The sequence below is a fragment of the Pinus tabuliformis genome, chromosome 2_2 (assembly GCF_031772625.1).
Source record: "Pinus tabuliformis cultivar Carrire ecotype Pingquan chromosome 2_2, CPIR1, whole genome shotgun sequence".
In the NCBI taxonomy this organism is placed as follows: domain Eukaryota; kingdom Viridiplantae; phylum Streptophyta; class Pinopsida; order Pinales; family Pinaceae; genus Pinus; species Pinus tabuliformis.
The window spans coordinates 984,260,583-984,332,671 of record NC_142300.1 but is presented as its reverse complement, the minus strand read 5'-3'; the positions used below and the strand labels follow the sequence as shown (position 1 = coordinate 984,332,671).

Genomic DNA, 72,089 nt, shown 5'->3' with positions numbered 1-72,089 from the left:
GGAAGGAAGTGTTATACCACCATTCAGCCAGAGGCAACCATTTGACCCATTGTGTCTATTTATCAAATACAAAGCAACGAAGATATCATTCCAAACATTTGTTTACTATCTTAGTTTGCCCATCAGGTTGAGGATGATAAGATGAGTTATGAGCTAACTGAGTACCAAGACAAGAAAATAGTTTTGTCCAAAAATTTCCAGTGAAAATGGGATCTCTGTCATTTACAATAATCTTTGGGTTTCCATCTATCTTTTGAATTGTTTCCATAAATGCAATAGAAACTGTATTGGCTTTAAATAGATGTGATAATGCACAAAAGTGTGCATACTTGGTAAGTCTGTCAACTACCACCACGATGACACTCTTTCCCTCAGAATTGGGTAAACCTGTGATAAATCCATTGAAACCTCCTCCCAACGTTGGCTTGGAATGGATAAAGGTTGTAATAGACCTGATGTCTTAATTGTTTCAACTTTATTTTGTTGGCAAACCAAACATTCTGCGACAAAATTTTGAATATCCGATTTAAGGCCATCCCAAAAAAAATTCCTTCTTAACCCTGTGGTAAGTTTTTAAAAATCCTCAGTGCCCTCCTAAGGGAGAAGTGTGCAATTCCATAAGAATATTTTGTTTTATCTAGGAATTCTTATAGAGGTATAAGCGATCTTTGTACCATAACTAATCATTTTGCCAGCTAAATGTATCAGACGTACTGGAATCTTGTTGTAACTTTCGAATAAGTGCCCACACTTCTTCGTCATTCTTCCATTCCTCCTTTGCTTCGTTTATCCAATCTGGTTGGATAATAGAAATGGCACACACAAATGCTTCCACATCCTTATTCTTTCTTGAGAGTGCATCTACCACCACATTTTTCTTCCCTTTTTTGTAGATGATTTCAAAGTCATAACCCAACATCTTTGTGACCCACTTTTGTTGCTCTTCAGAGGATAATCTTTGTTCTAAAAAATATTTAAGGCTATCATGGTCCATTTTTACCTTGAAGTGTCTTCCCATTAGGTAGGGTCACCATTTCTTAAGTGCATGGAGTATTGCCAACATTTCCTTCTCATAAATAGCTTTGTGTAAAAACTTTCCCTTGATTGGACGACTTTCAAAAGCAATGGGTCTTTCATCTTGCGTTAAAACAACACCAATTCCATTTCCTGAAGCATCACATTCCACAAAAAAGGTTTTTGCTAAGTCCGATGTAGCTAAGACCGGTGCTTGGCACATTGCCTCTTTAAGATGTTTGAAGGCCTTTGTTGCTTATAGAGTCCATGAAAATGCATCTTTCTTCAATAATATTGTTAGAGGTGCTGCTATTCTCCCATAATTCTTAACAAACTTGCGTAATACCCTGTCAACCAAGAAATCCTCGCAGATGCTTTATGGATGTGGGGATTTTCCATTCATTCATTAATGGCTTTAATTTTTCTAGGGCCTACCTTAACTCCTCCATGAGATACAATATGACCCAGATATTCCACCTCTTATACTCCAAAGAAACATTTTGATCTTTTTGCATATAATTGTTTCTCCTCCAATAGTTGTAGCACCCTGTCAAAAATTCATAATGACCCTCATTAGTTCTAAACGTTGTTTTGGGAATGTCTTTAGTCTTCATTCTGATTTGATGATATCCTGAACGAAGATCCAACTTAGTGAAGTAAATTGATCCATGCAATTCATCTAGTAATTCATCAATGACAGGAATGGGAAACTTATTTTTAATAGTGAGCTTGTTGAGCTCCCTATAATCCGGACACATGCGCCATGATCCATCCTTCTTGTGCACCAATACTACTGGAGCAGAGAAAGAACTTTGACTCGGTTGAATTATACCAGCCTCTAGTATTTCTGCAACCATACATTCAATTTCACTCTTTTGGGCATAGGGATATCTGTACGGCCTTATGTTTGGAGGAACACTTCCTGGAATCAGATGAATAGCATGATCATGATCACGAATAGGTGGGAGACCTTTGGAAGTCTCAAATACCTTGGAATGATTGTCCAAGAATTTTTGGAGATCTAGAGAAATAGATGATTCCAATGTGGAAACATCTAGCGAACATAATTGTGAAATTACACCTCTTTGTTCCTTTTTTAGAAGCTTTGTCATACCTTTAGAGCTAATTATTTTCCCGATTTCCTTGCAATACCCCTTAATTTAACTTCCTTTCCTTTCACAAAAAATTTCATGAAAATTTCTTGAAAATTAAAAGCTATTGTACCCAAGGATTGTGGCCATTGGACTCCTAGTACAACATCAGCACCTCCCATTGGAATGGAAAGCATTGGGCTAGTCAATACATATTCTCCCATGGATAGCTTGATATTATGGCACTTTCTAGAGCAATTTATTGTTCCTCCATTTACAACCATCACTTGACACTCTGGTGCTGGATAGAAGAAGCAATTCAATTCTTTTGCTACCTTACAATGAATAAAATTGTGGGTACTTCCTAAATCAATAAACACTATTACCTTTTTCTTCTTGATTTGTCCTTCTATCTTAATTGTTTGAGGAGTGGTAATTCCCGCCAATGCATTAGAAGATATGGTCGGATTCATTTCTTCTTTATATAGGCTTTTTTCCTGGAGTATATCCTCCTCTTTTGATGTTTCTTGTTCATTTTCTTCCTCCTATTCACAATCTATGTAAAATAATTTCTTATCAGCACACTTATGACCTTTAGTGTATTTTCTATCACAACTATAACAAAGCCCTTTTGCTCTTTATTCTTCCAATTGTTGTGGTGTCAACCTTATAGGTTGTGGAAGACTAGGGGCAACAACATTTCCATCTTTATAGTTGTGAGTGGTATGCTTCCTAGGTGCCATAATTTTGCTTTTCATTTTTCTTGCTAACCTGAATGTATTCTCTAATGAATCAAGTTCCCAAAGGCAAACATCATGTTGGATATTATCCTTTAAAGTCCCTATGAGCACATTAATCCTATGCTCCTCTGGAATATTTTTTACCATTATGTTCACTTTTTGGAACTCCTCAATGTTCTCCACTATTGAACCCTTTTGTTTGAGACTTATCAATTGGCTAAAAAAAGTGTTGCTTTTTGTATCATCATAATGTGTTGTCAATTCTTCCGTAAAAATTTCCCAAGTGATAATTTGTTTAGAGAGCAAAGCCATTAATACCATACAAACTGATTTGGTTCCAAATATAAAGTTGTAATACGTACCTTTTGTGTGTTTTGCACATTATTGAGATCGAAAAATTGCTCCATCTGTAATATCCATGTTGCGGGATCCTTGCCATCAAACTTCCTTATAGCGATTTTTGGAATATGGTGGGTCTTCGATCCCATATTAGAGTTTATGAAATCATTAAAATTTCTTTTGTTTGCATCATGAGTTTCCTTTACTACCTTTTCACCATTAGTAAGTATTTCTTGTAGAAAATTTGTCAAATCTGTCTTCAAATCTGCCATGTATGTCTTCAAATCTGTCTTCAAATCCGCCATGTCTCTCCTCAAATCTGTCTTCAAATCTATCTTCAAATTGTCCATCTTAGCTTCCATGCCCTTTATCTTAGATTCCACGCCATTTATCTTAGCTTCTATTAGCTTTTGTGCAAGTGACACTTGTTTCACTTGGTCTTGTAATTTTGATATATCATGTAGCATTTCTTCCTCTTCTTCATGCGTCATGCTAGAGCTTTCAGGTTTCTTACTAGGTGTTTGCATTTTCTTTCCTTGGGGCATCAATTACCGATAATAATGCTCTACTATTCCCTTTGAATTCCTTCAAAATAAAATTTCAAACCAAGCTTAAGCAAAAATTTAAAAAAATCTACACACCTTTTTTCACTTTGTAGGAGCTAGATATTGTCTCTGATCATCCAGTTCTAAAATTGAAACCTGTGATAGCCCTCTATGTCCTCTTCCCAATGCCACTAGTCTGATCCAAATTGGATTCTCCAAGGAAGAGTTATGCGAGATCTCCCACAATGACCTGATTATAGACTAATTCAGTAGAGCAAACTTATACAACATGCCATGAGTCACTGTTTCGACCTTTAGCTATAAAAAATATATACAAGAAACTATAGTCCGTCCTCTTTTTGTACCTTCTTACGAAATTTCAATCTAATGCTCAGAGAGAAAGTTATGATGATTTTCCCTAGTTCACCTGTTTGGAATGTAATTCAGGAGTCTGCAAAAAGAACAACTTCCTCAAATCATATCTCTGCAAATATTGCACGAAAAGCTCTGAAATTTGGACTCGAGGTTCAGCACAATTTCTTCTCAAATAATTTTTTTGTTTAGCTTCTAAAACATCGCAGAAAAAAAGTTATTGCAAAAATGCCACGATGACCTAGTTGGAGTAGCGAAACCCTAGAATCCAAAGCTCTGATACCAAATGTTATGGAACCAGCTCAAGAAAAAGATAGAAAAGATAGATCAATGCCTTAGAATTCAACCTCTTCGAGGGGGCAACCTCCTTTACATTACATAAATGAACAATTCTTTGATGATTCAAATGACAAAATCTCCTTTCTATATATAGGAGTCTAAGGAGTCACAATATAACCCACCTGACTTAACAATAATAATATAAAGTCACAAAAATAACAATAGAGGGATTCTATGGGGCACAGTGTTAAAAATATGGGGACAATAGGGGCACAACAATATTAATAAGGGATACAACTACAATATTAATGGGGTAATCACTAGTATTATAGGGACCCAACAAAACTCATAGCATCCCCTATGACTGTGGCCTCCTTCAAATGGCTAGGTTGTTATGATTTCTGTGAGCAAGTTCAGGCAATCCAACACAATCCAAAGTTGACAAGGCTCTTCATACCTAAACTTCAAGACAACCAAGTCACTCTAGGAGGTATCACTTTTACTTTATCTACTGCCATTATATCAGCTCCCACTGGAATCCCAGATGTTGGGGAGAAATGGTTTAAACAAGGTGATTTGGAAAGGCATTATTATGAGCCTTACATGAAACCAAGGTAACGAAATGAAAGAAGGGGCTATTTTCCTTTTTCACACCTCCTTGATGGATATGCCCCAATGATGAAGATTATTATGAAATATTTTTCATGTTAAGGTAGCTTTTCTAGGCTCTATTCTTATCACATCCAGCTTTTAATGCATTTCACTAGGGTAAAAATGCTCAATGTACCCTACTATATTTTTTGGAGTGTTGAGAAGATGGCCCACATTGTCCAAAAGAGTGAGTATAAAGATCAAACAAAGAGTCTCTTTCATCATTCCCTCATTAAAACTATAGTCCTTTATCATCTCAAGGAACTCAGCATTGCTTGGAGTACCTTCATAGTTAATCCCATATTCACTCATTGATCTATTCAAAATGTTCAAAGAACCCCTTCATCATCTCATCCTTCCACCTCCACTCCTCCATCTCATCCCTTAGATCATTCATCCTCCTCTGATGAGTCAGCCTCACCATCACATCCATCTTTGCCATTCCATGAGCATATTCATTCACCTAACAGAGATGAAATTAGAGAGCAAGAGCATATTGAACACGGTGAGGTCATCAAGCTTAAAGGGACTGATTTGGGAACTTTGACACATACTTATTAGAGGGGGCATAGGCAAGTTTTTGCCCCACATATTGTGGGAGGGGCCTTGCCTTCTTCATCAGCAAATCAGGTACATAAGGGCAAGGAAAAGATGATAGAGATAGAGATTCAGCAGCAGCAGGAGGACCTCCATGAGACAGAGTTGTATTTTCACTTAGTTGACCTAAGTGAGCATGAAGACAGTGAAAACACAAGAATTATCATCAAAGAAAATGATGGAATCATAGGGGAACTCTAAGACAACTTGCAGAAGGAAAAATACATCATTTCATACTATGAGCAGGAAAACAAGCAATTTGAGACCAAACATGAGCTCATGGAGATTTAGCTCATCAAGGAAAAGAGGGGGACTGAAAAAGTTAAGGCTTTACTTGATGAAGCATATGGAGAATATAGTGATCAGCTAGAGGAATAGGTACCAAGAAGAAGGCCAAGGACCAGAGGCCTAAAAAGAGCATTGGAGCTAGAAAAATAGAGAGAGGTTGAACTAGCTAATAAGTGAACAATTTGCCAAAATGGTCAATGAGAACCAGGAGCATTGGCTTGAGAGGGTGAAAAACCATCTTTAAAACCTCCTAGACAAGGCAAAAAGGGACAATAACATTCAGAGAAAGATGAGAAAGTATTATTTCCGAAGAAATCAAATAGCAAGGGCAAAGCTCAAGACTACCAATGTAAGAATTGAAGCCCTAATTCAACAAGGAGAGAAGAAGAAGCTTGATATACTTGTAGAGGCTTAACTCCATCCCTAGAAACATCAAACATAAACTTCTTGCCCAATTTTGAAGACTTTTGGCTCATTTTTTGTAAATTTGTCTTTCCTATCTTTTTCAGGCAATTTCATATCAGCAGTTTGGTCAAATGCATAATGCCCTAGGCATTGTGCACTTTTTTGAGGAATTTTTTGGAGGGATGGAAACCACCAGTGGATTCAAAGTGACCAATACATCCGTGAAAACCATATTTCCAACCCTAGAAAGCAAAACTAGTAGGTGAAAAAGGAAAAAAACCACCTAAAAATCATGTTTCTGCCTCTTTTCTGCACCACGCACTGTGGGTTTGAGTAGTCTTGGTAAAAATGGAATTTTGAGGAGGAAAATCAAGCTTATTTTGAAAAAAAAGGAAATTTTTGGAAATTAGATAGGATAAGCTTTCCAATGAGTTATCCTGGGTTAAATTTAGACAACATGAAGGCAGGTAAAAGTCAGCTTGAAGATGGCACTACGCATTTGACAGTTAGCCAAGTTTTTCACCGTTTCTCCCCAAAATTGGTTTTTACGTATGGGAAATCATTTTTTTACTGATGTAATTTATGTGGTTTATGTCATTATTATGTTTTTACTATTACCTAGGGTAAATACATTAGGTAAATGGCCTCCATGGCTTGTAATGAATCAATTTTCTTAAGTTAGGGATGAGTCACTTTGACCACACTACACTCTAACTATCAATTCAGTTTTTGTTTTAATTGCTCCTCCTCTCCTGGATTCGACCCGTGAGGTTAAGACGAGTTGGTTTGAGGCCTATATCATGTAATTTTTCAATCATTCTATGGGTTAGACTCAATTGGATGTTGTATTAGTGTTTCAGACTTTGGCATGAATTATATTGGATGAGTTGCAGATATTTTGGTGTGATTCCCGTGGCATGGTATTTTGATATTGTTTCCTCTTTAGTTACATATGTGTGAATGTTTTGTACCTTTCATGATCCATTTCACTTTAAATATCTTTGATTTTCAAGGTGTGATAAGCAGAATTCGTCTTCTATGCTCTCTTTTGGGAAAATCATCCTAATTTGTTTTATTTCTTCAGTTTAAAAATAATACATGATTTTCATGCTCTTTTTAGTACCTCACTAGTCTAAACCATTTCATCACTATACTACAATGTGTTAAAGTAACTTGCCTACCTTGCCCTATCATATGTCTGCAATAATGATTCTCTTTTACCCTGACCTAGTTCACTCTTTGACCTAATTCACTCATCTAGTGACTACCCCAATCAAAATCAAATCAAACAACCCTCTGCACTTTATATCTAGCATAGAACCCTAATCTATCCAGCCCTCTTAGCTGTGATCCTTTGGAGAGAGCCCTCTCCGACCTAGTAGGGCTAGCTACCAAGTCAAAAGATTGGTTTGTGGTTACCTCCGTTGGACTCTTCCTCAGCCTTAGAGATCCAAAGGAGTGATAACAATAAGTATGCACTAAAAGGAAATATCCAATGATTTAGACACACTTACAAGCAATCATAAAAGAAAAGGGTTGTAGGACAATGGTGAGAGTAGTTATCTATCCTCCAGTGTCCCATTTTTCGACAAAGCTATGAACTGATCCTCATAAGCCTTTTTTAATCAATGAAGCCTCTATTTTATTCAATTTTCATTATTTTCCTCCTCACATGCAACCTGTGACCTTTCACCTTCCTTCTAGCCTATTTTCCATTATTTTTATAAATCCCCATCACTATGTTTCTTCACAACATTCAGCTTGGAATATATGTCCCATGACCATTGTTATTATTTTTCCTTTATTAACTTTATTGCATGGATTTTTAACCAGGGATGATACATAGAGAATGGGGGCTTAATGAAAGAGAGAGAGAGGGATATAGGAGGGAGATTTAAGGATAAAGAGGGTATGAAGAGAGAGAAAAGGTTAAAGAAGGGGGATGGAAGGGAGGCAAAGTGAGAGGGAGAAAGGATGGAGAGATAGGGAAAGAGGAACAAAGATAGACCTAACACATTGTTTTTCATCCAATGCTAAATTCCTTGAACTTTTAAAGACATTTCTCTTATTACTCAAGAAGTATAGCCAATTATATATGGAAAAGTCATTAATGCAATTCAAGACATTGTTTGCATCAATGAGTCCAATTAAGACTTTTTTCTCCAATACTTTCCTATTTGAGAGGCATCCCAATGATGCTTACCAAGTATACATGTTTCAAATACTTCATTTGGGGGTGCAACCTTAAGTGGTCTAGTAACCATGTTATGTTTCACCATCAATTTCACACTCCATTCATTTGGATATTCGAGTTATTCATGCCAAAATTTGCTAGAAATATTGATTTAAGTCATAAATGGAATGGGTATTAGATCTTTCTTGGGAAACTCTTATAACTTATACGATAGTATGCTAAGGGTAAATAAACCTTGTTGACACCAATAAATTTGTTGTAGGTATCTTTCACAAGAAATCAACTTGGTAAAAATTCTATTTTTTTGCCAACCCTTGGTACAAGCAACAAATTGAGAGGCGAAACACATGAATAATCATACAATTTTAAAATTCAAACTTGCTACAACAAACAATAGTTATTCCACATTATTTACTACAAAAATTTAGAATTAAAAGCATTTTTACCCCTATAATATAGGTATATATATATATGAATCATACATTAAATTTAAATAACAATTTTATTTATAATTATAAAAATAACTAAATATTTTCAATTTATTAAAGTTAAAATGATTTATTTATATTTTAAAATTAAATTTGTTTTTTATAAAAATACCAATATAATAAATTAAAAAATGTTATATTTAAAATTATTATTTAATAAAATTATAAATTTATTTTAAATATTTTATATATATATATAAAGTGTATCTACATGTAAAATAAAAAAGGCATTCCATTGGTTTGCTATTCTATACGATTACAATGTAAACTATGGGAAACAAATAATGATATACTTAATCATAAAATTGCCAACCAAGAAAACGCAGAATAAATACGAGAAATCATTCTAATTTTGTTTTAATAACTGAAAAATACAGTGATGATATCATACGGTACATGCAAACCGTAAGATATTTACATGAATTTTGTAAATATCATGTGATGATATTTACATGAATTTTGTAAATATAAACAGTAAGAAGAAGAGTCACAGTTGTACAGTGGAAGGAGCCTACAAATATAGATTCAGTGCAATGGCGGGAGCGCACAAATTAACCGGCGGGCTGCTAAAGCACTCGCCCTACAGGTTTTGAAAAATAAAAGATAATCTAGTTTAGTGGGCCAACAACTCCCAGATTTATCGAGAGGGGATAAAATCTCCTACTTTTGATATTGTCTAGCTAGCTATGTTGAAAAGAGTCAATGCTTTTGTAACTCTATGCATAATAGCTTCAGCTCTAGTCATCTTTTTGTTGTGTCAGAAATGCTCATCAAGAGAAACACTTGTAATCTGAAGTAGCTTAATCTGTGTTATTGGGCTGATTTCCCTACTGGGTGGCCCGTAAGATAGAGGTAAACTATATGTAATGTTTTGAATCAGTAATAGTTTGGGCTCCTACCTTAGCCAAATATTCAACAATCCTAAGAAGGATGGACTTGGTAAACCACTCATGCAACAAATCATTAGGAAACTTGGTTTTAAAGAGACATCGTCTTCTTCTCCACTCATGAATATGATAAAAAAAAGTGGGTGGAGGTGTCCTGATAGAAGTTAATGAGAATGTCGGTTCTAGTTTCATACCTAATAGGAAGTTGATAATGATTAACAAATTATTGATCTAAAGATATGAATTTATCACAAGTGATTCTCTCTACATCAAGGTACCATTTGGAGGCACCACTCATAAGAGTCCTCTAGAAAATATGAAGCATAATGTTATAATCCATGAAAGAGTTGGATGAGCACCATAAGTGGTAAGTGGTGGTATGAGTTCCAAGGTCTTATTTAAGTTTACCATCAAACTTAGGTATACATGCTTGCAATTTAGGTGGGACCTGGCGCCATGGATGATTGTGCTTAATGGGATCATTCATCAACTTTGAAATATCAGGTAGTGCAAGGGTTTCCAAGCAGGGTGAATTGAATGATGCATTGGGAGGGGGGTATGTTACCCCTATGACCCAGGTGGAGGAGGTGCTCCACCCATAGCATGGTTTCTAGTGGTGGTTTGACTCAAAGAAATGGGTTGACTAGAGGTGTTAAATCTAGCACCCATATAAATATGATGAGGGTTAGTGCCCCTAGGGTGGGTTCCCCTAGTAGCAAAATGATTCTTTAGAGATTATTGATCTCCTGTGCCAAAGGGTGTGCCAAAAGTTTGATAAAAAATATTGGTACCCAAAGGATCAAACATGTTGCTAGGGAAAGTGTTCCAAACCCCCTAGACATTCCAAGGATAAGGCATGGTCTATTAGAATTTAGATTCCCTTAGTGGTTGATTTCCCTAAGGAGGTGTTAATACACTAGAAACAAATGTGTGCCCAGATGACTCCAACCAAATGGAAACCCACCATTGGATATGAACATACTTCCTATTGATATGTCAAAACCAATAGTGGGAACTGAGGACACATATGTGAATGTGGAGTTCGAACCTATGACTTGTGACATAGGTATGATACTCATAATAGAGATAAATCCTCTACCAAATATAAATGGAGGGGCATGGTCGATGATGTGGAGGTACCTGCAGTGGATGTACTAAGTGGAGGGAAAAGGATCTCAAAATATTCTACCAGAAGGAGAATATATTCTTAGTGAATGCAGTGTGGATAGGAGTTGTGGTCATAGAGAATAGTGTAGTAATAGTAACAATAGGCGTGGACACACTAGATTCTACCATGGATGTGGTACTAGTCACAATGGACTTTGGTAAGGACTGTGAAAAATCTAAACAAATCTACACCCACACCTAAGGAGATGGCTTATGAGTTATGAGTAATGGGAGGATGAAGATGATGTGGAACACTCTCGTCAATCACCACGTGAAGGAAAGGTTCAACCCCTTGAGTATCACCCAAATTTACCCTTGACACAGGTGTGCCTATGGTGGTGGAAGGGTTAAGTCTGTGTCTATGGTTAAGAAAACTATCCTTGTGAGGAGTAAGGTCTATAAGGCAACAAAATGACACAAAGTAAAATCTTTCATGGTGGCGAAAGGGGTTATGTACAACTATGTAAAACAAATATCCTAAGGCCACCAGATGTGACTAAACAACAAACACCTATCAAATCTAAGGATCAAGCACAAAAACTAATCATCAAAGGGATATTCCTACAACTAAAGCTTAGTTAATCAATGCCCATGTTGATTGTGAAAGTATGGTTCAACCACTTGAGTAACACCCAAAGTGATCCATGACACATGTGTATTTATGGTGGTGGAAGCATTAACTCTATATCTAGCGGTAAGGGGACCATCTTCATGAGGATAAAGGCCCTCATTGTGACAAGAATGACACAAAATAAACTCTATCACAATGGTGAAAGGATTTGTGCACAAGTATGTAAAACAAATATCCTAAGGCCATTAGACATGGCTAAACAATGCACACCTATCAAATCTATGGATCAAACACACAAACCAATCATCAAAGGGATCTTCACACAGCTAGAGCTTGGTTAATCAATACCTACGTTGATTGTGAATATATGGTTGGAACAATTATGTTGGCCTCCTTCTTAACAACTCTTATGCCCCATACAAGTACGCTTAATTATGTGCAAGAACCCTCTAGGAAAATTGAGTGAGTATTGATCAACGTCTTCCTAAGTAAATCAAGGACATCCCCCCCACTCTCACCAATCTAAGGTCCCTAATATTACGACCACTAAGGTTACCACATACAGTTACTTGACTTTGGCAACAACTATTATTTGAGTCTACGAAAAAAGGCAAGGTATCGAGCCCAAAGCCTCCCTAACAAGACCCCTCCCAAGTACGTGTAGACCAATGTCACCAAGACCTAGTAAAGTAGGGTAGATCCCTCCACTAGAACCAATGTGATGTCGTAATTGACCCTTTTGTTAGAAGGGATTCAAAAGAAATATGCAACTACAAATGGATTTTCCCTCCCTATCTCACAATTCTATGTTTGTTTTAGTGGCCTTGGATAGTTTACCTCATCAACCTATTCCAAGGCTCTAGAACCAAAGAAATTGTGGGTCTGTTACTAGAGAAAAGCAAAATATTGAATTATTTTTACTATGCATTGATTTTAATGGTTGTTGATTAAGTCAGAGATAAATGGTGTGAAACTTTTATGATGTTTGTGACTTGTCTTAAAGGAAAATAATGCATAAAATTCTCATGCAATCTCTTCTTTTCAATGAAACCTACATAAAGGAAGGTAATATATTTTTTAAATGTAGATATGAATACGATACTTACACCCTCCCATTGATTACTTAGACATGCAATGTAGATTAGAACCATAGGTGAAAAAAAACAACAATAGAAACCAAAGGAAACAAGCAAATCCCTACTCAAAACCAAAACCCTAGGAGTAGATAAGTATGCACTAAAAGGAAATATCCAATGATTTAGACACGCTTACAAGTAATCATAAAAGAAAAGGGTTGTAGGACAATGGTGAGAAAGAGTTATCTATCCTCGAGTGTCGTGTTTTTCAACAAAGCTATGAACTGATCCTCATAAGCATTTTTTTTTATAATCATTGAAGCCTCTATTTTCTTCAATTTCCATTATTTTCCTCATTTTCCTCCTCACTTGCAACCTATGACATTTCACCTTCCTTTTATCCTCTTTTCCATTATTTAGGGCAATTGACTCTCAATTGTTGTGGCCTAAGCTGCAGAACTAAATCTGTCAGGTTCAGAGACGAGATGATTGGCCTCTGCAAGCCAATGCAGGCCAAGTTAAATTTATGAAGAAGAGGGCAATTTGAAAAAAAGCGGGCTAAAGAGTCATCCGTCATTCGGGTATGGACCAAGGCGCACTCAGTGAGATGTCTAAATCCCGCAAAATCTGTTGCAAAAGTGGTGAGAATACAGCTGTTTAATGTGAGCAGAGTAAGAGTACTGCATGAGAAAAGGGAGTGCGACAGGGTTATCATTTGGAAGGAATATTTGAGAAAGAGACGTTTCACATTCTTCGTCGCAACGCACCGCAGCCATTCAGATAGGCTTTCGTGTGTAAACCGCTGCGAGGTACGCTGTGCAAACTGTTGCATTGCCCACGGATCAGCAATGCCGCTGGAGAGATCAAATGACTCCAGATCGGATGAATGCAACCTCAGTATGTCGAATATTCTATTTTCGATGGTGGACCAGAAGAGGGCAATATCATCCACCCTGGAATGCAGTTGATGCGTTGATAGGAGATTATCAGGAGAGAGGACGAGGTCGGGTAGTCTCTCCTGATAATCTCCTATCAACGCATCAGCTACATTCCAGGGTGGATGATATTTCCATCTTCTGGTCCACCATCGAAAATATAATATTCGACATACTGAGGTTGCATTCATCCGATCTGGAGTCATCTGATCTCCCCAGCGGCATTGCTGATCCGTGGGCAATGCAACAGTTTGCACAGCGTACCTCGCAGCGGTTTACACACGAAAGCCTATCTGAATGGCTGCGGTGCGTTGCGACGAAGAATGTGAAACGTCTCTTTCTCAAATATTCCTTCCAAATGATAACCCTGTCGCATTCCCTTTTCTCATGCACTACTCTTACTCTGCTCACATTAAACAGCTGTATTCTCACCACTTTTCCAACAGATTTTGCGGGATTTAGACATCTCACTGAGTGCGCCTTGGTCCATACCCGAATGACGGATGACTCTTTAGCCGGCTTTTTTTCAAATTGCCCTCTTCTTCATAAATTTAACTTGGCCTGCAGAGGCCAATCATCTCGTCTCTGAACCTGACAGATTTAGTTCTGCAGCTTAATAGGCCACAACAATTGACAGTCAATTGCCTTTGATTAATCACAAGAGAGCCTTTTCACAATTCTGGGCTGAATCAATAAATTTATGTTCCTGCTAATAACAGTGGGATGTTTTCCACCCACATTTGCTTCACAACGTTCAGATTTCACAGCAGACTTCTCCATGCAAGTTTTTTCTCATCCCAATAATTGCGCTTCTCCGATGTGGGTACTTTAGCAATTGGCAGCAACAGCAAATCCAGATCCAAATTGATCTCCTCAGGCAGGTGCAGTAGGAACTGTAACAATTCTTCAAAAGGCAAATTCAACAAATCATCTTCAAAGTGCTTTAGCAGTGCCAAGCCCACTCTGAAAAGTGTCTTTTGCAGGCCCTCAGAGAACAATGCATCCCAGATCCTAAGAGTGAAGGGAAAAGGCAAATATGCAGAAAACAGAGTCATAAACCATCCGCTGGCATACATGTAAGGTGTGATCATCTGCTCCTCAAAATGCCGACCCAGTTCAGGCAGCTGCTCATTCACCAGCATTGCAAACCCATTCAGGTAATCCTGTAGCAAAGGCAAACCTTCCAAATACAAACCCCGGATTGGCATATTCACAGTTCCTTTGAGCAGTGCCACCATAACCCAAAAGGCTTCTTCCTCCTTCATGTGAAGCAGAATGATGGCAGCTATGAAATTCATCCGCTGTGTATACCCCACATCTGTGTCATACACAGCATAGGCCTTCAACAGATTATGCAGAGATCTCTGTCCAGGCCCTTCTATTGTTTGAAATAATTCTTGTGATGGCAAAGTGCGATGTATGTCTTTCATAATGAGATTCTCCAATGAATCAGATATTTCCGTGGATAAGAGAAGTTGATAAATTCCAGGGTTGGCTGACAGAAGTTTATAATTTTTAATGAGAAATTTTGTAAAAATACTAATTAATTATAGAAATAGCAAATGAAACATATTTAAACTTTAAAATCTTAAGTTTAATTTTCCATGATTATCAATTTTTGAATATAAATTATAAGAAAATTTATTCTTTGAACTATACATTATAAGAAAATTAGAATAAATGATATTAACTAATCAAAATGAAAATTAAAATAAATAATATTAACTAATCAAATTGAAGGTTTTTTGGCATTACAGGCCCCAGAAATCCATCGGTTGGCAGAGGAAGTTTTGTGGTGCCAAGGATCTCTTCCTCTCTGACCACTTTTATGTGTAGAATGCTAACACAATTGAGGGAAAAGTATTGTTCATAGCTTCAAGAACTACACCAAGCTCGAGAGTGTTGATTTCGATGATTACTTCTACCAATTTGTGGTACCAAGGATCTCTTCCTCTCTGACCACTTTTATGTGTAGAATGCTAACACAATTGAGGGAAAAGTATTGTTCATAGCTTCAAGAACTACACCAAGCTCGAGAGTGTTGGTTTCGATGATTACTTCTACCAATTTTAGTGAAAATATGCTACCGGTGGTTTCACCTTGGACAGAGTGGCAATGTACTGTAAATGTGAGATTCCCTACAATCTTGACAGCCTAATGTGGAGTGCAAAGGATGCAAAGATTGTTGGGAGTTAAGGAATGACCATAGCACCTTTCAAGGCGAGGCCAGACCACACCAAAGAGATAAGTAACTATATTTTTTTGGTTAAAAGAGTAGTTAATTTTTGTGGTACTATTTGAAAAGAGTAAGTTGTTTGGTATTTTTGTTAATCTCTTTGGAAAATCATGCAAAGTTCGTGTGTATTAAAATATTGCATGCATGTATGTGTATATCTTGCTAAGTTCCTGAAAATTTTTGCTTAGTTTATGTACAATAAAAAGATAAGTTAGGGGTGTTGTTTTTTAAAGAAAACACACAAAAATATTAAAGAAATCATGATATTGTTCTTGAAAATAATGTATGTAAACTTTTCTTATGAAAAGAGAAAGAAAATAAGTTATTTCATTAAAAAAACACATTTCCAAGAAATAATGAGAGAAAATTAGATTTAATTTCCTTAGAGATATTAGCATGATTCCTATAGACACTTAAAGAAATATGTGCACAATAATAATATCCATTACATTTTAATTTTTAAAGTGAATTTCTATGCTAATTCTTGAAAAGGAAATATTAATTGCATGCATCATTGTATTATATTTCAAAGTGAAATGCCCTTGCATACATTATCGTATTAGACTCTTGTATCAGAGAAAAGATTTTGCATACATTATTGTATTAAATTCTTGGAAAAGAAGAATGTGTGATTATGCACGAAAGAATGGTGATATGCATTAGGCCTTTGAAAAAAGATTATTTAGTGAATGCACAAAGAACAACCAATGTGTTATAAATATATGTATTTGCATGCAGAGAAAATATTAGTTGTGTGTTAGAATTCTTGAAATTGAAACTTGTGTTTAATGTCTATTATGTTTAAACTCTCCTTTTGAGAACATAGACATGTATTTGCATGCATAAAAAACAATAGTTAATGAATTATATTTCTTGAAAAGAAATATGTTATTTCCTTGCATAAAAAATAGAAATATTGTGTTTGATCTCTTAAAAGGAAATATGATATTTGCATCCATGAAAAGTACACTTAGGATGTAGGATCCTTGAGAAGAAATATGTATAGAAATGAAATAATTATTGTGTTAGACCCTTTAAGGAGAAACATGGATTTGTGTACATAAAAAGAATAATTATTATGTTAGACCTTGGAAAAAAAACAAGTTATTGCATGTAATAAATGCATTAGCTTTCCTTTGGAAAATACATATATCCACAAACAAGAAATAATAACTAAGACATTAGTTTTCTTTTAAGAACAGAGCACATAATTGCAAGTACAATAGACATTGTAAATAGCTCTAACTTGGAAAATATGCTTTTTGAAAAAGGGACATGCATTTGCATTCACAATAATGGTGTCTATTATGGTAGTTTTCCCTTAGAGGGGGCATGCATTTGCATGTATAATAATAATAATAATAATAATAATATATTGCATTGAGAAAGATTACCCAGTTACATGCACAAAGAAAAAATTTAGGGGTCAACTTTCTTTGAATAAGTTTTATCTAATTAAATGCACAGAAATCAAAGCAACAATGTTAGCATCCTTTAAATGAAAATGGAGAGTTACAACATTTTCTTTTGGAAAATAACATGTGCTTCTGTGAGAAGGATCATAGTAATGTGGTATTTATTTTGACATGCTTTGGTAATTATTTTCTTATAATTAATGCATGAGTAGTGTTGTTACAAGAAGCATGTTGTGATATTATATTTACATTTCATGTATGCACATGAGTAGATGTTAAAGAATCATTATTTAAGATTGATTGTTGGTTGATTAATACTTTATGTAATGATGATATCTATTATCAGTTGGATTGAACCTCAGGTTGAAGGAAGGCAATGCTAGGGTAACCACAAACAACGCTTAACCATGTAGCTAGCCCTACTAGGCCAACAGAGGGCTCTCTCCGTAAGGATCTCAACCAAATTGACTGGATCTAGAAACTGATATTAGGCTAGGTATAGTAGCACAAGGTTTGATTTGATTTTGAAGAGTTTTACTGGATTAGGAAGAGCCAAATAGTTAGGGTAAGGAAATTAGGTCAAAACTATAGGGTGTTTGATAGGGCAAGGTAGGCACAACGATCAGAACCTTAGGGTTTGATGGATGAGGTGAAAATAAAGGTGAGGAGATAGGAATAGCATGTAAACCTCATGGATTCTTCCTAAACTGAAGAAAACACACACTGTGAAATGTCTACCCAAAACAGAGCATAAAAGTTATGGATTATGCCTTTTAGACTTGTATACATTCACATAAAGAGTATGAAATGATGAAATGGAGTCAACAATACATTTGAACACATGAAAACATAAGAAAAATTAAACTCAACATCATACCACATGGATCCCAAAGAAATCGCTACAATTTTTCATTAATCTCCTGTTGTAACTAGTACAAAATGATGTCTGCTCAAAACCTAAGCATCCAATTGAGTCCAACCCTTTACAATTAGAAAGAAGAAGAAGATATATATATTGATTCAACCTCCTCCCATCCTCAGGGGTCGAATCCCTAACATGAGGAACTAATCCATCAAAAACTGAACAAGAAACTAGAATCTAGGCAGCCTAACAACTTGCCTCTAAAAGGGAGGAAATTGATTCATTTGTCCTCAAGATAACTTTTAATCTAATGAATCTACCTTCTAGTAACTATTATCCATCCTATTTACATGCCTAGTTACCATTTACATCAGTAAAGACATCATCTGAGAGAAAAATCAAAATTATAGTCATGGCATAGTGAAGTGAAAATTCATGATAAAATTGCCCTATGCGCAACGCCCAAGCTCTATGTGCAGTGCTTTTTGAAGGACCATTTTAGAGGTCTTCCCAATGCCCAAATTGAGCTCATGATAGCTCATTGGAAATCATATCCTATATACTTCCCAAATCTCCCTTTAGTTTCCAATTTGGAGTTGATTTGACCCTGCAAAAAGTGATTCTCCCAAGAATGCTTCTGTGGCTCAAAAAGAAGGCAAAAAGGTCATTTTTGGGCGTTTTTTGACCTTTTGGTTGAGTAAATGCACAAGGTGCATGTACTCATCATTGTGAATCCAAAAATACTGACCATTTCCTATTTAGATGCCCCTAGGAAAAGCACAGTGCTAATGGCACTGCGCGTAGAGCCAATTTTCCTGAGTCAAAAATTGCAAAATTCTTCAAGAAGGCAAAAATTCTCAAAACCTACTCAAAATTTGTGGAGAAAACCACCATCAAGTGTCTGGGTTAGCCAAGGACGCTTCAGCAAGAAACCTAAGCCTATCACCCTCCTTTTTGCCTTTGAGTGATCGTTTTAGCTTTGTCTTCATTTACTTGACTCTTATGTTACAAATATTGTTCTGGGTCCTGTAATGGTGAGCCATATGCCTCATGATTTGATTGTCCCTGGTGACCCTTTGTAGCAGCTTCTGCAAATGCAAATTGACCTTATCAAGCCATGTTTCTCTATCCTCCTCAATGTCCTTTTCAAGCCTTTGTTTTGTAGTCAAGGTGGCTGGGGTTTCTTCCTCCTTCATTTTTTATTTTCCTTTGTCAACTTGCTTATTTTCTTTGAGAAGTTCCAGCTCCATGAGAACTTGTTTGTCACTTAGCTGCTTGTTCTATTGCTCAAGGTATGAAATGACATGTTTAGCTCTCGCCAAATTGTACATCAATGCTCGGATCTGTGCATCTTTTTCCCTTATGGTTATATTTTCATTTTTCTCATCTTGAGCCTCCAAGTCGACTAGCTCAATGCCATGATGAATGTGTGGTTGTTCTAATCCATCATGTTCCATCAAATCAAATTCCCTTTCCTCATCATCATTGAGGCTTTCCTCCAGCATATTTTCTTTCCTTTTATGCACTTGTTGCACCTGTTGTACCCATTGTGTTGAAGAAGGCAAAGCCCCTTCCATAGTTTGTGGAGAAATCATTTGCCTATGAGTTGAAGAAGAAGGCAAGTCCCCTTCCACATCAAGTGGAGTAAACACTTGCCTATCCATTGCAAACAACTTTCTAGCCCCTCTCTAATATGTTTTATAGGTTTTTGGCTTCTCAACAACCTTGGTCTCTTCAGCCTTCTCACTTTTCTTTACTTTGGCACTGCTAGAAGGCCTTTCTGCTTCTTGGGGCACCAATGGAGGAATCTGAGGACCATTGAAGATGTCATTGGCAATAAATGTATCCCAGGAGATGTTGAGGAGGTTGAGATTATGTAGCACAATCATCTTAATCAAGGAATAGTGATAGATACTACTCATCTGCTGGGGGTATGGCTTTTTCTATACAATGTAGGTCATCTTCTCAATGTTCCTGAATAAGAAATATGGGATGTTCAACATTTTCACTCTTGTGAAGTGCATAAGAAGCCTAATATGATAGGTGTACAATCCAGAAAATTTGCCCTCACATGTAAAATACTTCATAATGATCCTCATCATAGGGGCATACTTGTCTTCAAGGAACCTAAAAGTAAAGATCATCTTCTTTTCATTCCTGTACCTGAATTTAATGTATGGCTCATAGTAGTGCTCATCCAAGTCTTGTGTTTTATGCCATTTTTCCCCCACATTTGGAATCCTTGTAGCATTGCAATGATGGAGGATAAAACTATAAATGTCACCCAAGCAAGATTTATCTTGTTATCATGGAGATTGGCTACAAAAATCCTGGTCAGATCAGGATGATGTTGAACTCTTTCTACCTGCTCATAAAACTCATAACACCCTAGATGCCTGAAACAAGAGACAATAATATGAGAATCATGTAACTCTCTGATGTTTGATGGTTCCTCTCTGATCATTCTGCCTCCCTTATGTGGTTTTCTCTGATGTTGAGGTTCATCTCCCATGCTTCCACTGCCACTGTTTTCCTCCTCCTCATAATCTTTATCATATTTATCTATGTATTTTGAATTTGGAGCTTTGAAACCCTAGAGAGGGTAATCAAGAAGTGAGTTATGGTGAATAGGGATAGGGGAAGGGGAGAGGAGTTTGTGTGATGTAGGATGAGATATATATGATGTGAGAGTGAGAAGGAGGGTATTTTTTGGTAGGGATTGTTTAGTAAATTGGGGTTTAAGGATTTTGTTTCGGGGATTTAGGGTATAGGGGATAGGTGTATGGATTTTGTTTGAGGGAATTAGGGTATAGGGGATAGGTGGAGGGATTTTGTTTGAGGCAATTAGGGTATAGGAGATAGGTGGAGGGATTTTGTTAATCGAATGTGAGAATAAAGGATATGATAAGCAGGGAGGGTTTTTTACGCAACCTAGGGTTTGAAAATCTAAATATAAGACCAACTTCAAAATCATGAAATGAGTGTGAGGAGGATAGTTCAATTAGTGTACTTACTTGTTTAGAGGTTCTAGGTGGAAAAAGAGCAATTTGGATGGTTGATAGGGTGGTTTTGGTGCTTTCCGGCCCTATGCGCAGCTCCTTGTATAGGTGCACAACGCTCTAGCTCTATGCATAGCGCCATGAAAAAAAGCACAGTAAAATAAGCCCTATGCACAACACTCTATCTGTATGCGCAACGCTCCGTAATCTATGTGCAGTGCCTCTTACTCTATGTGCAGCTCCTTTTTGCAGGCCACTTTTGGAGGCTCTCCCGCTGTCCAAATTGAGCCCATGATATCTCGTTGGAAATTTCTCTCTCCTGGCTATATAATGGACCTATTAAGAACTGAAAATGATCAATTATAGCCATTGAAAAGTCAATTCTCCCAATACTGGTCAAAAATTTCAGAATGAGGGTGCAAAAATGAAGTGTTTTCTTGCAGGAAAATTTTGGAGATCTTTTTCAACTCCAAATTGAGTTCATGATAGCTCATTGGAAAGATATTTTTGTCTAGTTATCATTTGACTCATCAAGAAAGTCATTTGGAGACGCTAGATAGAAGAAAAATCGATTTTTCCAAAGTCACTCCAGAAGTGAAGCAACTCTCTTGTAGAAACTGCATTTTTGACATTTCTCTAAAACCATGACACCTATGTAAAAAGTGAAGGAGTTTTTTCTTCCTTGTTCTATGATGGACAAAAACCTCTCTCACTTGTTTCAAATTCACATTTTCTTGGTTAGAAATACAGTTTGAAGAAAAATCAGCCCTTATGTGTGGTAAATGACTTGTCCCTTGGAATGACTTCTTGACAAATGATGGAGACTTGATTTTGATGATATGAAATGGCCTCATACTTGCTAAAATAACCTCCCTTATGCCTCATATACTGATATGTCTCTGATTCTGTAGCCAACCCTAGCTCAATGGGTGAGGAAATTAGGGTTTAGTGCTTGTGGAAAATGATGATTTGGACACCCTCTGGAAAAGACAACTCCCTTTGGCATGCACTTAAACCTTTGAAATTTTACCATTTCACTTGACTATTTCCTTTGACAAATTGATCTTTTGATGGTCTGGCATCTTTGGAATACTAAGCTAACATCTTGGGATGGTGAAATTATTACATTTGAAAGACATAAAATTACATAATGAAATAAGAATTTCTCTTTACAAATAATATTCACATGGTGAAGGGATTTTATTTGATCACCCTTTACTTGCTGGTCTTATTCAATGGAATGGAACCTTGGCAAACCTAATGACCTAATGAAACCTTGAAAAGCCCTAAAATACCTAATGAGACCTTGAAGGACTGAATTTCAAGATGACATAATGACCTCATGACTGATACAAATGGCATGATAAAAATAACTTCATGGATGATGCACAGTCAACAAGATATGAAACTATGCCAGACAGTAATCACAATTAGGGAAGAGTGATGTTTTTGGATTAGGACTACCATCAGTGACTAAATTTTTTTCATGACCTAGTGGAATGATAAAAAAATTATATGTGGGACACCTAAAATGAATATGAAAAGAGCAATTTTGATCACTGATGACAGTATGGAAATAATGACTCTAACAATATCAGCATATGTTGATGACAATGATGGCGGGAAAGGATGGCGTCCTGTGCAAAGGATAGATTATGTTTAACATGGTGGCAGGTAAATAATTATTTGTCCATGCAGATGAGTGAAAGTTGCACGATGGTCCATTGATGGAACAACTATGCCACAAAGATATAAATATTGAAGATTTATGGGTAAATGATATCATGATGATTGTACTATATTTTAACTAGATATTTTGTATTTAATTGATATTTTCTTGTAATATTTTATGACAATGGTTAAGGGATGGACTCCCTTATAAGCCATTGAGTGAGGGGTGAACACCGTCAAATGAGTTTAATAATAAAAATAAACATTTGTTGGTTTTCACCCTACGGGGTTTCTGTAGAGTCCCTACTTTACACCTTATCCTCCATCATTACCTACTGTTTTCATCACTTTCCTCTCTCTTTTACCTCATTTTCCACCCAGATCATTACATTAGTTGTCATTAAACATGATCAAGAGAGCTTTGCTAATGGATAATTGTTTTGTTTAGTTTTTGATATACTTGCAGGTATTCCGCAGCTTTCTGCTGATTCCGCAGCCATCTGATGATCCCGCAGCCATTTTGTTGTTCTCAAGGTTCCACGTGCTATTTTGCAGAATGAGCCACGTGGGCATGTTGGAATATACATGCTCAAGGTTCCTGTGCCATCAGTTCAGCCGGCCACGTCATTTGTACCTCCGGTCAAAGGGGGTCAAGTTTCGGTCAAATAAAGACAGCTCAATGTGGATACGTAAGCCGTTTGATCACGTCGGTGGAAAGGGTGACCTGTCCATGTTTTGAAAGCCGTGGGGGACATGATCTAATGTTAGATTCATTGCCCATATCGACCAGACCGCCAGCTTGACCACGAAACCTATGACGTGTTAATTGCACCTTTAATACGCATGACAGTTAGTTCATTTTCTGTTTTTATGTTTACGTACTAGGCCATCTTACAGATGCCTATATATACTTGCGTCTGCGTACGCTAAGGTTACCTTTTCAGATGCTGTAGTGTATGTATTTGTGAGAATTTTGGCACGTTTTCAAAACTCTGTTTTTGTAAGAGCTGTTCCAGCACTTTTGGATTATGTATCTTTGCATATAAAGTAATGGAAACGCTGTTTTGAAGTCTTAAGAGCATCTGAGTTTTCTGTGGATAATATGAATGGAGGGCCCCTGTTCGTATTAACCTTGTAAAGTAGTTTCATGTTCATATTTCTGCAATTTCTTTATTTTACAAACAGAATTTCTTTTCTTGAGTTATGTACAGCTTGATTTCTCTTTGTTGTTGTAGCCTTTATTTTCACTGATCAGGTTTACTTCTTTGCAGGTTTTTACCCGGGATTAAGTGTGTTTTGTTTGCTTTAAAATCTAATGGTAGTTGTAGTTGTCTTGTTCATGATGCTGCCCTTTTTACTCTGTTTTCTAGACTAGTTTTAGCTTAGTTTTACAAGTTGGATGCTAACTAATTTATGCTCTCTTTATCATGAATGGCTTATATTTCAAGAGAACAAAACACTAATTAATTGCAGCTTGTATTTGAGTAGTCTTGGCTTGTGATACTAATACTTTTTCCACTTGTTACACATAATCACATATGTAAGAAGCAGTATGTTGGAGAAGGCTTACTAGTGTTACAATTTGTCAATTAGAGTAGATTAGAGTTTTTATCAATTCTTGGATTTGTTTTCAGCTACCTCCTAATCGTGTTTTACGCAGTACTATGTGGTAGAAGCAGGGAGTTAGGAGGAGATAATCATTAACATCAATCCTTGAAGTGATTTTCTTGTTTCTTTTATTTGCAGCAGTATGGATAGAGACTAATGCCATTAGAACGTGGTCATTTACTTTCAAGTCATTTTGATTTATTCATTTCTTTCAAGTTCTTCTTCTTTACGAATTCAGCAAGTAATTAGAAATCACCTTCACACACACACTTTCACTCATCTAGAACTCACTTTTCACACACTTGCACTCATCTGTTTATAATCATCACTCCATCTTAGGAAGATAAGTTAACCATAAACAACACCCCCAAACGACAAAAGCTCTAAGAAAGTTACTTAAGTACATATAGTACACCCTCACTTCATCAGCTTACGAGCCCCAGGTTGACAATTAATGACATCAATTTAGGAACACTAAATTGACTAAACATTTTGGCGTCGTTGCCGGGGAAGTGAAATTAAGTAGCCATACTTAGAGAAAAAAACATAAAAAAAAAAATTCAAGGAAAGAAGTTAATAATCTATCCAAGTATGCTCTCCTCTTGCACTTAGAGTGATCTGGAGGATCAGAAAGGAGAAAGTTATTGATTTAGTAGTCTCTTGAGTATGCTCTCTTCTTGCACCTAGAGTGAACTGGAAGATCAGAAAAAGAACTATTAACTTGACTTGAAGAAAAAATAAAAAATGACATGCATAGAGCTAGAGATTCTAGAGGACGGTTTTTAGCTAGAGCTCGAAGTTCAATTTTTACAAGTCCATCTGCTTCAAGGGAAAGACAAGAGACACCCCCCTTATCTCCAACCGAAACTCCTAGTCCTAGAATTCCCGAAATTCAAGAGCCAAGAGTTGACTCTCCTACACCTTCTATTGAGTTTGAATCAGGAGGAGACTCTTCTCTTTCTCCTACAGGAAGACCAATTGTAATTGAGGAATTGGAATCATCTGAAGAAGAAGGAGAAATCCCTTCTCATTCACCTTTTGTAGAGGAACCAGAAGATTTTGAAATCCCTAGGAGAATCATCATGGCAGAGGAAGAAGGAGGAGGTAGAGGTAGGGGTAGAGGAGGAGGAGGAAACAACAATAACAATAACGGAGGTAGAGGTCCCATAGGAGGAGGAAATAGAAATGGGGATAATTCATTTGGGTTTCCCATTGTTAATGAGGATTCCCGAGCCACTATGAAAAACATATCACCATCTCTCCTCCCTAACTTCCATGGGTTAAGGACTGAGGACCCTGAAACATTCTTATTTGAGTTTGAAGTGGTGTGTCGAACTTATGACTACCTGGATGACTCTCAGAAACTCAAGTTGTTCCCTTCAACACTGAAGGATCAAGCCTTGAAATGGTTTATGGGGTTACTCACTCAATCCATTAGGACTTGGGATGAGATGAAACAGACATTTTTGGATAGGTATTTAGATTATTGCATGCCTACTAATCACAAGGACGAGGTTTTTAAAATGATACAAAAAGAGGATGAGAGTCTAGAATATTTACTTGAAAGGTTTCAATATAACTTAAAAAGAGCAAAAATGAACACCTTGGATGAAGAGACCTTAAAAGCCCTCTTATTAAAAGCCATCAGGGATGAATGGATAGACATCTTAAACATGATGGGGAAAGGGGATATTTCTCAACTTTCTCTCAATGACATAGCAGAACTTTGTATCCATCTCTCAAGGGGCAAATCAAAAACTCAAAAAGGGCCTAGAGATCCTTCTCTTCTTAGGGCAAATAAATCTGCAACAGGATCAGTGAGTAGGGCTGAAATCGGCAGTATGCTTGATGAGTTTAAAACTGACATCTTAGGAAGTCTTAGTGAACAACTTGATACCCTTAAGATTCACAATAAACAAAAAGCAGAAGCTGAAGCTTTGGCTATCTTTTGCCCGAAATGTAGAAAGAAACATGCTTTAAGGGAATGTCCCTTAGATGCACACGTTGTAGAAACATGTGTAATTTGCTCAGAAACTCATGAGACCAAGGATTGTCCTTCAATCCCTGGCCTCAAAGCAGTCTTTCAAGAGGATCCAGATACACTCGAATCTCTCTGTTTTATTGCAAGGAGACCTTGGCAAGGACAACAGAATCAAGGGTTTAACAACTCTATGAATTCTCAATCCCAACCAAGTTGGAATCCTTGGCAACAACCTTGGCCTCAACCTCAAAATGCTTTCCAAGCATGGATGCAAAGCATGCAAAATCCTTATGGGATATTTGCACAATTCTATCAATATCCTCCATCATTTCAGAATCAGCAAGCTCCACAACTTCCAAACCAAGGTCAACAACTATCATTGCCATACCCTCAACAACAACAAACTCCTCCACAAAATCAAAATTCTCAATTAGCACTTCAATCCCAGCAGAAATCTAACCAACTTCCCTCTCAGCCATTACCGAATCCAAATAATAGGAACCCTCAAAATGCTTATATGATGGAAGGTCAACCATTCCCTACCTACATGGTTGTTCCTCTTAATGAAGTACAACTTAGATCAGGTAGAATCCTAGATCAACCTTCCACAAGTGTTCAACAACCAAGCATTTCTGAGGAAGAATCTCTCAAAGTCAATAAAGGTTCTGAAGTATCACTTCAAACCCAAAATATCCAAAAAGAAAAAGAAAAAGAATCAATCTCTACAACTCCCCTAGTTGAGCAACCTACACCTACAGCTACACCTCCCTTTCCTGAAAGATTGCAAATTGATAAAGGGGTAGAAAAGCAGATATGGGTGCCTGACTATAACTTCCTAGATGAATTGAAAAATGTATGTATCAAGATTCCCTTGTTACAGGCCATTAAGGAAATTCCCATTCTAGCGAAGACAATAAAGGAGTTGAGTTTGAAGAAAACAGTAAAAAGAACCAAAGATACTAAAAGGATACATCTAGTTGGAAAAATTGCAGACATAATGATGGGTAAGATTACCATGAAAAAGTATGTAGATCCCGGTAGCCCTATTGTCAAAACTCATATTAATGGGGTTGAAATCCCAAATACTCTTATTGACTTAGGGGCCGCGATCAACATCATGAGTAGACAGACCATGGATCAGTTAAAGCTTCCTAACCTTCTCTTTACACCCACTCTACTGCAGCTTGCAGATAGATCAATCATTAAACCTGATGGTGTATTGGAAGACATTCCAGTCTCTCTATATTCTTGGGAATATCCTGTTGATTTTATGATTTTAACCCCCAAGAACAATCTAGGAGGACATCCTCTTATTTTAGGAAGACCTTGGCTGGCCACAGCTGATGCTTTCATAAGCTGTAGGTCTGGAGACATGTATATATCAGATGGTAATTCCACCAAGAAATTCAACTTGTATCCCCCAGCAAAAGCCATAACAGAAATAGGAGAAGATGAATGGGTAGAGGATGAAGATACTATACAACCAGTTCTAACCATCTCTGAGATCAGTGAGGATAGTCAAATTCTCAATACATTAGAAAATTTTGAAGTATCTTTAGAATATGACTCTGAACATTTTCAGATAGATGCAGACATTGAATATCTCTCCTCTAGACAAATGTCTCTCTTCTCAATGGAAGAGTTTGGTAGTTCTACAATTGAAATCCTCCCAGGAAAAACATTAAACATTAACAAAAACTTGGGAAGACCACAACAAGAAGAATTAACTAAACTGTTGCAAAAACATTCCACTGCCTTTGCATGGGAATACACTGACATGAAAGGAATTGATCCTAAGACTTGTATTCATCATATCTACATTGAAGAGAATAGCAGACCTATTAGGAAACCACAAAGAAGGATGAATCCAAATCTTAGGGAAATTGTGAAAGAAGAACTGCAGAAATTGCTCAAAGTAAACTTCATTTACCCCATCTCAGATAGCCAATGGGTTTCTCCCTTGGTTATAGTGCCCAAAAAGGATGGTAAATGGAGAGTTTGCATTGATTATCGAGAATTGAACAAGGCAACCTTAAAGGATCATTTTCCTTTACCTTTTATTGATCAGGTACTAGACACTTTAGCAGGTAAAAAGTATTTCTCATTCTTGGATGGTTTTAGTGGGTACAATCAAATTCAGGTAGCACCTGAAGATCAAGACAAAACCACATTTACTTGTCCTTGGGGAACTTTTGCCTACCGAGTACTCCCTTTTGGATTGTGCAATGCACCTGCTACATTTCAAAGGGCTGTATTAGGAATCTTTTCAGATCTGATTCATGATTGTGTAGAGGTATACATGGACGATTTCACAGTTTATGGTAATACATTTGAAGAAGCTTTGGAAAATTTGGAAAAAGTACTGGTAAGATGTAAGGAAACAAATCTTTCTTTAAGTCATGAAAAGTGTTTTATGATGTTTACTGAAGGGATTGTTTTAGGACATCATATTTCAGGAGATGGGATCAAGGTTGATAAATCCAAAGTTGAAGTCATCTCTAAGTTACCTGTTCCAAATTGCCAAAAGGATGTTAGAAGTTTTCTTGGGTTTACTGGGTATTACAGAAGATTTATTGAAAACTTCACTAGGATAGCATCCCCTCTTTTCAAATTTCTTACCAAGGACTGTGAGTTTAAGTGGGATCCTGAATGTCAATCTGCCTTTGAAGCTTTAAAGTCTAGAATATCTGAAGCACCCATCTTAAGGGGGCCAAATTGGAAACTCCCTTTTCACATCTCTACTGATGCTTCAGATACAGCTCTAGGAGCTGTTTTGGGACAAAAGGATTTGATCCCTTATGCCATTTATTACACAAGTAAGAATTTGACTCCTACTGAGTTAAATTATACTGTTACAGAAAAAGAGTTCTTAGCTGTGGTACATGCAATCAACAAGTTTAGACATTACATAACCGGCTATGAAACCTTTGTCCATACTGATCACTCTGCCATAAGATATTTAATGAACAAACCTGTCACTAATGGTAGAGTTACAAGATGGCTTTTACTCTTGCAAGAATTCAACATTACTGTGTTAGATAGACCTGGAAAGCAAAACACAGTAGCTGATTTCTTGTCTAGAATCCAAAACACTAATGAGGATTCTCCAGTAGAAGATAAGTTCCCAGATGAATACTTGTTTGCAGTGACTACCAAGACACCTTGGTATGCAGATATGGCTAATTATCTTGTTACAGGGAAACTTCCTCTACACTTATTTCCTAATGAGAAAAAGAAAATCATTCGGGAGAGTTCACATTATTCTTGGATTTCTAATGAATTGTTCAAAACAGGGCCAGATTGTATAATCAGAAGATGTGTGCGGGAAGATGAAATGCCTGACATCCTTAAGGCATGTCATGATGAACCATGCGGCGGGCACTTTGCGGACAAGAGGACAACCTATAAAATCCTTTCTCTAGGATATTATTGGCCTTCTCTCTTTAAAGATGCAAAGCAGTATGTTAAAAGGTGTGACAGCTGCCAAAGAGTTGGGAAACCAACTCCTTCAAATGAAATGCCTCTACATCCTCAGGTATGCATCGAACCCTTTGAGAAATGGGCTCTAGATTTCGTTGGACCAATTAATCCACCATCAAAGCAAAAGAAATATATACTGGTTTGTACTGATTATGTTACTAAGTGGGTAGAAGCAAAAGCATTGCCTTCTGCCACTGAAAATTCAGTTGTTCAATTTCTTTTTGAGGATATCTTCACTCGTTTTGGTGTCCCAAGGGAAATTGTGACAGATCAAGGCAGCCAGTTTACATCTAATTTGATGGAGAAGCTGATGGAGGAATATAAGATCAAGCACAGAACATCTACTCCCTACCATCCGCAATCTAATGGTCAAGTGGAATCTACCAATAAAGTTCTTGAAGGCATTATCACCAAGATTGTTCATCTTCATAGAAGAGATTGGGCAGAAAGGCTCCCTGAAGCCTTATGGGCCTATAGGACTACATGGAAGAACACAACAGGACATTCCCCCTATGAACTTGTTTATGGGAAGGAAGTCCTGCTTCCTATTGAGTTCCATATCAAGACCTTCAAGATGGCAGTCCAATTGGGAATGAGCCTCTCAGAAGCTCAAAGACACAGAATGGACCAGCTAAATGAGCTAGATGAAATGAGACAAGATGCAATTCTAAGGACCGATCTAGTTCAGCACCAAAGATCTAAATGGCATGATCGTCATATCAAAGAAAGAAAGTTTCAGAAAGGAGATTGGGCCCTATTGTTTGATTCAAAATTCAAAGACTTCAAAGGAAAGTTTCAAACTCATTGGCTTGGGCCATATGAGATTGATGAAGTCTTTAACAATGGAGCAGTTCGAGTAAAAACTATCGATGAATTTCATACTCCTCTTATTGTGAATGGCCACCGCTTGAAAATCTATTAGAAGCCATTCTCAAAAGAAGAGTTTGTCAAATTGTTCAAAGGAGATTCTGCAATCAGGCTGGTGGAGAAGGATTCTTCTCCTCCATCAGCCTAAAGCTTTGGTTTTTGAAAAAAAAAAAAGAGAAAAAAAAAAGTAAAAAAAAAGAATAAATGTATGAGCCTGAAAACCAATCTCTGATTGGCAGTCTCATACAGAAAACTTGAGGTGAAAATCAGGGTCACCTGACACCTCATGTTTTCTAAAAAAAAAAAAAAAATTCCCTTTCTTCCCTTATTTCATTTCATTTCATCATCACCACCATTTCATCCACCATTTCATCCATTTTCCACTCCACCTCATTTGTTTTCATTCATCCATCCACCCACTACACTCCATCTCATCAATAAAGTCATTTTTTTTACAACTAAAGTGCTTTTGTGCAGATGGAGGCTACTACTGCAGATTCCGTAGCCATCTGAGGATTCTGCAGCCATCTAATGATTCTGCAGCTCTCTGTACCTGCACAAATAAAAAAAAACAGTCTGTTTGAAATTTCTCTACAGTAGTAGTCATCAATAATAGTCATGCAAAAATCAGTGAAGGGTTAAGTGGCAAGTTATCAGAGACAAAACTAAGCGGGAATCTGAGGTATGTTTCAAATCCTAAGCTAACAGTTATTTCATTATGTAAAGTTCTCTAAATTATGTTTCTTGCCACTAAGTGTAATGATTGCCTAGCCATGAGAACATATATCCACATATCATCCACGACTATCAGTCCTTGATTACCATGATTTTAAATCCCACTGTCGGCTGCTTCTTTCATTAAGATCTCGTACTTAGGTGATGTAACCTAATGTACTACGTCTCCACTCACGCAGCCAAGTGTAATTTCGAAGCCGAGATCTAAGGACATAGCCGTTGTTTATTCATTAACCCTTCTACCCTCTTACGCTCATATCATTTCACTCCCATTTCCACTCGCATGTTTCATTCCATCTACGCTGCTACCACACTCTGTTATGCTGGGCTCACTACGCTGCCATTCACCATACTCTGTTTTTTTTCCTTTCCCTCTCCGCTAATTCGAAACACCAGTGGAGGTCTGTTACGGCTGTATTCAAAGTTGAACCCATAATCCTCTGTGTTGAGGCCGTAAATTCACTGTGTAAGGCCATTTTAAAGCCAAGCTCCAAAACAGAGCCGTGAATTCACTGTATAATACCCTTGTTGAAGCCGTGTTCCAGAACAGAGTTGTGAATTTACCGTGTAAAACCCTTGTTGAAGCCGTGTTCTGAAACCAAAGCCGTGAATTGACTGTGTGAAGCCGTTTAAAGCCGTGTTTCAAATAGAACAGAGCCGTAAAAGCAAATGGGAAAGCTCTTGAGGGCAGAACCGGAAGGTTCAAAGTTTTTGGAAGGTTATCCTCAGGTCAAGGAGGCTTTACAAAAGGAAAATTGGCTACAATGTGTACAGAAGTTCAAAGGCTACCATAAGGAGGTGACAAAGGCCTTTGCAAGGTCCTTCACAGAAAAAGATGGTCACGTGGAGATAGGAGACTTACAATTCATAGTCAATGAAAGCAGCATAGCTCAAGCTACCTCACTTCCACAGACAGGAGAAAGGTGGTTTAAGAACCGGGCAGTCCAAGATCAGCAGTGGAAACGAATTTTGAAAAACCCAGGTATGGACACAAGTATCTTTACCAAAGGGATTTCGGTTTCTTATGTTAAAGAAGAGTGGACCACTTTACTCTTGTTAGTGCAGAAATTTTTCACTTGTGAAGGCAGATTTGGGGTCTTATATGTTTATCATGCAAAGGTTATGATGCATTTTCTAGGTGATGACATTAATCTCCCATACTTTCTCTTTTCAAGTCTTAAGAAAATGTGTGCAATGGTCCAAAAGAACCCTAGAAATGCTGAGGCACATTTATGTCATCACGGTCTTGTGAAATTGTTGGTAGAGGAACAATTAAAATCAAAAAGAGACTCATGGGAGAGGTTTCTCATAAGGAACCATTTTGAAGAGTTAGGAGAAACTTCTGGAGGATCCCCTCAAGTGCCAAAAAGAAGTAGAAGGAAAATAGGAGAGGGGGTTAACCAAGAAACCACTGCCCAAACAGAAACCATTGTTCCTGATACTACTATGCCTGAAACAACTGCCCAAGAGGAAACAGTTCAAGACCAGTTTGATGAGGAAACTGATATACAGCATTCTGGACAGGATATTGATCCTGGATTTACTGAAGATGATAACCAAACAGCCCAAGGAATTATCTCTGAAACCCTTTCAGAACTTGCTCAAGAAATTGCTCAGAAAAGGAAAGAAGGGAAGAAGAAACGTAAGCAAGATAAGGGTAAATCTGTAGTCCAAGAAACTACCCTCATTCCTGAAGATGTTAGTGAGGAAGACACTCAACCCTTAGCTCAGAGAATGGCCAAACTTCACAAAACTGCTCTTTCCAAAAAGGAGACAAAACAGAAGCAAAAAGTACCAAAAGAAAAACAACAGAAGGTACCAAAAGAAAAACAGAGTGCTACCTCTGTAAGAAGGAGCAGCAGATTGCAAAATAGAAAAGTAGGGGCCACAAAGGGTAAACAGTCATTCTTCATTGATTTAAGCTCACCTCAAAAAGGTACTGCAAGTCCTCCACACGCTGAGCACATTGAGACTTCTCCTCCACGTGAGGAAAGTCCGTTTGAACATGAACTTGAGCATGAACATGGATCTGAATTTGATTATGAACCAAGTCCCAAAAAGTCACCTGAAGTGGACCCGGAACAGCAAAAAGTGTATAATTATCTGGAAACATTGGAGCAAGCAGCCGCTGGCCCTAGTAATGTTCAGCCTTTAGAACAACAAGTCCACTCCTTGAAACAGGAACTCTTTGAGATTGAGGTTCTAAATCGACATATCACGCAAGAAAATGAGAAATTGAAAGAGCAAGCCAAATTGGATAAGATGATTCATGATAACACCATGTTACATTTGGGCCTGTGGCAAAGAAATAACCAGAAGTTAAGGAAGAGATGCAACAAGCTCAACAGAGCCTTGATCAACCTAAAGTTCAGATGCTTAGTAAAGAAGCCAAGGGTGAATGTGTCTACACAGAGAAAGAAGAGGAGATTGGATGTCTTGGCAGAGGCATCACAGCAGGTTGATTGATCAGTGTTTTTGCATGAGGACATGCAATACCCTCGTAGTGGGGGTATGTAGAGTCCCTACTTTACACCTTATCCTCCATCATTACCTACTGTTTTCATCACTTTCCTCTCTCTTTTACCTCATTTTCCACCCAGATCATTACATTAGTTGTCATTAAACATGATCAAGTGAGCTTTGCTAATGGATAATTGTTTTGTTTAGTTTTTGATATACTTGCAGGTATTCCGCAGCTTTCTGCTGATTCCGCAGCCATCTGATGATCCCGCAACCATTTTGTTGTTCTCAAGGTTCCACGTGCTATTTTGCAGAATGAGCCACGTGGGCATGTTGGAATATACATGCTCGAGGTTCCTGTGCCATCAGTTCAGCCGGCCACGTCATTTGTACCTCCGGTCAAAGGGGGTCAAGTTTCGGTCAAATAAAGACAACTCAACGTGGATACGTAAGCCGTTTGATCACGTCGGTGGAAAGGGTGACCTGTCCATGTTTTGAAAGCCGTGGGGGACATGATCTAATGTTAGATTCATTGCCCATATCGACCAGACCGCCAGCTTGACCACGAAACCTATGACGTGTTAATTGCACCTTTAATACGCATGACAGTTAGTTCATTTTTTGTTTTTATGTTTACGTACTAGGCCATCTTACAGATGCCTATATATACCTGCGTCTACGTACGCTAAGGTTACCTTTTCAGATGTTGTAGTGTATGTATTTGTGAGAATTTTGGCACGTTTTCAAAACTCTGTTTTTGTAAGAGCTGTTCCAGCACTTTTGGATTATGTATCTTTGCATATAAAGTAATGGAAACGCTGTTTTGAAGTCTTAAGAGCATCTGAGTTTTCTGTGGATAATATGAATGGAGGGCCCCTGTTCGTATTAACCTTGTAAAGTATTTTCATGTTCATATTTCTGCAATTTCTTTATTTTACAAACAGAATTTCTTTTCTTGAGTTATGTACAGCTTGATTTCTCTTTGTTGCTGCAGCCTTTATTTTCACTGATCAGGTTTACTTCTTTGCAGGTTTTCACCCGGGATTAAGTGTGTTGTGTTTGCTTTAAAATCTAATGGTAGTTGCAGTTGTCTTGTTCATGATGCTGCCCTTTTTACTCTGTTTTCTAGACTAGTTTTAGCTTAGTTTTACAAGTTGGATGCTAACTAATTTATGCTCTCTTTATCATGAATGGCTTATATTTCAAGAGAACAAAACACTAATTAATTGCAGCTTGTATTTGAGTAGTCTTGGCTTGTGATACTAATACTTTTTCCACTTGTTACACATAATCACATATGTAAGAAGCAGTATGTTGGAGAAGGCTTACTAGTGTTACAATTTGTCAATTAGAGTAGATTAGAGTTTTTATCAATTCTTGGATTTGTTTTCAGCTACCTCCTAATCGTGTTTTACGCAGTACTATGTGGTAGAAGCAGGGAGTTAGGAGGAGATAATCATTAACATCAATCCTTGAAGTGATTTTCTTGTTTCTTTTATTTGCAGCAGTATGGATAGAGACTAATGCCATTAGAACGTGGTCATTTACTTTCAAGTCATTTTGATTTATTCATTTCTTTCAAGCTCTTCTTCTTTACGAATTCAGCAAGTAATTAGAAATCACCTTCACACACACACTTTCACTCATCTAGAACTCACTTTTCACACACTTGCACTCATCTGTTTATAATCATCACTCCATCTTAGGAAGATAAGTTAACCATAAACAACACCCCCAAACGACAAAAGCTCTAAGAAAGTTACTTAAGTACATATAGTACACCCTCACTTCATCAGCTTATGAGCCCCGGGTTGACAATTAATGACATCAATTTAGGAACACTAAATTGACTAAACAGTTTCCAGGGTATATTGGCGTCTAATGATGTGGTTTCTTGTTGTGTCGTTTTTATAATGTTGATTCATTCTATGATGTGATGGTTATATTATCAAGAATGTGATTAACTAACTGAGTTAAAAGAATCATAGAATTGATGCAAGGTCACATCAAAAAGTTTATGTTAATATGCCACAACAGTGGTTGTTAATGTTTATCTGACTTACTATTCATTTACTGAAGTTACTCTATGTAATGATGAGGATTCTATCTTATGGTTAGCGACAAATCTAGAATAGTAAATTGAATAGTTACTCGTGGGTAAATTCTGTAAAATTTTCTAACTCTGTGCATTTTCATGCATGGTTATTGGGGGATGTTACAAGTGGTATAAGAGCTGAAGGTTGCAAAAATGGCTCCTTTGGGAATTGTTAATCAAAAAAGAAATCAAGGTATGCTACTATTTGGCATCATCTCAGGTATGAGTCTAAAAATCCACATATTAATAAATGCAATAAACTACTTTTGACATGAGATGCATGGTGCATGTTTATAACCGCATTGAAGAATAGTAAGTAATAAAGTCTGCTGCAAAACTATGTTCATGACATTTGAATCAAGATTAGGATAAATGACAATAAACCTTTGTTACACTTATGAACAATCCTGAGCACTAACTAGTGAAAGTGAGAATTGTCTACCAACCTTTACATGTGTGATAACATTAATGATACATTTAATGAACATAATTTAAGTTATCGTGCACTATTTATAAAGGATAAATGAATATTATAGTGATTTTGTGTGAAACAAAAGCATGTGTAAAAGGTGGGAGGGGTTTTCCTTGAATAGTACAATAGGATGTTTTAAAAGATATTGAAAGAAGCCCTTTAGATTAAATATAAAATAAACAATGAGTGGAGTACTGAGACTTGACTGTAATAGCTAGTTGTTGATTGAGTCTTGTCATGGTTGCATTAAGATGGTTGGTAGCATTGATTAGTTAGTGTTGCATGACTAAATATTAAAACATATGCATGAATTGGGTTTGATTTAAGCTTATTGCAAGTTATTAAAAAGTGATAATGGTAGTTACTTCATGTACCAATATGTTGCTGATAGTACACTACGGGAATTGGAAATGTTTGGATTGCTATCCTAACTGTTATTTCCATTTACGCATTGATGAATATTTGTATATACTTTTATGCATGACAATATTGTATGCATGAAACTAAAATGGTTGCGAAAGTTAATACTTGTTTAAACAATGTATATTTATGACTAACATTGTTGATGGGATTAAGTATGGGTAGCTTAATGGAAACATGAAGACCCATGAAGGTAAAATGTTGCAATGTGAATTGCAATTGCAAATGAGAGAGTATAATGTTATGATATGAATGATTGTGCTATTTGTAAAATTAGAATGTATACCACCTGTATGTCAGTTATGTTTCCTGTCAATCTAGATATTGTGGACCCATGTTGTATGAATGCATGATGTACATAAACTTTTCTTTTGTTTTTAATGATAATGTGCATATGGTTTATTATGTAAATTGTTGTGGGAAAGTGTGCTAAAAAATAATTTCACATGCAAGACAGTTGTGGATAGTTGTGAAAGGCTAGGAGGCCTTAGGTTTATGGTGATTGTTGGCCTAGAGGGGTTGATGGAACTTGCCTTCTCAGATTTCCTCTCCCTGGAGATAAGATAATATCAATAAGGGAAAAGTTTTTTCCAAGATGGTAATCGGCAAAAAAGCTTGAGGCAACTTTGTTGATTTGGAGCATGTTGGAGGAGCCCCATGTTGAAAATAGCAACAAGAAATGCTAAATATAGAAGTGCTAAAAATAGCATTGTTATAAATAGCATTTCAGGATACATTCCAATTTTAGTTAGTCCCTGAAATAAAATTGAGAATTAAAATTCGAATTTGATCTTAGAAGTTGTTTGAAAAATAATTAATTAATTCATCTTGAGTTAATTAGTTGGAGAAAATCAAACATGAAGTCTATGTGAAGACATGCAACAATTTTACCTTTGATTGAGAAAGTTATCCCTTGATTAAGGAGATCAGGATGAGTTGTACTTTGAGTTGTAATTAGTTAGCTTAGTTAACTGAGTTAAGTCCAGTTAGATTAGTTCCAACAGTTTGTGGAATTGATTGTGAGTTCGGTTAGTTAATGCATGCATGCATGTAACTACTGCACTTCAGATAATTGAATATTCTCTCATAAATAACTCATGCATGTCAGCTCAGTCAGAGACCCAATTGAGATCAGATTATGGGACAATGTACTATCAGTTGCTGGAATATTACATTGAGGATATCTCTTGCATCCAGAAGGATTCATTCCTTGGAGATTGCGTAGTTACTTCTGAGTTTGGTGAGTTGTGTGAGAGGTGAATTCACATAGGTGGTAGCCAGAGGACCCAAGAGAAACTGCACAAGGAAATAGGAGGCTTGGAGGATTGAAGGAAGGCATATGTTTTGTCTATTCAGTCTAAAGAGCTGAATAGCTTGTGAGCTAAAGCTTTGTGTAATCCGGACATATTTCCACTTGTATGATAATACAGAGATCAGGGTTTTTAGTTGAGGATTTCCCCAGAGTATTCTTCTATTTTCATGTGTGATTGATTTCTCATTCTCTGTTATATGTGTTTTATTTGATCTTGCTCAAAATCGATCAAGCTTCCACAATTTTGTTTATAGAAGTAGATCAAGTATTTTCCTTAGTATATTGCATTATCTGGTGAACTAAAGTGGGAAATTCTACATGGTATCAGAGAAAAGGTGATCAAAACGAAGAACAATATACAAAGAAGGGAGAAGTTTGAAGTTTGAAGTCCCTAATTATAGAAATCGAATTCTTATCACATCTCAAAGTTCACCAATGGCGTTCAACGGTTTGAGACTCGAGTATGCCCTTGATGGAAGCTCGAATTATCTGGCCTGGAAGGATCGCATGGAAGAAATATTAGAGGAAAATGGTTTGAAGGACTTCATTGATTAAGAATTCCCCAAGCCAGAAGCTACTAATGCCCAAGAACTAGCGAAATGGAAGAAATGTGTAGCTAAAGCGAGGAGGATTCTTCTGGAGGGAGTTCGAGACCACATAGTCTCAAGTCTCTGCGGGAAGGAGACACCATTTTCAATGTGGAAAACACTGAAGGATCTATATCAAAACAATAACGATCATAGGAAGCTGGTGCTGAAAGGCAAGCTTCAGAAAATCAAGTGTGAAAAGGGCGACACGATCTCTACATATCTAAACAAGATCACCACCTGCATGGATGAGCTTGGAAATGTAGGGATCACGACAGCCAATGATGACATGGTGAGTCTTGCTCTCGTTGGTATTCCTAAGAGATGGCATAGCTACCAAGACTTGGTAAATGGAAGAGAGAAACTGCCAAATTGGGAACGACTTTGGTCAGATCTGATGCAGGAGGAGATAAGAAGAAGCACCAAAGATCGATCTTCATCAAAGCAAGATAATGAAGAAAATCTAGCCTCAGCGAGTAAGGCAAGGAAAGGGAAGGGGAAGGCATCCCATTCTAAATCGAGTTCTTCCCATGGTGGGAAGAAGATTGAAAAATCAAAAGTGAGATGCTTTCATTGTCACGAGGTGGGCCATTATGCTACGAATTGTCAATAGAAGAAATCCAAGAAGGGATCCTCAAAGGGATCATATGGTGAGGCACTGACCTCATAGTTCGAATTGGATTTCACCCTCATTGCATGCATGGCTTCATTGATGCTGGGTTGTGTTTGGTACCTGGACAATGGAGCCTCATTCCACATGACCGATGACAAGAATCTATTTAGTACCTTCGAGGAGAAGGACCTCGAGATGCGCATCAATATGGGCGATGATGGAAGGTACCGTGTTTCAAGTGAAGGTACGGTTGTATTTCAGAGGGAGAATGGAGCTCCTCTCACCCTGACTAATGTAAAGTATGTGCCTGGTCTGAAGAAGAATCTTATGTCTATCGCTATGCTGGAAGACAAAGGCTATGATGTAGTCTTTAGTAAAGGAAAGGAATTCTTGATGCATATCGGCACTGGACAGACCAAGAGGATTGGGATTCGAGTAAAGAATTCTACAAGTTGGAGGTAGACAATTGTGCTACATTGAGTTGCAAAGCTGAGTTGGTGCAGAGCCAAGATGTTGGCAAGCTATAGCATAGAAGATTGGGCCACTTGCACCATGGGGCCTTGAAGATCATGCAACAGATTTCTACCGAACTTTCCAAGCGAAAACTGGAGCAAGTGGACACGTGCAAAGGTTGTACCTTGGGTAAGTATGTGAAATATTCCTTTGAGGATCGAGACAGTAGAGTTGGATCAACCTAGATCGAGTTCATATAAATGTGTGTGGACCATTCTCTACAACCTCCACTGCTAAAAAAAGGTACTATGTTATTTTTATTAATGATTTTTCTCGTAGATGTTGGATCTACTTCATGCAGAAGAAGGATCAAACCTTCTCAAGGTTTTGTGAGTTCAAAGTCTTAGCAGAGAAAGAATCTGGAAATAAAATAAGGGCCTTATGAAGTGACAATGGTGGAGATTATGTCTCCCAACAGTTTAAGGAAATCTGTGCAGCAGAAGGAATTAAATAGGAGTTGACGGCACCCCATAACCCATAGTAGAATGGGGTGGCCGAAAGGGAGAACAGATCGATTGAGGGAGCAGCTCGAGCGATGCTGCATGACCAAAGCCTACCACTTCATTTGTGGGATGAGGCATGCAATACATAAGTATATTGGCAGAATAGAAGCCCGCATCATATACTAGGAATGAAGACACCAGTTGAGGCATTTTCCAGGAAGAGACTAGATGTGAGTCACTTCACAATCGTTGGATCATCATTTTATTCCCATGTGACCAAAGATGCCCAGAAGAAGCTAGATCCAATAACTGAGTTGGGGATACTTGTGGGGTACACTGATACACCCCACAACTATTGGGTGTTCTTGCCTACCAGTCAGAGGACAGTGGTACGCAAAGATCTGAGGTTCGATGAGCAGAAATCCATGCTAGTGTCCCTTGAGAGGGAGCTGAAGTTGCATGCAGAGGAGGAACTTTTGGTTCTTAAGGAGGAGGAGCCTCAAATTGATGCGGAGCACTTGCATGCAGAGGATCCGGCAGTGGATACATCCACTCATGCAGAGTCTTCTAGATATGGGTATAAATGCTCAAGGGAAGCTAACAAGTTGATGCTGGATGCAAGAGAGAATGTGGGACAGCCATCTTCTTAGTGCAGATAGAGGAGATAACCCGAGCGGTACACTGGTTACATGGCCTTGGTTGGGGAGTGTGTAGAGACCGAAACTTCTTCCTTTGAGGAAGCAGTGCAGCAACTGGTGAGCTCCAGTATTGCAGCAATGATGCTGCAACTCCTGGGACTCCTGGGACTCCCTTCTTTACTTTTATCAACCTGGTTGTTCATAACAAAGTTGGAAGCGACAGTGCTATATGCACAAGTACTAGCTCTTACCACAGGCTGTCACTTTATCAGCTAGCACAAGTCTGCTAGGAGCTTAAGCCAACTTCTATGAGCTCTTAGAAGAAGTTTTAACTGTGATGGATGAAAGTTAACTCAAAAGAGGCTAGTCTACTTGTAAAAAGAAGCTGAAAGCTTAAAGGAAATGCAAACCCTAGCAAACCCTAGTTTTACCGGCCAACCCTACTGGTGCAAGAAAAGAGATGAAAGCTGTAGAAATGGATGCCATTGGATCTTGGAAAGGTAAAATGCATGTGACTAAGCTACTTCTGAAGTAAAATCTAGAAAAAACATCTTTTTGTATCTTTGAGTAATTTTGCAGAATTATTATGCATGTGCTTTAACGATTTTTTACTGTGCAGAGGTTGATTGGCAGAAGGAAATAGAGTAGACGCTTGCAGGAGGTTGGGAAGGTGAGAAGAGGGCCTAAGGTGTCCCTAACACCCTTTCAAAGAGTTTCACAGTGATTAGATCTCGAAAAACTGCTCACATGAACTTCTACAGGAAGTTTGCGGAGGTTCTACAGGATGTTCTATAGGAAGAGCCGAAAGAGGATTTTCGAGGGTTGATGGTGGAAAAAAAGGTGGGAAAGTGGAAATGGAGGATGGAAGAGGATTTGAAGTGGTCTAGGACCTGGTAAATGAAGCTAAGGAGTGATGAAGGTGGTTGGACTTGTTCAAGGATGGAGGGAGCAATGCTGCACAAGAATGTAGAAATTAGGGCAAATTGGAAAAGTCTGGCAAATGAAGGGAAGGCATCTTGGATTATGGGTTGGATCAGGTTGTATGATGGAGGAAAGATAGGTAGTGATGTGTTACAGGTTCTATGCATACTATTTTCCAAAACTGATCGAGCATAGACTGAAGAAACCGGAGATCTATCTATTTTGACCTAATATGACCTAAAAACCAGAAACATGATGAACAGAAGTTTATAGACAAGGAATCATGCAAGATAACTATGGAAAATAAGCAAGAATAGATCTAAACATGCAAGTATAACTGGTTTCAACTTTTACCAACTAAAAATCTAACACTAGCAATTGCATGGAAAGGCAAAAACAGTGTTTTTGTGGCAGCAAGTATGCCTTGGTCTCGGCTCATGGTCCCAAGGAGGGAGAGGTGAGATCAAGGATTGCTTGATGGCCTTTTTGTAGATATTTTCTGTCTCCAAACTTTCAAATCAACTTGAAGCACTAAAATCTATTTTAATGATCAAAAGCAACCTAAGTAAAAAAGCAAGATCTTAACCTAGATAACAAAAATTATTCTATGAATGCAAGAAAAACACATAAAAGTACACAAAGGAGGTACTGGCACCTGGGTTGGGCCCAACCCCAAGAGCTACAACCTCCTATGAAAGCTCAGAGCTGGTGCAAAGTGAAATTTATCTCCATTACTCAAAAAATAATCATGTCACAAAATTGTTTACACCAAGAGCTCGAAAATGAGGTGAAATGCAGAGCTGCACTAAAGTGCAAAAAAAACTGTTCAATAGCTAAACTACCAAGGCTTTAAGCCTTCCTACTTATGCACCACAAGGACTCCCATTAGCCCTCCTTAACTTTAGGAACTTGGCTACTCAAACTGTAGTTAATCAGCCACTTCACAAAATCTACTCGGTTGCCCCTTGAAATCATCTTTGGTGGGTTGTTGAACTCCGAGCTGATGGTGGAGAACTCGAGGAAGGGGTCATTTAGTGCAAGAGACACCCTTCCTACAATTCCTCAGCCTTGTTCCTTCGCATTTGGTTGTTAACTTGGTCATAAATGCTTGACCTTGGTCCAAAAGATGCCCAAAAATCTGCAATAATCACGTATTAGACTTTGTGGTCAAGTGGCTATTCTCATTCATTCAATTAACATAAATATATTCAAAAGCATGCATAGAAATATGAAAAATGGTGGATTAATCGAGAATAATAGGCAAATTGAGCCCAATAAGTTACCCATTTTTGGGGCTCATCATCACCCCCCTGCTGAATGTGTTGCTCATCGTCTGAGCAACTAATCTAGCTCATCATCTTTGATTGCTTTGATTGCCTCTATGACATCCCAAGCTTCTGAGGTGTTGTCCTCTTCTTGGTCATGAAACCCTGCTTTTCTCTCTACCTCCTCCCATTGCCTATGTTCTTCTTCTTCTTTGACACCCTTCCTACAATTCCTCATCCTTGTTCCTTCGCATTTGGCTGTTAACTTGGTCATAAATGCTTGACCTTGGTCCAAAAGATGTCCAAAAATCTGCAATAATCACGTATTAGACTTTGTGGTCAAGTGGCTATTCTCATTCATTCAATTAACATAAATATATTCAAAAGCATGCATAGAAATATGAAAAATGGTGGATTAATCGAGAATAATAGGCAAATTGAGCCCAATAAGTTACCCATTTTTGGGGCTCATCATCACCCCCCTGCTGAATGTGTTGCTCATCGTCTGAGCAACTAATCTAGCTCATCATCTTTGATTTCTTTGATTGCCTCTCTGACATCCCAAGCTTCTGAGATGATGTCCTCTTCTTGGTCATGAAACCCTGCTTTTCTCTCTACCTCCTCCCATTGCCTATGTTCTTCTTCTTCTTTGATGAGCCCATGGTGGGCCAACTAATTTGGGATCCCTTCATTTAGCTTTGTACCACATTCAATTAAGGACTAAAGAAGGAAATACGGGATGCTCAGTTTCTTGGCTAGAGGCAAGTCAATCCCATGCCTTATTCACATAATAACCTGAAATGATATTCGTAGATGATGCTAAACCAACCTTCACATGTGATGTACTTCATAATTTAATAACTAACTTCACTCTAGAGAGGAGGCAAGCTTGTCCTTCTAACTCTGTTTTTGTCTTCTACAGGATGCTCCTCGGGCAGAAAAAATGTTTTCTTAGCAACTTGGCCCAAGGATCTCTCTTCTTTGCTCCAAGGGAGCCCCAATGGTAGACCAGTAATTCTACTGATGAGCTCAGGGGTGAGTTCTAGGGTCAAACCCCTAAAACTAACTGTGGCATGTGTCTTTGAATGCGGTCTCAGGGACATTAAAAACTCTTCAGTTATCTCCTCATCATGACCCTGAATTTTGTCAAAGAAGGATATCCAATTTGCTCGGGTGAAAAGGTCCACCACCTCAGGGTGCTCATGCAACTTGCTAGAGTCCGAGGGTTCTTTCCTTATGAATCCTCCTGGCATGGTGTTGAGTGCTCTTTTTATGTTTTAACCAGAAGAGAAAATGATTAGGAAAACAAACAGTCAATCACTGGAACAGAGGATAGCTGAATTCAGTTTCTTCTGAACCCTAGAAGGAATTTCTCATGTGGTCCTTACAATATCAAATAGCAATAATTCCCTTGTTTTAAGATTGTTGTCACCCAGAATTTGACTGTCTGTTTATGAAAAGAAAAAAAATTGTTTTTATAGAACAGAGCATAGGGACACAAGTTCTCTTCTTAGCACATAGATAGATATGTAAATTCAATTTTTTCACATACACAGGGTGGCCTCTACTATTGCAAGTATCTTCCTTATAGGAGAATTTAAAAATGATGAGGATATTTCGGATTGCAGAGGAAGAACTGGGTAAACTCAGTGAAATATGCAGGCAAACTTTCACGCTTTTTCTCAATCCACAGGCAGACTTTTACTCTCATTTTTCAAACTAATGTCATTCAATTCACCACCTTGTACAAATAAATCATGCACAAAGAAGTTTTTTTCGAGCCTACCTCATTTGGAGCTTCAAATTCGATGAAAATTCCTGGTTTCCCTTCCGTAGAGCTATCCTTTGCCTTTCTTGTAGAACCCTTCTTGTAGAAGGCTCCCGATTCCTGTAGAATGAATCTGTGCTTCCGATAGAGCCCGATAAGCGAGAGATTTTCGAAATCAGGCAGAAAAAATAGTGGAGGATGACTGGTTAACTGTTCTCAAAGTGGTGGATATGTACTCCATTCGAGAACGTCGTGAGTGTAGAATGAAAAGAGGGTGGTGCATGTTTCGACTAAGCGTCTTTTAACTGCAACATGATTCATGGTGAGGGGATGAGGTGGCCGGACCAGACCATTGATCCGATGTCATAAACATAATGTTTCTACGTGTTTCTAACCGCCATCACCTCCTCTCTCCTGTTATCCACCGCCACCACTACCATTCCTGACGATTTCTCCCTGAATGGACACTACACACATGCTGGCTGCACATCTAATCGGAAATTTTGAATGTAACAGGGCTCATTTGGATTTCACGAGGATATGTAACTGGTCGAGAGTGGCTAGTTGACTGGCGACCGATTCCACTCAATCCAAACCATTCCCATAGTCATGCAACTTTTAAAATATGAGTTATGCAATTGAAGAATGAGTTTAGGCACTTACCTGCGTGGTCGCGGCCGTGTTATGCAGATTCCAGGATTTGGAACCCATTCCTTCGTTTGTTGTTGCTGCATGCACACTGCATGCTTGGCCTCGGTTGCTACTGATATTATTACGTTGAAGAAGAGCTCCATGCATGTCTCTTCTGCCATGCTTTGTTGTCCCTGTCTCTGGAGTATGTCTTTCAGAGGGATCAGCTGCTACAAGATTCCTGTAGGATGTCCTGTAGTTGCTTCTCCTCTTGGAATGCAAGCTAGAATGAGTAGGGCTATACTGCTAACGAAGGTCTCGGTTGATGAGGAATCTAGATGGAGGGTAACAGTTATGGTGAGTGAAAAATAGTTGCTTGATTTTTCATTAAAAAAAAAAATTCTGGCAGTATGAAGAAAACAGGGTTTCTGTGTGTGACTGTGTAGGAACATAAAAAATGAGTGCAATGGAGGTGTATAGAGATGGAAAAAGGGCGACATATGGCAATGGATGGAAGCAGGGATGTTTACAGGCCTCATAGACAGTTTCCAAACCTTCGAGTCCTCTTCTGAGACCAATTTTGGCTTGTTTGTAGGTTCTACAGGATCTTCCTGTAGAAGACACAGAACTTCCTGTAGAAGGTGAAATATTAGCTCGAATGAGACCAAATCTTAGGAAAGGGTAGTGTTCATGGAGGAATGGATTATGAGGGATGCTTGTAGCCTAGTGCTGACTCTATCTTTGTCTTGTGCGATTCTCCTAACCTACAATGTCTTTCCTACAACCTGCAATTATTCAACAGAAATTAGGTTCTTTTTCTCTTTTCTTCTTTCTTCTTCTTCTTCTTCTTCTTTTTTGAGACAACTGGGGCACATCCAAGGAGTTTTCACCCTCACTGTCTTCCCTGGGTGCCTCCAATAGGTTTTCACCCAAGGATCTTTTATTTTTATTTTTTTTCTGTTTAAGGTGTGGGTGGAGTGGAGACAGGGGCCTACTCCACTACCAACACTGATTTATCCAGAGTTTTAATGAATTCCTGCTTAGAAAGGGGCTTCCTGTAGATTTTCAATCGATGTCCATTGATGAGCATGGGGATGGATTTTTCATCAATGGTCCTAATAAGGGTTGAACCATTGTCGTTGCATTTCTCCACTGTATATGGCCCCAACCATCTTGTCCTCAGCTTTCCTTTGAAATCCTTGTGTCTTGAATCATATAACAACGCCCAATCTCCTGTCTGAAATTTCTTTTCTTTAAGGTGTCGATCATGCCATATCTTCCTTTGAAGTTAGACCACCTTTGAGTGGAGAAGGGCCTGCATTCTCTGTTCATCTAGTCCATTCAGCTGAAGTAATCTTTCTTGTTGTGCATGGTTGAGATCTAGGTCCAGCTGCGCTGCCAACCTCAATGTGTTATATTCAAATTCTATGGACAACAAAGCCTTCTTCCCGTAGACCAGCTCATAAGGTGTGAAACTTGTTGTAGTTTTCCAAGTAGTGTTTTAGGCCCAGGTGGCCTCAACCAAGCGATCTGCCCAATCTCTTCTGCTGTTGCTCACCACTTTAGTCAAAATTTCTTCCAAAGCTCTGTTAGTGACTTCCACATGTCCATTTGCTTGCGGATGATAAGGGGTGGAAGTTTTGTGCTTAATCTTATGTTGAGCGAGCAGGTCTTCAATTGGGTTAGAGGTAAACTGACTTCCTTGATCTGTGACTAACTCTCTTGGGTAGCCAAACTTGTAGAAGATATTTTCCCTCAAAAACTCAGCCACTTTTTCTTTTTTTGTTGCCTTGATTGCCTTTTTTTCTGCCCACTTTGTCAAGTAGTTCGTGCACACAATGATGTAAGACTTTTGGTTTGAAGGAGGGTTGATAGGATCCACAAATTCCATGCCCCACTTCTCAAATGACTCGAAAGTCACTTGAGGTTGGAGGGGCATTTCATCCCTTGGAGTTGGTTTCCCCATCCTTTGACATTGGTCACATTGGCTGATGTATCTCCTGACATCTTGATGAAGAGTGGGCCAATAGTAGCCTGCCTATAGAATTTTGAAAGTGTTTCTTTTTGCTGAAAAGTGGCCTCCACAAGGCCCATCATGACAGGTTAGGAGGATGTCAAAAACTTCCTCCTCCCTGACACAATGCCTCAAAAACTAATATGGGCCAAGTTTGAACAGGTTGCCCCCAATCCATGTGAATGGGGCACTTTTTCTCATGATCTTGCCTTTCTCTTTTGAGGATAGGTGTGGCGGGAATTGTGCTGAAACCAAGTAATTCGCTATATCAGCAAACCATGGAGAGAGTACTGAAATAGAAAATAGGTGTTCATCTAGCATTTGATCGTCCGCCATCCCTTCTTCACCTGCAGACAAATCTAGTCTAGACAGAAAATCAGCAACAACATTTTCCTTACCTGTCTTATCAACAATGGTCAAATCAAATTGCTGCAATAAAAGTAATCATCTAATGTTACGAGCATTTACATCATGTTTATTCATCAAATACCTAATTCCAGCATGATCAGTGTGTACAAATGTTTGATACCCAGTGATGTAGTGTCTGAACTTGTTTAGGGAATGGACTACAACTAGGAGCTCTTTCTCGGTTACGGTATAGTTTAACTCTGCCTTGGACAGGTTTTTACTGACAAAATATATGGCATATGGTAGCTTCTCTTCAACTTGTCCTAAGGCTTCTCCTATGGCTTCGTTCGAGGCATCTATGTGAATATGGAAAGGTAGGGCCCAGTTTGGACCTCTCAAGATTGGGGCAATTACCAACCTACCTTTCAACGCATCCAGAGCCTCTTGACAGTTTTCAGTCCATATAAACTCAACATCTTTCCCCAAAAGACCAAACAATGGAGAGGCCAGCTTACTAAAATCTTTAATGAATCTTCTATAATATCCTGCTAAGCCTAGAAAACTCTAGACATCTCTTACCTTTTGAGGAGGTAGAACCCTTTGGATGATAGCAATCTTGTTTGGATCGACCTGTAATCCTTGTTGATAAATTGTATGACCTAGCACGATCCCTTCAGTCATCAGGAATTCACATTTTTCTGGACTGAGGGATAGGTTCATTATTAAAACTTTTCCCAGGTTAGTCAATGCTTTTTGGAAGTTGGACCCATAAGGAGTAAAGTCATCCATATAGATTTCTACCAAATCATGAACCATCTTAGCAAATATGCTCAGTACTGCTCTCTGGAAAGTGGCAGGAGCATTACATAACCCAAAGGGAAGGACCCCGTAGGCAAAGGTACCCCATGGACAAGTGAAAGTGGTCTTATCTTAGTCTTCCGGGCTGATTTGGATCTTATTATACCCGCTAAACCCATCTAGGAAGGAAAATAACTTCTTCCCTGCCAGTCCATCTAACACTTGATCTATGAAAGGCAAAGGGAAATAGTCCTTCTTGGTGGCTTTGTTAAGTTCTCGATAATCGACACAGATTCTCCACTTCCTGTTTTTCTTGGGCACAAGCACCAGAGGAGAAATCCACTCACTGTCAGAGATGGGGTAGATGAATCCTGCATCCAACAACTTTTGCATTTCTTCTTTGACCATGTCCTCAATGGCTGGATTCATCCTCCTCTAAGGCAACCTAACTGGTTTACAATCCTCTTTAATGTAAATGTGATGGGTACAAACTGAAGGGTGGACTCCTTTCATCTCCTTATAGCTCCAAGAAAAAGCATCCAAATGGCAGTTCAATAAGCTACACAGATCTTTCTCCTGAGAGGGGGATAGGGATGAGTTGATATTTAAGGTTCTTTCAGGGCCAAATTCCACATTCTTAACTCAGGGAGAGGTCGGATCAGCCACATAGAGATCCACTAAAGCACTGGCTTGGGTTTCTTCTACCGACTTTTCTAATGGCATCACACTAGGAGGTGGATTCTGAATCAAATTCTCAATAAGGTCATCCTCGGTTTGAGGACCTCCCCTGGTGGCTTCCACTGTGCACAATGGAGCAGAGTAGACTTCATCCTCATCTTTCTCCTACAACTAGAGAGGTAAGTCATGTTCTAGCAGAGGTTGGGCAAGAGGATATAGGACTAGCTATTTGGACATAGGCCCATTCTTGATGGTCATGCTCCCAGCTTGACAACTGATGTAAGCATCTGCAGTAGCTAACCAAGGCCTTCCCAAAATGAGGGGGTATCCCGTGATTTTTTCCTTTGGATGAAGGAGCAAGAAGTCTGCAGGGTACTCCCAAAAATCAACAAAGACCATGACATCTTCCACAATCCCCTCGGGGGTCACGGTGGAGCAGTCTGCTAACTGTAGTACTATCGAGGTCTTTCTTAGGGAGCTCTGAAGGTTGAGTTTGAGCATAGTGTCCCTGGTCATCACATTAATGGCAGCTCCTAGATCAATCAGGGTGTGGGGGATTAATGCCATTGATGTGGACATCAGCTACAGGACTCCCAGGGTCCAAATATTTTGGATAGATTACTTGTCCCAACATTAGGTCGGACAGTTGTCCTATGACATTGATAGTTGGGGCATCTCTCTTGCACCTACCTGGGTGCCTGAAACACTTCTCTTTTATCAATTTTTTGTAGATTGGTACATCTTTTATGGCCTGGAGAAGTGGTATTTTCACACATAACTGTTTAAGCTCGCCTAGAAGTTCAGTCTCTTCTAGGTTTGGTTGCGTGGTTCTAGTTAGTCTCTCGGGAAAGGGTGGAATGGATTTGGGTTCATTTTCCTGTTTCTCTTCCTCATCCTCCTTAGGAGGAGGTTGGCTATCTGGGAGGACCTTCCCAGATCATAGGTTGATCTCTTGAATCTCCACAGCATAGGTAGGGCATGTTGTCTCTTCAGTATATACCTGTTGGGCCTGTCTGTTATTGGGGTTCGGGTTTGGTTGAGCAGGCATCTAGGGTTGTCTCGGAGGAGCAGGAGATAATGGTTGTGGTTGAGCAGGTGGTGGAGGCAAAATAGCAAGAGGAGAGTTGTATTGGGACCTCCACCCCTATTGAGGTGCATTCCACTGAGGTTGTGACTGAACATGAGAATGAAACGAATGAGCAACAGGTTGAGTATGGTATTGAGATGGATATGACCAAGGAGGGGGTGCGGACCAAGAAGGATGAGCAAGGGGACCCCAAGAAGGTATGTGAGTGGATTGGTTGGGGTTGTAATAAGTTTGGGATGTCCCTTGCATCCCCTGCTAGTAAGGTCTGGATCCATGTGGCCTCCTTTGGTTTAGGAAGTAGAGTGGTTCAGTGGCTCCTTCAGCCCCTTGGTACATAGCTTTAAGTTTTGGTAAGGTTGGGCACTGGTTTGTAGGGTGGTCTTCCTCAAAAACGAAACATACCTCTATTGAGTGCAACGGACACTTGTTCCAAGGATGTTTCCTTGTACATCTAGGACAAAAGTTGGCCAAAGCCCTCTCAGCTTCCTCTTTCTTCCGTTGGATTCGGAAAGTATCCAATTGCATGGAAATGGTCTGTCTCATCTCACTTTTAAGGTCTTCCATCTGATTTTCAAACTCATGTTTGGAGAAGGTGGCGTTGGCTGAAATTTGACTCCCCCTACCTCTTTTCCGAGCTGCCCTATAATGGTTTCTAAACACAGTCTTTATGTCATCATAAGGTAGTTGGTAGATGTCTCCTCCAGCTAGCAAATGGAAGGTATCTAGAAGGTCTTCAGGGATTCCTCAGAGCAGAACAAAATTCAGAGATTTGGGGTCAAGTGTGCACCTGGCCCTTTTATAACTGAGTTGGAACCTTTCCTCGTAGTCTTCTAAAGATTCATCGCTTCCCATGGTCATCTGAAAGATTTCTCCCTTCGTTTCCTTTGACCTACAGTAATCTCGGTATTTGTTGTTAAAGGGTTGCTACATCTGGGCCCAAGTTGTGATACTGTTTCCAGGTAACCCTATGAACCAGAGTAGTGTTGCATCCTTGAGGGTAGAGGGAAAGAGTATCAATTTTTGCTCGTCTTCTGCATAGTCATAGGTTTGATAAAGGACAACAAACTCAAACAAGAAGGTATCAGGGTCTTCAATGGTCAATCCATGGAAGTGAGGTAAGGCTGAGGGACTTATGTTTTTCATTTTTGTGTCCCCATTGGTCTCTCAGATGGGAAAGGAACCTTCTATTCTCTCCTCATCTCCTATACGGTTTCTGTGTTCATCCATGGTCTCAGGAGGAATGTTTTCTTGCTCTTCTTCTATTAGAGGATCTTCGTATATCTCTGGAGGTTCACTGCCACCGAAGAAGAGAGAAGGGTGACTCAGTGATGTGGTGGGGGTGTTTGGTAAGAATTTTCTTGAATTTCCTCTGTTCCTACGAGGCATGAAATGAAATATTTTTGGTTTCTTTTTGTGTTTTTCTCTGCTTGTACCTACAAAACTGAAATTGATTGAACAACAAATTGCAACTAACTATAGTAAACTTTTGCTGGAATGAAAATTGCAGAGTTGAAATGAAAGCAGGAAATGACTAATCTATGTTGCTAAAATGAAATTGCAGAAATGAAATGCTAAGCTACACTTGTAGAATTGAAATGCTAATCTACGCTTGCAGATTTGAAATGCTAGTCTAGGAAAATAGGAAATGTCTAGTCTACTTTTGCGGAAATGAAATTGCAGAATGGAAATGAAACAACTACTCTACTCTTGCTAAAATAAACTACTTAGCAGAAGGTTGCAGTAGAAAATAGAAGAAAAGCAACAATCACAAATACTCTGACGCTTCCCCGGAAACGGCGCCAAAAAGATGGTGAGCTCCAGTATTGCAGCAATGATGCTGCAACTCCTAGGACTCCCTTCTTTACTTTTATCAACTCGGTTGTTCGTAACAAACTTGGAAGCAATGGTGTATATGCACAAGTACTAGCTCTTGCCGTAGGCTGTCACTTGATTAGCTGGCACAAGTCCGTTAGGAGCTTAAGCCAACTTCTATGAGCTCTTAGAAGAAAGCTAACTCAAAAAAGGCTAGTCTCCTTGCAAAAAGAAGCTGAAAAGAAATGCAAACCCTAGCAAACCCTAGTTTTACTGGCTAACCCTACTGGTGCAAGAAAAGTGATGAAAGCTATGGAAATGGATGCCATTGGATCTTGGAAAGGTAAAATGCATGTGACTAAGCTACTTCTGAAGTAAAATATGGAAAAAACATCTTTTTGTATTTTTGAGTAATTTTGCAGAATTATTATGCATGTGCTTTAACAATATTTGACTGTGAAGAGGTTGATTGGCGAAATGAAATAGAGTAGGCACTTGCAAGAGGTTTGGAATGTGAGAAGAGGGCCTAAGGGGTCCCTAGCACCCTTCTAGAGAGTTTCACAGTGATCAAATCTCAAACAATAGCTCACGTGAACTTTTACAAGAAGTCTGCAGGGGTTCTACAAGATATTCTACAAGAAGTTCTACATGAAGAGCCGAAAGAGGATTTTGGAGGGTTGATGGTGGAGAAAATGGTGGGAAAGTGGAAATGGAGGATGGATGAGGATTTGAAGGGGTCTAGGAATTGTTAAATGAAGCTAAGGAGTGATGAAGGTGGTTGGACTTGTTCAAAGGTGGAGGGAGCAATGCTGCACAAGAATGTAGAAATTAGGGCAAATTGGAAAAGTGTGGCAAATGAAGGGAAGGGATCTTGGATTAGGGGTTGGAGCAGGTTGTATGATGGAGGAAGGATGGGTAGGGATGTGTTATAGGTTCTCTACACACTATTTTCCAAAACTGATCAAACAAAGACTGAAGAAACCAGAGATCTATCTATTTTGACCTAATCTGACCTAAAAACCAAAAAGATGATGAAAATAAATTTATAGACAAGGAATCATGCAAGATAACTATGGAAACTAAGCAAGAAAAAAATCTAAACATGCAAGTACAACTGGTAGCAACTTTTCCCAACTAAAAATCTAACACTAGCAATTGCATGGAAAGGCAAAAACAGTGTTTTTGTGGTAGCGAGTATGCCTTGGTCTCAGCTCATGGTCCCAAGGAGGGAGATGTGAGATCAAGGATTGCTTGATGGCCTTTTTGTAGATCTTTTCTGTCTCCAAACTATCAAATCAACCTGAAGCATGAAAATCTATTTTAATCATCAAAATCAACCTAAGTAACAAAGCAAGATCTTAACCTAGATAACAGAAATTATTCTATGAATGTAAGAGAAACACATAAAAGTACACAAAGGAGGTACTGAACTTGGGTTGGGCCCAAACCCAAGAGCTAAAACCTCTTAAGAAAGATCAGAGCTGGTGCAAAGTGAAATTTATCTCCATTACTCAAAAAATAATCATGTCACAAAACTGTTTACAGCAAGAGCTCAAAAATGAGCTGAAATGTAGAGCTGCACTAAAGTGCGAAAAACAACTGTTCAATAGCTAAACTACCAAGGCTTGAAGCCTTCCTACTTATGCACCACGAGGACTCCCAACATCCCTCCTTAACTTTAGGAGCTTGGCTGCTCAAACTGCAGTTAATCAGCCACTTCACAAAATCTGCTCGACTGCCCCTTGAAATCATCTTTGGTGGGTTGTTGAACTCCGAGCTGATGGTGGAGAACTCGAGGAAGGGGTCATTTAGTGTAGGAGACACCCTTCCTACAATTCCTCAGCCTTGTTCCTTCGTATTTGGCTGTCAACTTGCTCATAAATGCTTGACCTTGGTCCAAAAGATGTCCAAAAATCTGCAATAAGCACGTATTAGACTTTGTGGTCAAGTGACTATTCTCATTCATTCAATTAACATAAATATATTCAAAAGAATGCATAGAACTCTGAAAAATGGTGGATTAATCGAGAATAATAGGCAGAATGAGCCCAATAAGTTACCCATTTTTGGGGCTCATCAACAACCAGTCTAGGTTAATGCTATGGTGGAGGAGTACGACTCCATCATTCGGAACTATGTTTGGGATGTTGTCCCAAGACTAGAGGACAAGTCAGTGATGAGTTCCTGATGGCTTTACAAGGAAAAGAAAGAATCTGATGGTAGTTTTGAGAAACATAAGGCAAGGTTTGTTGCCCGTAGTTTCTCACAGGTCGAGGGGATCGACTATGATGAGACTTTTTCTCCTGTAGCAAGGTACTCATCTATCATATCGATGTTGGCACTATCAGCTCAGATGGGTTGGAAGATCCATCATATGGATGTGAAGATTGTGTTCCTCAATGGCAAGATTGAGGAAGAGGTGTACATTGAGCAGCGGGAAGGTTTTGAGACCTTCAATCGTGAGTCACATGTGTGCCGACTCAAGAGATCTTTGTACGGGCTGAAGCAAGCACCTTGTGCTTGGTATGCCAGGATCGACAACTATTTCACTGAGTTGGGCTTCACAAAGAGTGAAGCAGATGCGAACCTTTACCACATCATGGTATAAGGTAAGCCATTGATCATCGTTATTTATGTTGATGATCTGATATTGACAGGTGATTATCGGTTTATCAAGTCTTGCAAGGAGGACCTTTCAAGAGAGTTCGATATGAAATACATGGGTATTATGCACTACTTTCTAGGCATGGAAGTGTGGCAGAAGGATGGGGATGTGTTTGTGTCTCAAGGAAAGTATGCCAATGAGATACTTAGGCGATTCCACATGGAGAAGTGCAAGCCCATGCAGACTCCTATAGCAGGTAACTGGAGGAAGGAGATTGCTACTTCAGGTGAGGTAGTAGCTACTACTATTTATCAGCAGCTTGTGGGTTCATTGATGTATCAAGTGAACACATGACCAGATTTATGCTTTGCAGTGAACCAACTGAGTCAATCTATGGTTCAGCCTACCAAGTTGTTTTGGAAGGCAGTGAACCATGTGCTGAGATACCTCAAAGGCACATCTTAGTATGGATTATGGTATAGATGGATAGAGGGAGTGAAGCTTCAGGGCTTCACAGATGCGGATTAGGCAGGGAGTCCATCAAACCGGAAGAGCAATTTAGGAGGATTTTTCAACCTTGGTTTAGCTGTAGTTTTTTGGTAAAGCAGGAAACAGAGGTCGGTTGCACTTAGCTCAGTAGAGGCTGAATACAAGGCTGCCAATCAGGCAACATGTGAGACCATTTGGATGCAGAAAATTCTAGTTGGATTTTTTGGTCAGAGGATGGATCCAACTGTGATCTATTGTGATAATCAGAGTTGTATCAAACTCTCTGAGAATCCAATATTTCATGACAGGTCCAAGCACATCGATATCTGGTATCATCATCTTCAAGACTATGTGGTGAAGAGGATCATGTTATTACTGTATGTTTCGACCGAGCAACGGGATGTGGATATTTTGACTAAGGCATTGTCAAAATGCAAATTCGAGTTCCACAGAGACAGAATTGGGGTGAAAGATAATCCCTTTCTTGTTGAGAGGGAGTGTTGAAAATAGCAAAAAGAAATGTTAAATATTGAAGTGCTAAAAATAGCATTGCTAAAAAAATCATTGCTATAAATAGAATTTCAAGATACATTCCAATTTCAGTTAATCCCTGAACTAAAACTGAGAATTAAAATTCGAATTTGATCTTAGCAGTTGTTTGAAAAATAATTAATTAATTCATCTTGAGTTAATTAGTTGGAGAAAATCAAACATGAAGTCTATGTGAAGACATGCAACAATTTTCACTTTGATTGAGGAAGTTATCCCTTGATTAAGGAGATAAGGATGAGTTGTACTTTGAGTTGTAATTAGTTAGCTCAATTAACTGAGTTAAGTCCAGTTAGATTAGTTCCAACAGTTTGTGGAATAGATTGTGAGTTCAGTTAGTTAATGCATACATGCATGTAACTACTGTACTTCAGATAACTAAATATTCTCTCATAAATAACTCATGCATGTCAGTTTAGTCAGAGACCCAGTTGAGATCAGATGATGGGACAATGTACTATCAATTGCGTGTATATTCCATTGAGGATATATCTTGCATGCAGAAGGAATTCATTCCTTGGAGATTGTGCAGTTACTTCTGAGTTTGGTGAGTTGTGTGAGAGGTGAATTCACACAGATGGTAGCCATAGGACCCAGGAGAAATTGTGCAAGGAAATAGGAGGCTTGGAGGACTGAGGGAAAGCATATGTTGTTTCTATTCAGTCTATGAGCAGCAATTGAGGGACTGTACTGAGAGCTGGATAGCTTATGAGCTAAAGCTTTGTGTAATCCGGACATATTTCCACTTGTATGATAATATAGAGATCGAGGTTTTTAGCTGAGGCTTTCCCTAGAGTATTCTTCTGTGTTCATGTGTGATTGATTTCTCATTCTCTGTTATATGTGTTCTATTTGATCTTGCTCAAAATCGATCAAGCTTCCGCAAGTTTGTTTGTAGAAGTAGATCAAGTATTTTGCTTTAGTATATTGCATTATCTGGTGATCTACAGTGGTAAATTCTACAGCCCAAAATTCCTCATAGATGGGACGTTGTCACATAAATAGAGAAGATGTTGCCAAGAGGAATCCTATATTGGACCGTATGTGGTCATTGGAATTATTGAGTTGGTTGGCTAGTGGAATTCCATACTGGCCCTAGTATGGTCTCTATCAAAGAACTATCTAGTTGTGAAAATGACTCAATCTGGTTGTGGAAATCAATTTCGATTGGTTGGGAGGAGCATTCTTTTACCACTGTGGTTCTCATAGCATAACAAATTAACTAGTAAATTATGTGTTGCATTAAAAATGATTTTTTTATATAATTGTGTAAATATTTTATGTACATCTTGGCAGGAAAGGAGCCTAGTGCTCGGTAAGGAATTATTTGAATTGTAGTTCCTTTATTGCATTACCGATATTATGAATGTATCTAGCAATGGCTAAGACAATTTTCAATTGATGCAATTATTGATCATTTCAATTATTGGAGAGCTAGGTGCTCTCTGAGTACTTTTAGAAGTACTGTGTGGATGTATTTAGCAGGAGCTAAGACATAAGACAATGTGCACATCGTTCAATGATTTCTCATTTTGATTATTAGAGTGTTGGTGATCTCTAAGTACTTGTAGAAGTATTGTGATTGAAATATCACCTGACATTACATAATTGATTGATAGATAAAGTATTTCATTTGATTGAAAATGTTGTGACTAATATGATTATGATGGATTTGTTAGTCATATATTATAGGGTGCTTTCCATGGAGTTTGGATGGGTTGCCAAAACATTCTTAGAGAACTTGCATAAAAGTGACCATGACTTTCAAGAGTAATGGGTAAGTAATGGTAAGTTGATATAGAGAGTTTGTTTTGTATTTTATGAATTTGAATAATGGCCAAGTGATGAAAGTAGAACTTTCATATTCTTGTAGCTATAAATGCTTATGACTATTGATAAAACATTATTTTTTTGCCTATGAGTATATCTAGGAAATGAATCCCTCATTTTGAAGAGGATGGATTCCCTTTGGAATTATTTAGATTGTTATATCATGAGTAAAATTTAAAATTCTAGCAAGAAAATGACACTAGGGATAATGTTCTATTTAAGGGGGGGGGGGGGGGGATTATGTATAATCCCTTTAGTGTTACAAGAAAAAAATATCTGTAAATTTAATTCAATTTTTGACTAACTGTCTCATCAAGAATTGGTTGGGGTTCTTGATAACGGTTTGGAACTACCAATGATTTGTTCTGAGTTAAGATGTTTGGGTATGGTTTTACAAAAAGGAATGGGGGTTTTACAAAGGATTATGGATAGAAGTGAGAGTAATATGGATAAGACATAGCCTGCTAAGAAATCCTTGAATGCATATTCCATCAAAGGGAACTAAAAAGTCACTAGAGTAGGAGATTTCTTGTTGAAGCACCTGTCGCATTCTAATAAGCCTCCGTATGTAGCTAGAATAGAGAAAACTAAGAGTGATATTTGGAATAATATGGAAGTGAACATTTGTTGGTATTACAAGCCTAAGAAATCAATTGGTTGGCAGAGGCAGCACTATGGTGCCAAGGAGCTCTTCCTCTCTGACCACTTTGATGCGTAGAATGTTGACACAATTGAGGGAAATGCATTGTTCACAACTTCAAGAACTACACCAAGCTGGAAAGTGTTGGTGCCAATGATTACTCTTCTGATTTGAGTACAAACATGCTACCGATGGTTTCACCTTAGACATAGTGGAAATGTACTATAAATGTGAGATGCCTTACAATCTTGATGACCTAATGATGGAGTGCGAAGGATGCAAACACTGTTAGAAGTTAACGATTGACCATAGCACCATGCAAGGTGAGGCTAGACCACACCAAAGAGATAAGTAACTATATCTTTTTCGTTAAAAAAGTAGTTAATTTTTGTGGTATTATTTTAAAAAAAATGTTTGATCCCTTTGTTAATCTCTTTGGAAAGTCTTACAAAGTTCTTGTGCATTAAAAGATTGCACACATATATATGTATATCTTGCTAAGTTCTTGAAAATGTTTGCTTAGTTTATGCACAATAAAAGATAAGTTAGGGATGTTATTTTTCTTGGAAAGAAAACACACGTGAAACCTGCACACAAAATATTAAAGAAATCATGATATTTTTCATGAAAAAAATGCATGTAAACTTTTCTTATGAAAAGAGAAAGAAAATAATTTATTTCATTAAAAAAAATATTGCCAGGAAATTATGAGAGAAAAATAGATTATTAATTTCCTTGGAGATATTAGCATGATTCCTATAGACTCTTAATAGGATTATGTGCACAATAATAATATCCATTATATTTGAATTCTTGAAATAAAATTCTATGTTAATTTGTGAAAATGAAATATTAATTGCATGCATCATTGTATTATATTTCGAAGTGAAATGTCCTTGCATACATTATCATATTAAATTCTTGGAAAAGAGAAAATATTTTGCATGCATTATTGTATTAAATTCTTGGAAAAGAAGAATGTGTTGTTATGCATGAAAGAATGGTGCTATGCATTATACTTTTGAAAAAATATTATTTAGTGAATGCACAAAGAACAACCAATGTGTTATAGAAATATATATTGCATACAGGGAAAAGATTAATTGTGTTAGAATTCTTGAAATTGAAACGCGTGTTTAATATCTATTATGTTTAAACTCTCCTTTTGAGAACATGGATGTGCATTTTCATGCATGAAAAACAATGGTTAATGAATTAAATTTCTTGAAAATAAATATTTTTTTTTCTTGCAAGAAAAATAGAAGAAAAAAAATGATCTCTTGAAAGGAAATATGATCTTTGCATTATTGAAAAGTACACTTAGGATGTAGGATTCTTAAGAAGAAATATGCATGGAAAGAAAATAATTATTGTGTTAGAACCTTTAAAGAGAAACATGGATTTGCGTGAAAAAATAATAATTGTTATCTTAGACCTTGGAAAAGAAAATAAGTTATTTCATGTAATAAATGCGTTATCTTTCCTTTAGAAAATACATATATCCACATGCAAGAAATAATAACTAACACATGGGTGAATGCATGAAGACGGATTACACTTTTTGGCAAGCACACAGGTTGGGAGGGGAAAGGAAGCTCGATCGAGCTATTTGAGGGATTAAATATTGCTTTTTTTATCTCCTATATAGAACCTAGTTACATAGGAGCTCGATCAAACTATTTTTGTTTTAAATTCCCACCCAAAACACAACTGGGAGTTTATGGTTAGAAGGGATCAATCGAGCCCTTATTTAACTATGTTAAAAGTCTGATTGAGGGTTTGTTAAACCATAGATCAAGCTATTTTAAATTTGATCTCAAGTGCTCAATCAAGCTATTGAGGGCCTAAAAACAATGGGGATGAATAAAAAACCAATAACACAAAAAATATAAAATAATTTTTTTTCAAATATACCACCATATTCACTAATGAGTCCTCTTCAAAAACTTACTTTGGTTTTTTTATTTTTAACTAAATAGTATAAAAAATGTACGTGAACGCATGTGTCTGAAAAATTCAATTCAAATATATTCACCAACTTTGAAAAATAATAAAAAGAATATAATTTTGCACAAAAAATTAAAGTTTCAATATACATAACTTAGCTCTCTTTGTGTATATCATGCTCACCTATATATTTATAGTTCTCTTTTTGTATATCATGCTTATATATATATATATATATATATATATTATATATATATATATATATATTATATATATATATATATATATATATATATATATATATATATATATATATATATATATATATATATCTTAGAATAAGTTATTGTATGTGAACACATGCACACATTTTAAGATGTGCGGAAAATTTCAAGGACAAACATTTAATTTAATGGAAAATTTAAAGATTATATGACACCAATATTTTTTGAAGAAAATATCATTAGGACAATAACATAATTCTCCACAAATTCTATTTTTAATCCAAATCAAAATTCACATATCTTATATGAATTTTGAGTGCTTCAATTCGATGAAAGAGTAAAATTTTGAAATTTTATCGCCACATTTGGCCCAAAAGTGTAGCCCATATTCATGCATTCGCCCACATAAGTATTCTTTTAAAAACAGAGCATGTAATTGTAAGTACAATAGACACTGTAAATAGCCATGACTTGGAAAAGATGCTTTTTGAAAAAGGGACCTGCATTTGCATGCTCGATAATGGTGTTTATTATGATAGCTTCCCCTTAGAAGGGAGCATGCATTTGCACGTATAATAATAATAATTGTATTGGGAAAGATTGCTTAGTTACATGCACAAATAAAAAGTTGAGGCACTAACTTTATTTGAATAAGTTTTATCTAATTACATGCACGGAAATCAAAGCAAATATGTTAGTATCCTTTAAATGAAAATGGATGTTTACAGTGGTTTTCCTTTGGAAAAGAACATGTGCTTATGTGAGAAGGATCATAGTAATGTAGTACTTATTTCGACATGCTTTGATAATTATTTGCTTATAATTAATGCATTAAAAGTGTTGTTAGAAGAAGCATGTTGCGATATTATATTTACATTTCATGTATACACATGGGTAGATGTTGAAGAATCACTATTAAAGATTGATTATTGGTTGCTTAATACTTTATGTAATCATGATATCAAAATATTCTAATGACAACAACGGTAGGAAAGAATGGTGACTTGTGCAAAGGATAGATTATGTTTAACATGGTGGCAGGTAAAGAATTATTGGTCCATGCAGATGAACTTGTGAGCCGCCCGATGGTCCATTGATGGAACAACCAGGCCAAAAAGATATAAAGATTGAATATTTGCGAGTAAATGATCTCATGATGATTGTAATAGCTTTGAGCTAGATATTTTGTATTGAAATGACATTTCCTTGTAAGATTTTATGACAATGGTTAAGGGATGGACTCCCTTATAAGCCATTGAGTGAGGGGCAAACACCCTCACGGGCGTTTAGTAATAAAATTAAACAATTTTTTTGTTTTCACCCTATGGGGTTTCTAGGGTACATTGGTGTCTAATGATGTGGTTGTTTGTTGTAATATTTTTATGATGTTGATTCCTTTCATGATGTAATGGTTATATTATCAAGAATGTGATTAACTAACTCAGTTAAAAGAATCATGGAATTGATGCAAGGTTACATCATAAAGTTTATGTTAATATGCCACAATAGTGGTTGTTAATGGTTATGTAACTTACTATTCATTCACCCAAGTTACTCTATGTAATGATGAGGATTCTATCTGATGGTTAATGAGGAATATGGAATAGTAATTTGGATAGTTTCCCATGATTTTAAATAGTTACCCATGGGTAAATTCTGTAAAATTTCTAACTCCATGCATTTTCATGCATGGTTTCCATGGGATGTTACAACATTGATGTTACATAGTCATATGATATGATACATGCAAACCCATTCTAAAAACACATAAAAACTAAAATATTAACTTTAATAATAAATTTTGCGGATTTTTTTGCCAAATAGTGAAAAGATTTTGAAGAATTGCATAGGAAATTAAAGGAAGAAGAGGAGATAGACTGAAATCAAGAACTTTATGGTTAAAATCGAGAGATAAAATTACTAGTTTATTCCACAAACAATAAAAAATATTTTCTTCGTCCCAAGGTGACAACTCAATTAGTGATCGAAGTAATGTGAAATCTATGAAAAGTAAGCGATACAAGGTTCAAATCGCCCAATTTTGACCTGGTTTACAGAGAAGAGGAATGATCGTAGAACCCTAGAGATTTACTAGTAGTTACGTGTCAAGCAGGCTATTGGGTTCCTCTAGGATACAAAAATAAATAATAAAATGTAAAAAATAATTTCTTCCACAAAAAAAGATATTAATACAAAGACTATTTCATATCTGGATAGAATAAATAATGTCACTTTTAATCATTTTGAGTCCTTATATAAAGAAAATGGAGATGCTCTTGCAGATTTAGTGGAAAAATATTAGCTCATATTTTGTAACTAGTTTCAGAATCGGACAACACCAAGATTTTTTCTCCCTATCATGGAAGAAGAAATTTTAAAGGTTGTTTGTTTCTTCAATCCAAATAAATATCTTGGTCATGATGGATTCACAAGACACTTTTATCAGAAAATTTGGAACACAATTAAATATGATGTGTTCAAAATGGTGAACTTCATCTAAAAAATCCAAGTGAATAGTGGGCACTCTCAACTTGTCATTCTTTGCTTTGGTTCCTAAATATGTAAGTCCCTCTTCTTTCTCTCATTCTAGACCTATTTCTCTTTGTAATTTTTTATATAATATTATTACAAAGACTATTGCTCAAAGGTTCATGCCTCTTCTTCCTAATCTGATTTATGAAAATCAAGGAGGGTTCATTAGTAAGAGGCATTAATGGAAAACATTGTTTTAGTACAAGAATTCACACAGTCCAGCAAGTCCAGAGGATATAATGGGATGGTCATAAAGTTAGATATGGCCAATGCATTTGATCGTGTGTTTCACTTTCTTCTTTTTTCTATTTATAAAAAAAATTAGGTTCTCCTCTATTTTTATATCTTGGATCAATGCTTGTATTTCTAGGTCTTGGATTTCTTCCCTTTTTAATGGATCTGCAATTGGTTTCTTTAAAACTTCCAGGGGCCTTGGGGTAGGATTCCCCCTCTCCCCCATTATTTATACTATCATGGTTAAATTCTTGAGTAGGAAGTTGGAATTTGAATGAAGATGTCATTCCTAACCTAAAATTTGATTCTCATAAGGTATAAATAGCATAAATTGTGTGTAGTTTGTTGATGACTCGATCCTTCTTGGCAGTGCCTCTTATATTATAGCAGGGCGCTTCAAATTTGTATTGGATGATTTTTTTCAAGTCTCTGGAGGATTGATAAATAAAGGTAAAATTCATTTGTATTATTGGAATGTCAGAAAACTAATGCATGGAAGGATCTTAAAATGTTTGGGATCATAAGAAGGGATAAGTGGACCAAATTTAGATATTTTGGCTTGCCCATATGTCTCAAAACATTTCCTTATCCTTCTTGGAGTCATGATATTGACATGTTTAAATCCAAATTTGAGTAATGGGGGCTAATTGGCTAAATATGTCTAGAAGATTAATTCTTGAATATGTCCTTTCAACCTTTCCTATATTCCAATCGTCAACTATGTTGGCCCCCATCTCAATTAGGTAGAAAATAACTCAATATTAGATGTTTCCTCTATAAAGGAGGTAAGATGAACTCTAAAAGGTTTCATCTAATGAATTGGAAGGTGTTTAGGCTTCCAAAATAAATGGGTAGGGTGAGGGCGTTAGGAATAAGAGCCCCCTTCTAATGAATATATCCCTTGGGGAAAACCTGGTTTTGTGGCTAGTCATAAGTGATAATTATTTGTGGAAATAGGTACTTCATAAAAAATACCTTAATGGGTCGAGAGGATATTGTATTCATCATGTCCCTCATAATAAAGGTAACTCTGAGATATGGTGTTCAGATGTTGGCTTCTATTCCTTTAATTATACCTAGCTAACTTGGATTCTAGGAAATGGGATATCAATACATTTTTGGATTAAGGGAATTATGGGAATTCCTCCTCTATGCTCAAATTCCTTATTTGATCCCTTTCTTAATTGGTTGATTTCCAAATAGAAAATCTCTTTGTGGGATATATCATCTTATACATCTATAAAACATTAGTTGAGATGGGCCTAGGGTAAACTTTCAAGTCACCTAGTTAATATTTGCAAATCTATTGATTATATTCTTGTTAGATGTGTTCTTTCCTCCTTGTCAGATCAAGAATATCAAGGTTGGGAAAGTGACTTATATTATGTTTAAAAGGGTTATCAATATTTGATATTCACTGATATTATACCTCCCTCTTCTCGATTTTGAGCCTTTATTTGGGGCTCGAACTACTCCCAAAAATTATTATTTTTTTGTTGGACACTAGCTCATAGGAAGATGCTAAGAGCTAAGAATTTATTGGAAAATGGGATTGTTGGACCTTCCTTCTCAGTCTTGTGCAAGCATATTATTGAAAATATAGATAATTTTTTATAGAGGAGGAATGACCTGTTATAGAGTTTTATGAACCCAACGTTTCAGACTACCAAGTGAGTCCATCATTAGGGGATGTGTCAATAAATTTTAAGAAGATATTAATGATGTATCGAGGAGTTGTATTTCAGAGTATATATACGGGTCATGAAAAGAATAATATAAGAAATTTAGTTGGCCAATATTTGATTAGTTTGTTAATATTTAGAATTTTTTTTAAGAATTCTTGATTTTAGGATAATAAATAAATAATTATGAAATTTATGTTGATGTCTTAAATTGATTAAGGATTTACTTAATTAATTCACTATAATATAATTGAATATATAAACTCTAGCGTTTAATAAGTTTTCATTTATTTTTAATTTGAATTATTACAACCCTTTTTAATGTGAATTTCTAGATTATAATAAATTATGAGAATTTTGATTTTATTTTAATAAATGAATAGTAGTAAAATTTGATTAATCTGAGAATTATTTTCATATAAGAATATATATATATATATATATATGTTTGTTTAATTATTATTAAGGATTTTTTATTTTAGATTAATAAATGAAATGTCTTGTATTGAATTTTAAACCATTCAGGTTTAGTTAGTTAATTCACTATAATTTTATTAGAATATCTAAATTCTAGTGTTAATAAGTTCTAAATCATTTTAATTTGAGTTATTACAACCATTTTTTTAATTTAAATTCATATATTACTTATAATATTATAATTAATAAATTATGATCAGAATATTATTTTTATTTCTAATAAATGATTAATAATGAAATAAATTAGATTTGAGAAATGTTTTATGACGAGAAAATTTTATATTCAATAGGATGATCATTTATTTATTTGTTTATATATTTCTATTATTTTTTAATAGTATGTTAGATAATTTTTTATTATGAATGAGAGAGGAGGGATTAAATTATTATAAGGGATATGTGTTAATCATTGTTTCTTTAATATTTCAAATAAAGGTTTCCAGGTGTTGCTTAGTTTTAATCCGTCATCATGGTTTAAGATGTTATTTCTTTTTTCTATTTCAATGGCTTTTTTGATTTTATCTTCTTGGAATGCCCTTTCTCGCTTTAATTTTGGTGAGTGATATTATATCAATGAAAATCAAGGGCAATATAGCCTTCTTCACTACGACATTTGTTGGAAACATGGGGAAAATGTTATAACGGCTCTTTTGTAGGGAAAAATTTAATGAAGGTATCTGGGAAGTACTACCTAAATATGTAGGAAAATTTGGCTAGCAAGAAATTAGGTTGTTTCTCAAGAAGAAAGGGTGGATTTCATCAACACAATGGGATCAACAATAGGGCTTGTTGGAGAATTTTCCTGTGCTAAGAAAATAAATGAAGAGGATTCAAAGTTGCATGGAGAGGAATCATAATGGATTAAATTTTTTGATCTTGGGTGGACCATCAAGGAGAAAACACATCTCAAAAAAAATAGGAAAGTAAGATTATCTAAGGGGGAATTTGATCAATGGCCCTTGGAGCAAAAACAATTCTTCTTAAGCTTCAAAGGAGCAATAAAATAAATTTGAGGTGTGGCAGGTGCGGGGGAGAGGGGGGAGAAATATTTTTCCTAAGAATCAAGAAGAACATAGGTGTGCTTGGGCTATAGGTCACACTTCCAACAATGTTGTTGAATCATATGTGTTATATCAAGGTTTGCAGGAAATTATGCACCTAGGAATTCAAGAGGTGATTGCTTTTGGTGATTCCTTGAATATACTTCACAATTTATATTCAAGATCTCTCCCCTCAAATATGATGTTGAGTAATATTTCAAGAAAATTTATCAATTGTATCAATCTATCCTCAAGAAGAAATGTATCCATGTTCTCATATCCGACAACTCTAAGGCTTATCAAATGGCTAATTTGGGGTCAAGGCTAAATCAATGTGAACTTTGGTGACACGAGAAAAAGGGGTATGTCGCCCTTCCTTAATAGGGGAAAAGGGTTGGATGCTTTGTAAATTTTGGTTTTTGTTAGGTTAATATTGGAAAATGTACAAGTGGAATATTGCAGATATTATAGCATTTTGTTCAAAATCTTTAAAGTTAGAATTTCGTAGATGGTTGTTGCTACATACTCCATTCTGGCTTATGTCAATCATGTATCTAAACTAAGATTTAGCTCATTGTATTTTAATATAATAGCTATTCTCGTTTCTTGTTTAAAAAATATATTAAGAATAACATTTTTAAACCATATAACTAAAATTTATTAAACTTATCAAATTTATTTGCATGTGTTCAATACGAATTTGATTTTATGATGAGTTGACAACATAACTATAAAAAATATACATTAATCATATTGGAAACCAAGTCTAGATTAACATGGAGAGAATAGAGTATCATGGAGAGAATAGAGCAACATCTCAGCATACCTCCTATAGTAGGTAGTACATCCAAGGACCCAAAGGATCATATCCAAGTTGTGGTGTGAGATTCAAATCACTCAACCTAGTTAATTTATGTTATTGTTTGATGTCCCTATTGTCACTATGACTTTATTCCCACGACACTTAGGCTCCTTTCATTTTGAGTTTGTTTTTTCTTGTATGCTGTAGTTTACAGTTATCTCTCTCTGCTCTAAGGATAGTACAATTTTGGATATGGTAAGGTCTCCTAGTGAGAGACTAACCTTACTGTTTAAACTCCAAATTTTTTTTTTGCAAGTAATCCAATTCACTTTACAAAAAAGGAATTATTAATTATAACTTTATTTAAAATTATTATTATTATTATTATTAACGATAAAAAAGTTAATATATAAGTTAAATATATATACATATAAAAAAATACATGTAACATGATTCTTAACCATGGAGATTCACCCTAATCTATAAATAGGGTTTGTTACAATACCGCGGCTTATCATACTACATGCCTAAAAAACTATAATTTGTTTCATATGAAATTTTGTTTTATTACTAAATTCAAACAAGGCAAGGCTTATCATACTACATGCCTAAAAAACTATAATTTGTTTCATATGAAATTTTGTTTTATTACTAAATTCAAACAAGGCAACTGCGTACCGGCAGTCCCTGCCGTATTGACATTAAATACTATTTCGGTAAATAGTAAATAATTATAGTAACAATTATAAAACAAGTTTTTGGACGTTTGGACTAGTTTTGTCCGTAAATAGTAAATAATTATAATAGCAATTATAAAATGAGTTTTTGGACTTTTGGACTAGTTCTGTGTTTTGTTTGTTTGGACAATATTGACCTAATAATTAAGTTTTTATAAAATTACCATCATTGGAATTACTTGAAATTACTTGAAGTATAAAGTATTTTTGTATTTTTGACACTGGATGCACTTGTACATAAAAATCTGAAGACACACTACCATTATCCTACCATTATCCTATGATTTTTGAATGCACAGAATATTACTATGAATAACAATAAATAAATAGAATATTACTGTGAATAACAATAAATAAATAGAACTGTGAATAACAATAAATAAATAGAACAATATTGACCTAATAATTAAGTTTTTATAAAATTACCATCATTGGAATTACTTGGAATTACTTGAAATTACTTGAAGTATAAAGTATTTTTGTATCTTTGACACTGGATGCACTTGTACATAAAAATCTGAAGACACAGTACCATTATCCTACCATTATCCTATGATTTTTGAATGCACAGAATATTACTATGAATAACAATAAATAAATAGAATATTACTGTGAATAACAATAAATAAATAGAACTGTGAATAACAGTAAATAAATAGAACTGTGAATAACAGTAAATAAATAAATAAATAAATAGAACTGTGAATAACAGTAAATAAATAGAACTGTGAATACCAGTAAATAAATAGAACTGAATATTACTGTGAATAGCAGTAAATAAATAAATTATACACATTTGATGCAAATTTGAAACAAGGTAAAAATGCACTAACGTATTATGTTTTGCGCATAATCATTTAATCTACATTCTACAACAGTTCCAAAGAGTGCTTCTATCTTTTTTTGGGTATCAATGTTTATTGATACAGGGATCTCATATTTTTTTTTATTGATACAAAGATCCCGATCTGGTTAAAAAAAGAATGGGAGCTTATTTTGTATCAATGTATTATTTATACATGGATCATGATCAGGTTAAAAAAATTCGACATACCACAACTCTGTGAGTTCGATTATTAACATTCAATAATACAGATTTATTACATGTGTTGCTATAGAATCTGGTACGGACGTGCTTGATTGAAACAAATTTTCTTGAAATTTGTAAGAAGCTGCAGAAAACATATATAGAATACTCATAAGAATATGTATTTGGTTTTGTTTTGTTTATTTTAATGGCTAGAGTCAGTAATGAGGGTATAATATTTATAATCACTAAGTGTGAAGGAAACACTTTATCATCCATAAATAAGTGTAAATAATGTTAATTCACGGTTTAAATTATAAATTTCAGTAAATTATTTTAAGGGAATAAGTGTAAATAGGGTTAATGAACGGTTTAAATTATAAATTTGAGAAAATTACTATAAAAAAGCTCTGCATGCATGCACCACGTGCCCCAAATTTCAGAAATTACTTTAATATAAAGAAGCTCTGCATGCATGCACCACGTGCCCCAAATTTCAGAAATTACTTTAAAGAAGCTGAATGCATGCACCACGTGCCCCAAATTTCAGAAATTACTTTAAAGAAGCTGAATTTCAAAAAATTACTTTAAACAAACTCTGCATGCATGCACCACGTGCCCCTTCTATGTCTAGTCTATAGCATGCAACCCACGTTGCATTTGTATAATTACTCTTCCTCATGGTCGTAACAGGATCAATCAACGGGTGAGAAGAGGATAAGGTCCCCTGGATCCATAAGAACAAAGACATAGAAGCCTAAACAGGAACAACGTTGCATTTGTATAATTACTCTTCCTCATGGTCGTAACAGGATCAATCAACGGGTGAGAAGAGGATAAGGTCCCCTGGATCCATAAGAACAAAGACATAGAAGCCTAAACAGGAACAACAAAGGTAACCATCAGCCTGTAACCTTTTGACAGAAGCCTTAACTGATTGATTTTGAGATTGATTTATTGATTGAGGAGTTGGAGGATCGGTATTATGATAACCCAGAGTTTGTCTTATGCCATTATGTCTTTTGCATATCTCTCAGCTACTAACGGAGATGATCAACAGGTGTTTTTATATCCAATGTTATGAGCGGTGAGCATTGCGAAATGCTTCAATAGCAAATACTTTCTGAAAGTTCCCACCATTAAATTGTTTGCTACAGTTCGTTATAATCCTCGCCACAGAATTGTACAGGTCTATATTCCCCACCAAGTAATTGATTTTAAAATGTAAAAAATGTTATTTGTTCTACAAGTAAAATTCTGATATTGCAGGTTTTTTTTATTAATTGTTTTTGAACTATTTCGCTGGTAATTAATCTTTGTAGATTCCTCACGGAAACTTTACTAATATTACTGGAGTTATACTCAAACACAGCATGGAAAAATAAATTGTTAATCATATAAATGGGAAATTATAAAAATTACAACAAAGAAAAAGAATAAAAGTAATTAGATACTCACATAGGAGTGAGCATAAAAATGATGAACTTGTTTGAAGTTAACAAGAATAAACATCTTGGAGTCCAAAAGACTTTGAATGCAGTGATGAACTTGTTTGAAGTTAACCAGAATAAACATCTTGGAGTCCAAAAGACTTTGAATTCCACTGCAGATATAGTGTAAACATTGTCATTGAAGAAAACCCCCAAGGAAAAAACCCCAAGGAAAGGAAAAAACCCCAAGGAAAAAAGGAGGGAAAAAAGGGAAAAATGAAAAAACTCCAAAGGAAAAAAAGAAAAACAGGAAAAAAAAGGAAAGAAAAACACGAAAAAAAAGGATAGGAATGATTATTTTTAACGAGGAAAAAAGAGAAAAATAGGTTAGGAATAATTATTTTTATATTTTGGTTAAACTGAGCATTATGGAATTATCGTTAACCCATTGTAATTATGTTCTGTGGTTTCATTGTAATTCTGTTCTGTGGTTTCAATGGTGTCTTGTATACAAAGTACTGATAAAACAACAAATGAAGCACGATACAAAGTACTGATAAAACAACAAATGAAAATACACTAAAACAAAATAAGATGATATCCATACAAACCGTGCCTTCAATCGTGCCTTCAATGGAGACTCTAGTGTCAATACAACATGCCTTCAATGGAGACTCTAGTGTCAATACAAGGTTGATAATAAAGATCAATGTACTCGACATCAAGTATCTTCAAGCTTACGTTGATAATAAAGATCATTGTACTCGACATCAAGTATCTTCAAGCTTGCCTCGTAGCAGGGTGGAACAAATGCGAGATCTGCTTGAAGAACCAACACGAACATATGCCGGATCTGGTTGAAGAACGACACTAACATCCGACCAAACCAATTTGAAGAACACTGTATTTTCGATCTACAGAATAGAGGCGAGAGGAATGAAGAGGAGTTAGGAGGCAATAGAGGAATGAAGAGGAGGTAGGATGATATTGCAGGGAACGAAAGGGGGACATGAGATAGGCTAGGTGACAAGTGGCCAGAAAAATGCTACAGGTGCTTGCAAAAACTTTGCATAGAATAATTTATTTGTCTTAACTTAAATTTCCATGAGATAACTTGCTCCAACAAAATAATTTATTTTTCTTAACTTTCTTAAATTTACATAAGATAAAATGCTCCGACATTAAATGCTCCGACATTTGTTTGGGAAAACTTTAGGATAAAATAACTTGTTTGTACATTTGTTTTGAAAAACTTTAAGATAAACAAAACTACTTTGGATAAACAAAACTTTGGATATAAATAAGTTGCAACATTCCTCGAGCTTGGATAAATATAATTTGTCATACTATTTCTACATTGGGATATGCGAAGCGGTAATAAGAGGTCGATTTCTTTCCAGTTAAAAACTTTGGTTAAAATTTGGAAGGATAACGATTGTAACTCTAAAACTTTGGCTAAACGATGAGAAAGCTTAAA

The 72,089-nt window shown here is 36.8% G+C and overlaps 1 protein-coding gene and 1 pseudogene across 1 annotated transcript; one reads left to right on the top strand and one right to left on the bottom strand.

Annotated features, from left to right (window-relative positions):
* Positions 1 to 14,400: 14,400 nt before the first annotated feature.
* Positions 14,401 to 45,812, bottom strand: LOC149196610 (uncharacterized). Its single transcript, XM_089408368.1, has 2 exons — positions 45,664 to 45,812; positions 14,401 to 15,178 (listed from the first exon to the last, which is right to left on the bottom strand). The coding sequence occupies exons 1-2, from the start codon at positions 45,810 to 45,812 to the stop codon at positions 14,401 to 14,403; spliced, it is 927 nt and encodes a 308-aa protein (XP_089264494.1).
* Positions 45,813 to 58,285: 12,473 nt separating this feature from the next.
* On the top strand, positions 58,286 to 58,772 carry LOC149196609 (chromatin remodeling protein EBS pseudogene; annotated as a pseudogene).
* Positions 58,773 to 72,089: the final 13,317 nt, after the last annotated feature.

What these genes read in the sequence shown, in the direction of transcription:
- LOC149196610 (XM_089408368.1), bottom strand. Translation starts at nt 45,812, where the DNA reads ATGGCAGAAGAGACATGCATGGAGCTCTTCTTCAACGTAATAATATCA. An exon ending in ACACGGCCGCGACCACGCAG is followed by an intron (nt 15,179 to 45,663) that starts GTAAGTGCCTAA and finishes ATAATTAATTAG; the next exon opens with TATTTTTACAAAATTTCTCA.